Here is a 70,148-nt window from a genome sequence, read left to right as displayed (position 1 = left end):
GAGGTCCTGGGGGCTTTGCCCCTGGCGGGGACGTTGGAACTGTCCTGCTCCAGCTCTCCAGGGAAATGTCACTTCTCCCAGCCTTTCAGACGGAACCCTCCTGCTTGGTTCTTTTCCCCACAGCACCTCCCACTTTCTTAACGTCCTGCTTCCTGGCATGTTGGTTCCTTCCTTGTCTCTCTCCACTGGAAAGTCGGGCAAGAAGGCAACTGGTCGCTTTGCTCACCACGGCAGCCCCAGTGCCTCGAACGATGCCTGTCTGCCTAAGGACTAGAGATGCTTGGGGTGGCTCAGTGGGAAGAACGAAGCCCGGAGCCAGCCGTGCAGACCTAGGACTTGGCTTGTGTCCTCTCCTCCACACCCTGGGTGATTGCGGGCGGGTCCAACAGCTTCCCTGGGGCGGCATGACGGGCAGCCCTTCCTCCCGTGACACCAGGGCCCTGGAGCGGGGCACGTTAGGGACTCTCAGGCTTGGCTGGCCAGCCTGCCTTGGCAGCCAGTGCCCTGCACACAGGGGAGATGCTTGGGTGCGCCCGGGGCTGCAAAGTTCTTTATGGAGCCACCGGAGCAGGCTTCGTTAGTGAGGAGAGGAACAAGAAACAAAGAACGACCTTCCCAATTATTAATAAGGCAGCAACCCCATCCATCTTAATGAGACAGGGCGGGAAAACCCAGCGGCCCGGCAGCGGGCACACAATGGGGCACAATAGAGACCTTGCTCTCCTTTTAGAAAGGAGGAAAGAGAGAGAGACAGACAGAAGGGAAAAGCAGCACAGACTGGAAAGCCAGTCCAAACGTCCACCTCCATGGCCCTCGTAGAAGGTGTCCCCCATGGGCCGTGGCCACAGATGTCGGAAAACTACCAAGGCTGCCGTGGTCCTCTGCTGGGCGGGCTGGGGCTGTTTCTTCGGTGGGTGGGGGATGGAGTGGTGCTCGGCCAAGTGAGAACTTTTGATTCCTGGGTGCAGATCTAGCAGCACAGGACTTGGTATCCGAGAAGGGATTTCAAAAAGTTCTGTTAACCTTTTCAGCTGGCAGCTCCCCTCCCCCCACCCTGCCACCACCACGTGTGTCAAAGACTTTCCGAGTCCTGGATCTGGGTCCTTCTACTGGTCCGCTGAGTGACTTTGGGCAAAGCGTTTAGGGTCTCAGCCTCCATTTCTTCAGCACGAATTCACCTCCCGGATTTGCTGAGGTTCTGCCAAGCTCATCAATGCACCAACGAGCCTCTAAGCATCTGACACAGAGGAGGGATTCCGCAAACCCTCCTTGGATCAGAGTCTGAACCTCATCTCAGCTGGCAGAAGGCACACAAGGGCTCTAGGCTGCGGCTGGGCTACCTTGATGGCGGGTCTGCCTCGTGTCTGCCCTGATCGCCATCCCCTGGACCCCCTGAGGGCCCGGCACGGAGTAGCTGAGTGGATGACAGAAAGTCCAGGGCTCCAATAAAGTTCTCAAGACAAGATGCTGATCAAGTGTTGGTCCTGCCCTGCAAGGTGAGAAATCGTCCCTCCTTCTGGAGAAAGTTCCCTGAAACATGGAAACCCCATCAGCCTTGAGGGTCCTTCCCTCCACCCCCTACAGGTCCCCCAGGCTGCAAGCTCCAGCTGGGAGCACCAGCCGTGCTCCTCTTCTTCCGGTTGCAATTCTCCATCTGCAGGAGATGGTGGAAGGACGGACGGAGGGAAGCAGCACACCTGGGCATTGGAACCCCGAGAGGTGGGGGCACAGAGAGGGAGTGGCCTGGAGCCCAGAGTACTCCAGTGGGGTGACAGCACTTGGACACGCCGTTCTCATCTCCAGCGGGGTGACGGCCCTCGGACATGCCGGTCTCATCTCCAGCGGGGTGACCGTCCCTCGGACACGCCGGTCTCATCTCCAGCGGGGTGGCCGGCCCTTGGACACACTGGTTTCTTCTCCAGCGGGGTGACTGTCCCTTGGACACGCCGTTCTCATCTCCAGCGGGGTGACCGTCCCTCGGACATGCTGGTCTCTTCCCCAGTGGGGTGACGGTCCTCGGACACGCCGTTCTCATTTCCAGCGGGGTGACGGCCCTCAGACACTCTGGTCTCATCTCCAGCGGGGTGACCGTCCCTCGGACATGCCAGTCTCTTCCCCAGTGGGGTGACGGCCCTCGGACACGCCGTTCTCATTTCTAGCAGGGTGACGGCCCTCGGACACGCCGTTCTCATCTCCAGTGGGGTGGCCGGCCCTTGGACACACCGGTTTCTTCTCCAGCGGGCTGACCAGTCCTCAGACAAGCTGGCCACAACTAGCTAGGTCCAGGTGTCCTGTGTGGGCTATGGAAGGCATCTCAATGTGGGGGAAGGGGAGGGAAGAGGGGTAGTTGGGGAGGTGGGGGGACACGCTGCAGGGCGCCCAGGGCGTGTGCCCTCCCAGGGGTCCGGAGGCGGGGCAGGAAGTTTCTGAGGTGGAGGGCCCTGCTCCCAGGCACTGCCGCCCTCCAGAGGAGGCAGGGCTGGATCCCAATTAGAGCTAACGTTGCCTGCCAGTGATGGCTGCACGCTGCCAGCACCCTCATTAGCTTGGCAGGAAATCCCTGCTGCCTCGCTGGATCCCGCCACAGGCCCAGACACGCTCCTGGGGGGTTCCAGCCCCGAGCTCTCTGCCTCCCTGCTCTTGGTGGGTGACACCTCTCTGGTCCAGCATTTCCTGAGAGCCAACACCCCCAGGGCTCTGCAGGAAACACGGGCCCTCCTTGCGGTGCGCAGGGACAGGGTTCTCACTGGCCTCCCCATCCTGGGACACAGTCCAGTCCAAGCGGGAGAGGTGTGTTTCGTGTGGCAAGTTATTAGAGGACGAATTCCTGCCACTGAGAAAGGTGGCCGCCAAGCTCTCCCCTGACATGATAGACATATGACCTTCCACGGCTCCCCTCTCAGCCCCTTCCCGTGGGAGTGTCATCCAGCAATGTCCAGGGGGATGGAAGGGACCCAGGCAAGTTTGCTGGGAGGCAGCTCAGAGGCATCACCAGGGACCACTGCTCCCCCACCCCTTGCTCAGAGTTGGAGCAGGGGAACCAAGCTCAGTGTCTCTCCCTTAAGGGATGCAGGATGCAACGGACAGACGACCAGACTGGACCTGGGGTGCCCCGGGAGGGCAGGCAGCCCAAGGAGAGCAGATGGGGGTGGTGGAGGTATCAGGGGGCAGTGAGGAGGCCACATACCCAAGAGTGAGCAACGAGGCACAGCAAGAGCCTTGCATGTAGTAGGAGCTCATTAAATGCCTGTTGACGGATTGACGGCGAGCGAGCTCTCACTCCAAGCTTCGCTTCTGTGTGGTCTGGAAATGCAGATATGATTCTATAGGCAGTGTGAACTGGACAATGAGGGCAGTTATCCAGAAAATGTGAGCCATCACTCACCCCCTCCCACACGAAGGCTTTTGCAATAATTACCTGATGCTTCAAATGAGGCAGGATTTTTAAGAACCTATGTCACTGGGGCTAATATTAGAGACTCACCGTGTTCTTTCTGCTGAGAAAAATGGTTATGGTGTTCTCTTTACCCAACCTCTTTTCTTTAGCAGTAATATTTATTCTCTTACCCTTTCCCCGCCAAAGTGACTTATGGCCATTGTAGACATTTTAGAAAATGAAAAAAAAGCCAAAAGAGTAAAGTTTAAACTGCCTGTGATTCCCAAAACCAGAGGCTGTGAACACTTCAGTGTTCCTATTTTCAAATATTTAGTTATCTTTTCCCTTCTTTCCTTCCTTCCTTCTTTCCCGCCTTTCATTTTTGTTTTACTTATTGTATATATATTTTTAATGTTTTATTTTACTTATTTTTTTGTCTACGTGGCATGTGGGATCTTAGTTCCTCAACCAGGAATCCAACCTGGGCCCCTTGCATTGGAAGCATGGAGTCTTAACCACTGGACCACCAGGGAAGTCCCTCTCCTTTCTTTTTTTAAATTGAAGCATGCATGTGTGCATGCTAAGCCGCTTCTGTTATGTCTGACTCTCTGCGACCCTGTGGACTGTAGCCCACCAGGCTTCTCTGTCCATGGGATTCTCCAGGCAAGAATACTGGAATGGGTTGCCATGCCCTCCTCCAGGGGATCTTCCAGACCCAGGGATCAAACCTGTGTCTCTTATGTCTTCTGCATTGGCAAGTGAGTTTTTTACCACTATTGCTAATGCCACCTGGTAAGCCCAAATTGAGGTATAGTTGACTTACAGTATTATGTTAATTTCAGATGTACAGCAAGTGATTCCTTTTTCTTCATATTATTATCCATTATTTCCTGGGCTCTACAGTAAATCTTTGCTGCTTCTCTATTTTATGCACAGTATTTTGTATCACTTCCTTCTTTCTCTTCCTTCTATTCTTTCTGCAAAATTTGCATCATACTACATGTATGTTTGTATCCTATATTCTCCACATTCATTCATCATTAGTTCATTCATCAAACAGCAAGTGTTTCTGTATTGAGTGCTTTCTAGGCACCAAGGCACTGTTCTATGGGATGCAGTTGTGAACAAAACTGATATAAATCTCTGCCTTTGAGAAGCGGTGGTGGCGGTATAAAGCGAGACAGACAATAAAATAAATTAGAAAAATGTGTGGGTGTTAGAAGATCACAAGAGGTGGGTAGGAAAATCAAACAGGAAAAAAGAAAAACAACAAAAAAACAGGCCAAGGGGTTGGTTTTGGTAGAAAGGCCAGGTACATTTTGAAATAGAAAAGACCTCCCTGAGCAGGTGACGTCACTGGCAAGAGAGCATTCCCATCTGAGATGCCTCATGTTCAATAGCTGGGTGCTTGGGATGACTTTCTTAGGTACACAAAAAATCTAGGCAGAATTCTTGTGTTTGCCATATTGATAATGCAATAGTAAAGAAGGAAAATGCAAAGAGAAGAGCTAAAAGCTGTCTCTCTCCAGGGCGGGATCACAGCACATCCATGGCAGAGAAGAGAACCAGCTGGGAGAAGGCCAGGTCGGTGGGGGCGACGTTGTAGCACCTGCTTCTCTGCCAACGGGGGGTACTCTTGTCTCTCCAGCTTGACACAGTCGTTACAGGAACGACAAAAAATCGCATCCGAACAGCCATATTTTTGGTGATGGCTTGGCTTGTTTCACACTGGTCTTTGCCAAAGGTTATAATCATCACTAACACTTGTACTGGGCTCTTGAGTTTCCTGGTGTTTGGGGAGTTTCTAATGCAGTATGAGATGTAAAGGAAAGGACGTATGGCCAGAATTTTCTTTCTACATAAAATGTCAAGGTTTGAAATGGCCTAGAGCTTGTGTAGGCTGTGTGTGTGTGTGTGTGTGTGTGTGTCTCTGTGTGTGTGTCTGTGTGTTAGTCGCTCAGCTGTGTCCAACTCTTTGCAACCCCATGGACTGTAGCCTGCCAGGCTCCTCTGTCCATGGAATTCTCCAGGCAGGAATGCTGGAGTGGGTTGCCGACTTCCTCCCAAATTAAGGCCCTGAGGCTCAGAGAGGACAAGAAATAGGTCCCCTGGTTTGCTCAGGCAGGGAAACCAGACTCTTCCCATCACAGAGCTGATGGCTGATGTTATTACAGCACTGTTTCCTCCCAGAAGCCGAGCTGGTTTTTCCTAAATAAAACTCCCAACACGAAAGGTTGTTCTGGGGTTAACCACTGGTACCAGGCCTCGCAAATTAAACACAGAACCTGCCTTGCCTGCGTCCAGGGCAGCGCACGGTCGCTAATCTCAGGGGCAGCTGGCCCTGACCAGATGGTGTCTGCCTCCCGGCTCTTTTCTGGGTGCTGGGACGTTTGGAGTGTGGGGCCCAGGAAGTAGCCCGGGCTGGTGCCCCCGTGCCCATTAGCCACCCCCTTCGGAAGCCCTGAATATGGACTTTGTCTGGCGGCCTCCATTCTGCTCCGAATGGACTAAAGCCAGTCATTTGGCAAAAATCAGCTCAGTTGCCGCCATTGTTCGTAAAGAGGCAGAGCTGAAAAGGCTGCGGGACTAATGTATTCTATTGTGCCCTGCGCGGCCTCTGAGCGTGGGGAGGGGGCTGCATTCCACAGACGCCCCCGCCCTCAGTGCTGGAGCTATGGAGCCAGCCTTTGGGGGTTGGGGGTGCCTCACCTCCCAGGGAGAGTCCCAGAAAATCAGGTGGGGGAGGCACTCCATCTGGAAGCCCCTCAGAGGAAAGAAAGGGTCTTGAGAGCAACCAGGAGCCCAGTCTGAGAGCCAGGGATGGAGTGGAAAGTGGGGAGCTTCGGCGCAACCAGGAGCATCGCGCTGGTGGGTCCAGCCCTGCCTCCCTCACCCCCACTCCCTCCGCCCACCGCTCTGCAGGGCACAGCCACCAATCAAGCAGCCCCTTTCCCCTGCAATCCATTCCCCATCAAGAACATTCCATCTCCGAGGACAAGAAGGGTCACGGGATTTGTTTGGAGCTGCCTGCAGATCTCTGGTTCCAGGGTCAGTTATGCCCGAACCGAGAGAAATATGATGTGTGAGAGATAAGGGGAGAGGGCCTGGCGACAGGGCGCCTGGGCGGACACATTCATCATATGCGCCCTTTCGGCGCAGAGAAGCGGTTTTGTGAGTAGTCTTGGCAGACAATGTCTGGTTCCCTGTGTTTTTGCAAAACTGGACCTCCATCTGGGGCTTCCCCTCACCTTGGAGGGCTAGAGGGGACCTAAGCCAGGGCAGGAGGGAGGGAAGGCCTGGTGTGGCCCGCTGGTGCAGGACTTTCCAGCATGACAGAGGCGTGGAAGTGTGATTCCTTTGGACTTCAGGATGCCCTGCTTCTTCCTGCCAGCCACCCCCTTTAATCTGTTACAACTGCACTTAACTCTTGTGACAACAACTACCCAACCTTTGGGGGCAGTATCAGAAGGCTGAGAGCCTCCTTGTTAGTTAGCTAGTTAAGGGAATGGACAGAATGATGGGGGTGGGGGGAGAGAGCGATTCCTAGACGATAGAAGGATGGGTCTGAGATTGAATACAGGGTCTCTGCATGCTGAACGCCACAGTGGGGGTGAGCCCCTCTCTCCAACTTTGCTCTGCCTACACCAGCCCCCTGAGTCATCTCTGATGGGTCTTTCTTTCGCATCTCTACACTCGTAAGGGTCTGGGGACACATCTTAGATGCCTGCTTCCCCACAGGACCCAGCTCAGACAAAGCTTGTGTCAGGAGAAAATGGAGGATGGAATCAACCCTCAGTCTGAAATCCCCACTGATTATGAGGCAGCACCTTCCTTGCAGTGGAGCCAGAAATAGAACCCCCAAAGCTGCGTTAAAATCATGCAGGGTGCAGAGCGTGTCATCTTCCAGAAAGGATAGTTTATCCTCCGGTCAAGGTGCCAATGATGATGGCCGTAAAAGAAGACGCAAGTGATGGCGGTAAGGACTACGAGATGCCTCAGGAAGTGGTTGGTTACCTATTTACGGATGAAAATGGCTGTTAAACTTCTCACACCCAAGAAGCTCATGCAGAACTGGGAAAGCACTCCAAGGCTGAGAGGTTCTACTTGGGAAGTTGTTACTGATGGAGCTTATACCGTGTATTCAGCAGTTTGGTTAATAGACTGCAGTTGAAAGTCGAAAACAAAGGGGTCAGATGGACACGCTGTGCTTTCCTGAGGGCTGGGGATTATGGCTTTCTTGTAATGCTGTAAATGTTAAAAGGATCCATAAAAGGGCAGGCTTATCTAGGGACAGATACTAAATAATATAGACTCTGAACCTGCTGGAAGATTACAGAAGTCTCCAGATACACAACTGCTTATTCTGCAGTGAGTGGGGGAGAAAGTGCGGTCTCTTTGCTCCTGGCTGGTGCGGTCAGCCTTGGAGGGACCAAAGGCCAGCCCTTCTGTGCTGCCTGCACTTTGCCTTGTAGTAGCCCTGAGCTGTTTCCTTAAGAAAAGAGAGTCTCCTGTCCACCCTTCTGTCTTGTGAACTTGGATTCATTGCTAAAGGTCTGTCTGAATGCTCTATCCTTGAAGTGGCTGGTAAGCTTCTCTGTGACTCAGTCTCCTTTTCTGATAAGTAGGGGTCCATAAGCCCCTTCCAGTGGATTGCTAACCAAGGAATACAGAGCAATGAGGGTGCTTATGCATGACAAATGCACTGACACCTAGTTAGAGGATTCTTTTGCAGCTATAGGCATCGAAACAGAAGAAAGAAGAGTTTCTTAGGATGGTACTTCTCAATCTTAAATATGCATAACATGCATGTAAGATTCTTGTTAAAATGCAAATTCTGATTGAATATGTCTGGGATGGGGCCTGAGATTCTGCATTTCTGACAAGATCCCAGAAGCTACTGATGCTGCTGGTCTGGGGACCAGACTATGAATAGTAATATCCCAGGAGGCAGTAAAAATTAGAATGTTCAGGCCTCCCTTTTCCTGTCTGCTGTGAGAATTTCTAAATCAGAGACTTGGGTCACTTTGGTTTGTTTCTAGCTGTTTGAAAGAGAAAACCAGAATGACTTTGAATTTCAACAAGTGAAGCAGACACTGCAGGTCTGGCCCAACAAGAATTCTGGGGTAAGCCACTGAAGTCACTACTTATAATCCAGGTTCTTCCCATCTTTCTGTTCCTACATTCTAGTATGTGAGCCTTTATCTGCATGCTTGTGGTCCTCATGGTTGCAAGATGGCTGCTGTACCTCTTGGCATCACATCTGAATTCCAGGCCAGCAGAAGAGTGGAGAGAAGGTCAAGCTGCTTGCCTTCTAAGGCAGCTTTTTTTTTTTTTTAACTTGCTGTGCAGCTTGTGAGATCTTAATTTCTGAGTGGGGACTGAAACTGGATCCTCAGCAGAGGAATCAAGGAGTCCTAGCTGCCAATCCGCCAGGGAATTCCCTAAGGCTGTCTGTTTTAAAATGCTTTCCAGGGTGTTCCACTTAACTTCTGACTGCACAGAGCTGGGTCATAGGACCTGTCTCACTCAGGGATCCCATGTTATGACATGGCAGGCAGGGGGCTAAGTACGGAAAATGCAAGGACGAAAAGGATACAGCTTCTGGCTTCAAGGAACTTCTGGAGGAGCTCCAGACATGCAGACAAGCAAAGAGCGTTTGAGGAGGGCTGCCTGGATAGCTGTGGTACACAAGGGCAGACAGGGGACCACCCTGGTCTTGCAGGGAGAGCCTGGGGAGTGGCCAGACATGAAAAAATGGGAAGCTGAATCTTGGGTACCGGCTGGGAGGTCAGTGGCCCTGCAGGGGCAGTGTGGTGCATTCTGGGAATGGCGCATCCTCTTGCTCCTCCATGGGAACTGCGTGGTGCTGGGATGCAGCGGCACACCTGCACGACTCCATAGGAGCTTCCTACCTGGCATACGACCTGATTGGTCGTGCCATACTGGTTTTTAAATATTTTTAATATTCCCCCTGGGAAGACCATGCAACCTTGTAACTCTCAAGATGTTCAGGCCCTGGAGAGGACTGTGGACAGGTCTTCTGCCTTACATCATGGACCAGCTCTGGTCTAGCCCTCTCTTTCTCTCTCTCCCTGGTGTAGCGAGCTCTCCCTCTTTGCATGGTTTGCAGTCTTTTCTCTCCTGGAGCTTTACTTCTGGGCACCCACATGACGGAAGGTCAGCTGCACGTGTTTCATTGCAGCTGCAGGCTCAGAGCGTTATAGTCCCCTTGGCAACCCAGGACCCCCGAGTCCCTTTTCCTGGCAGCAGTCCCCACACCCCACCTCTGACCACCGCAGGCATCTGCAACTCCTTCCTGCTGTCCTGTGGGGAGACGATGGGTGGGTGTCCATCAGGTGTGGTGACCGTCCTGGCACTCTGAAGCCAACCACCCTCCGATCTCCACCCGCAGCTGGGGGCCCCTCTCCCAGTCTCCCTCTGCCTGGATAACGCATCCCGTCTTAGAGGTCACGCTCACCTGAATTCAGGCACTCTGCTCCCCATCCCCAGGACCCTCAGGAAGGGACCTCCTGCACTTGCCCCTGCTTCAGACCATCTCACCATCCCGCCCTCTTTCAAGACCATTGCTTCCTTCTAGCTGGTCTCTGGGAAGAACTTGATAAATGAACACACGATAAGATGTCAATGCCAGCAAAGGCTCTCTGGGTTTCTCTCCCCAGAGATGGGCATTTCACAAAGGCAATTAAGCCGAGTCAACAGGATTGGAATCCAAGATGGGCTTTCCTGACTTGAGTCTGTCCAGCACCGAGCGCAGTAATGGCTGGACTGCCAGTAAGGGTCCCACCACTCTGAGCCTCTGGGTCTTCTGTTCAAGGGGAATAACGAATTGCTCCACCTGCTCAGAGGCTTTTGTGAGGCCCAAAGGGGATAATGCAGGTGGAGTGAGACCTAGGAAAGCCTGCAGAGGTGCAGTCACTACTGGGGATGGGGGATGGGTGGGGAAGAGCGCCTGAGCTCAGGTGAGGGCCGCCTCTAAGACCGGATGCATTCCTCAGGCAGAAGGAGACTGGGAGAGGGGACCGCCAGCTGCAGATGGAAATCAGGGGGTGGGTGCCTTCAAAGCACAAGCGTGGTCACCGTACCTGATGGACACGCGCCCATTCTCTCCCGGTGCCTCGTTTATATCAAACCCCCGAGAAGGGAAGGGCGCGGGGTTCCTCCTCACACTCCCCGCTGGCCGCCCATCCCGCCTCGGGGAGCCGTCTCAGCAGATTTATGGGTCCCTATGATGGAAGCCTGTGCCACTTCACTTTCACTGCTGGGATCGCCAGAGGGGAGGGATTCCTAAGGATTCACTTTCCCTGCTCTGTGATGGCCAAGCAGAGCCCGGAGCTCAGAGCCACGACCTGGCACCGGGTCTCACCGCTGCCAAGCCTCTTCCAGCTTCTCTTGACCCTCCTCCTCTCTCAGGCGCTGTCAGAGGCTCCCAGGATCCCGGGCCTTTTGGGTTCCAGATGCCGAGTTTTTAACAGGCTTGTATTAGCATTTGGGGGTCAGGGTCCACACAGGATTTACAGGAAGTTCAGTTCTTCTTCTCCAGGAATCGTCCAGGGCATTCACCAACTCCCCCACGACCCATGTCCACTGGCTACTGAGCAGCCTACTTGGTGCAGGCCCCCTGGGAGAGGTGAGTTGGATGGGCTTCTGCCCACAAGGTTCACTCTGAGGGTTAGAGGGATGCAGGGGGAAGGCCCAACCTGCCACTGTTGGCTCTGAAGATGGAGGAGGGGGCCAGGAGCCAAGGAATGAGGGCAGCATAGGAAGCTGGAAAAGACAGAAAAAGTCCCAGAGTTTCCAGAAGAAACACAGCCCTGCCAACAGCTTGACTGTAGCCCAGGGAGGCTCTGACCTCTCGAGCTGTAAGAAGACAGTACATCAGTACCTCTTACAACACGTCTTACGAAAGCCCCACGCTGTTTGCTGTTGTTTACTCACTCAGTCGTGTCCCACTCTTTGTGACCCCACGGACTGCAGCACACCAGGCTTCCCTGTCCTTCACTATCTCCTGGAATTTGCTCAAACTCATGTCCTTGAGTCGGTGATGCCATCCAGTTATCTCATTCTCTGTCTTCCTCTTCTCCTCCTGCCTTCAATCTTTGCCAGCACCAGGGTCTTTTCTAATGAGTTGGCTCTTCACATCAGGTGGCCAAAGTATTGGGGCTTCAGCTTCAGCATAGTCCTTCCAATGAATATTCAGGACTGATTTCCTTTAGGAATCACTGTTTGAACACTCTGTTCACAGTATAAGGTGCTGAGGATCAGTTCCTCTGCAGTCAAAGAGAACTCTGTGAGTTATTCATGCTGACTTATTGCCTTAGTTCTCAGGAAACAGTGCAAAATTGATGTTTGAGGATATACCTCTCTTAGCCTGGATCCTTCCCATATCTGCCTCCTTCTACTACATATTTATGCATTTACTGGGGCTGCAGAGACTTTCTGAGCACTTACTGTATGCCTGGCACCATGCCGGATGCTAAGGTTATAAGGATAAGTGAGACAAAATAAGACAAGATCCTGGCTCTCCAAGAGTTCCCGGTCACGTAGAAGACCCCTGAAAGCAAGCAGTTATAAACCAAGAGTGTGGTAATGAAGTGTACACAGATGCTCTGGGGGGCAGAGAAGAGGAAGTTAATCCCACTAGGGGTGGAGAAGGAAGGTGATGGGCCGAGAGGGGAATCAGGCAAGGCTGCTGGAAGGAGGCAGTGCTGGAGGGATGAACAGGTGGGTTTGCCACGTAAAATACAGGATGTCCAGTTCAATTTAAATTTCACATAAACAGGAATGAGGTGTAGTATTAGTATATCCTATGCAATATTTGGGACATACTTATACTAAAAAAAACTTGTTCATCTGAAATTCAAATTTTACCAGGCATCCTATATCTTCATTTGTTAAATCTGGGAAGTCTATGAGTTGGACTTTGTACAAAGGTGGAGGGTATTACTGACAAAATGACATGTGTGATCTAGAGGGTACAGGTGGGGTACTGGAAGGACGTTGGAGGACAAGATCTTGATTTGTTCTGAATTCTGGGCTTTTTCCTGTGGACAGTCAAAAAGTCTATGAGGGTTTTAATCAGAGAAACAACCCATTAGAGATTTTTTTAATGTTAAGTTAAAAATATGGGTATTCACTAGATACTCATACTTAAAGCTTTGGAAGAACTTTTAGCTTAGAGCTCTTGAGTTATTTAGGCTGCCCTAGACTGTTTTATGGGAGAAGGCAATGGCAGCCCACTCCAGTGCTTTTGCCTGGGAAATCCCATGGACGGAGGAGCCTGGTGGGCTGCAGTCCATGGGGTCGAAAAGAGTCGGACCCGACTGAGCGACTTCACTTTCACTTTTCACTTCCATGCATTGGAGAAGGAAATGGCAACCCACTCCAGTGTTCTTGCCTGGAGAATCCCAGGGACAGGGGAGCCTGGTGGGCTGCTGTCTATGGGGTCGCACAGAGTCAGACACGACTGATGCAACTCAGCAGCAGCAGCAGCAGCAGCAGACTGTTTATGTATTTAACTTTTTATTGAAATATATATATATGCAGAGAAGAATTCATATTCTGTGTATTCAGTTTTTTTTTTTTTTGTAAATTGTGGTATATTCTGAATTTTGTTAGTTTCTCTTCCTTCATTTATCTGTACGATCCTATGATCATCTCATTTGTTCTATTAATGCAGTAAATTAAATAGATTAATTTTTGAACTTAAAAAACATGTGTCTTAATCCCCCCTCTTTTCTGGAAGACAGTATAGAAATTCTACAATGTATATATTTATAAATAAGGTGAAGTGAAGTGAAGTCGTTCAGTCGTGTCCGACTCTTTGCGACCCCATGGACGGTAGCCTACCAGGCTCCACGTTCCTGGGATTTTCCAGGCAAGGGTACCAGAGTGGGCTGCCATTTTCTTCTCTAGGGGATCTTCCCAACCCAGGGATCGAACCCCGGTCTCCTGCGTTGCAGACAGACGCTTTACCGTCTGAGCCACTAAATAAGGTAGTTACATGAATACAAAGGGCCAAGCACAGTTTGACAAGGACTCGTCTGGAGAGTGAGAGGGTAGGTCTGTCTGAGTGGTGGGGCAGGGAGTGTGTGACTGTGACCTTGAGGTTCAGGGCAGGTCCACTGCAGCTAGCGTGGCCTGGGGAGCAGAAATTACAGGGAACACAGTCTCCCTTCAGGAAAGGAAGGACATTCTACTGACGTTGCCTGAGCCTAGTGGCTGTGTCCCCAAGAAGCAAAAGGAGCCAGTGGTGGCAGCTTGGGGCTCAGCCAGCCCCATCAAGTGTGGTGCAGAGGTTCGCCAGTCCTGTCCTGGATGCGTAAGAATGCATTTGGAGGGACTTCCCTGGTGGTCCAGGGGCTGAGACTTTGAGCTCCCAATGCAGGGGGCTCTGGTTCGATCCCAGGTCAGGGAGCTAGATCCTGCATCGTGCAACTAAGAGTTTTCAAGCCACAACGAAGCCTGAAGATCCTGCATGCCACAGTTAAGACCCAGTGGTGACTCAGTGGTAAAGAATCCGCCTGACAATGCAGGAGACATGAGTTCGATCCCTGGGCCGTAAAGATCCCCTGGAGAAAGAAATGGCAACCGGCTCCAGTATTCTTGCCTGGAAAATTCCATAGACAGAGGAGCTTGGGGGAGGGGGGTGGGTACAGTCCAAGGGGTCGCAAAGAGTTGGACGCAACTCAGCGTGCACACAGCCAAATATATAAATAAATAAAAGAATGCATCTGGAGGGCAGCTCTCATCTTACATGTTCTTAGGACAATAGAAAGTGAATAAAAAGAAAGATGCAGAGGGATATTTGCCTGGGAGGAGATGGGGCTGTGCCTTTAACTCCAAGTGTTTATGGTTCTTCCCAGACAGTCCCAAGCCCCAGACAGCAAGTCAGGCCAGTTCTTGAGTCAGAGGGACTTGGGAACCACAGGGCATTTGTACCTCCATGGAGGCAGAGTGGAAAAGATGCTTATCCAAGCGAGAACATTACTGTGCTTGATGTTGTCTTGTGTGGAATGCTACTTTATTTATGTGCTTATTGGTCACGAGGCACGTGGGATCTTAGTCACCTGACCAGGTGCATTGGATCCCACGCCCCTCCTGCGTTGGAAGCTGAGTCTGAACCACTGGCTTAGCAGGGAAGTCCGTGGAATGCTTCTTTAAACGTTGCAGACCTTAGAAGCCTAACTGTGAACCTCAGTGACACTGGACACTGAGAATGCACAGATGGTACCTCCTGAGGGAGCAGGGCAGGCATTAACTGCTGCGATTTACAGATGAGCACTCAGCCCAGGGAGTTGAGTGCAAGTCGCCCAGCCACAAGAAGCAGAACTGGAGCCACACCCTGTGTTTCTTGACTCTGGGTCAGGATGCTTTTCTCCACATGGCCACAGACCCATCAGCGCCCAGCCACAGGCAGGACACCCTCCCCTCCGCCCTGGTGTCCCACTTCTGGCTGACTGAGAGGACGCCGAGTGTAGTTCTGGGGAGTGTGTGGTTAAGAATCTGCCTTGCAATGCAGGGGACGCAGGTTCGATTCCCAGTCAGGGAACTAAGATCCCATGTGCTGCCGGGCAACGAAGCCTGTGTGCCACAACTAGAAGACCTGACACAAATAAATAAATACATAAAATAAAAAAAATATATATATATATAAAGAACAAAACCTCCCGGGAAGTTTTCCCCACCTTCTTGTTTTTCTTCTTTTTTTTTTTTCTGGCTGTAACATGTAGCATGGAATCTTAGTTCCCAGACCAGGGACCAGGATTGAACCCTCGCCCCCTACAGTTGAAGCGGGAAGTCTTAACCACCAGATCACCAGGGAGGTCCCAACTGCTGTTTTTCTGGCAAAGGGCAGGGAGGATCTCTGGGTGTAGGTGCTGGGAGGCCCCACAGTGATCCTGCTTGGCCTGACTGTCGGCTTCAGGCGATGGGGAGGCTGAAGAATGCCTCCTTAAGCTGGGGACTTGAGGCAACAGGGGACGTACTTCTGATGTTCTTGTACAGGCATCTGGTAGGGTGGGAAAAAAAAGAACTTTTTTGAAATGAAAAACACAAATGTGAAGGTATATTTTTGTTCATTCAAGAAGGAAAGGTGTGTCTCCTGGTTCCTGATCCCATTCTGGAGACCCCTGGTTTCTGAGATCTCTGTCATGTCAATAACGTGTTTAAAGAATCTTTGCTCTAGAACTTTCTCCTCTACACACACACACACACACACACACAAATTCTTGCCTAGGGGAAGGGAGACTGGGCTTTGAAGTGCAAAATTTTGACAACATGATAAAGGACAACTCCCCCTCCCCCGCCCCTCGCAAAACCCCAACAACTGCATTCACCTCTAAAATACGGAGTGTTTAGGACTGCCTGGTGCTGTCTTACAGTATGAGAACTGACTGGGGCTGGCAGTCATTCTCCAGAATCCTGTGCAGTGCTTAGTCACTCAGTCATGTCTGACTCTTTGCAACCCCATGGACTGCAGCCTGCCAGGCTCCTCTGTCCATGGGGATTCTCCAGGCCAGAATACTGGAGTGGGCTGCCATGCCCTCCTCCAGGGGATCTTCCCAACCCAGGGATGGAACCAAGGTCTCCCACATTGAAGGCAGATTCTGAACCACCAGGGACGTCCATGGAAGACTCTAAGCACTGCAGACCGTAGAAGCCTAGCCTCGGTGTGGGTTCAAGTCTGTCAGTGGGACTGAGACTTGAGCCCTGCCTTTCCAGCTGGGATTTGGGAGGAGCCAGAAATGCACTGAGTTTAAGATTCTGGCGGCTTAGTTGCTCTCATACCCCCTGTATTTCTTGGGACAGTCATGTCCCTGGGTGCCCCAAAAGCCCTCTCACTGAGACCGATTGGGGGTGATCAATCGGAAAAAACCAGACCTAGGCTAGGCCCTCCCATGAATGGAACTGTGACATTTACTGCTGCCTCGAGACCCCCAAGCACTGGTGGAGGAGCAGTCCCCTGAACTAATTTCCCGAATTTTCATATGGGACAGACAGGCCCTTCCACCATCTGGGGAAACGGTCCAGACAGGAGTGAGGGCAGGGCGAAGCCTGCATGCAGAGCTGACAGGATGTTATCTGCTAACACAACTCTTTGCAGGGAGTGAGTAAACAGACACATTTGCCTGGGGACCGAGGGCCTGCCTCGAGGAGAGAAAAGGACCCCTACCAAACTGCATTTTTCTCTAACTGCCCCTTGAATTGAGACACAGTTGCCTGGTTTCCTGTGGTCTCTTCTCTGTCTGTGAGGAATGTCTTCCCCAGCTTCTGGGCTGAGCATTCCCAATTGTTTAGGGATTAACCCTTTGCCACCCGAAGGAGCCTTGCTCTCCCCCATCTCTTTCCCTCCGCATCGCCCCCTTGCTTTAGCGCACCTTTCATCAGCTTAGAGGTGATGGAGAAGTTGACCAGCGGCACAGCTCCCTGGGTGCACAGGGGCATCACTGTATCTTTAGGCGCAGGACTGCTTTAAGAGCCTCTCTTCATCGAAAAACTCCAGTCGTTTGACTTGGAATCTGTCCATCAAGAAATTTGGTCTGCAGGGTCCAAAGTCAGCTTCCCCCAGCAAGGCAGCGCCTCCTCTGGTGTCTGCCTTCAGCTCTGGGCTCTGTGGCCCATTTGCCACCTGGAGTAGTGCCACGCCACTCAGTTGTGATCTGTAGCCTTCTCTGCGCCCCCTCTCCACCCCAAATTTTGGGACACAAGCAGTGTGGAGACCCAGCCAACCTCAGGGACAGCTGTTGCTCTTGCCTGTCCCTGGAGTTGGTCGTGGTCACACTACTAGCTCTCTGGAGCTTGGGCCTCATTACAAAGAATCCCCAGGGACTCTGAGGCGGAGGGTGGCAGGGGGACCACCCTCTGTTCTGGGGTGGTGGAGGGGGGTGTGGGGAGTGGGCTGGATGGGAAGAATGGGCTGTTTCTGCTGGGACTTTTCTCTCGCCTCTGTCTGAACAGGAACCCTTGGTTTTTGACTTGAGGTTCCTGGGCCGGCTCTGAGTGTAGCATGTGTGCCTGAGTGATGGACTTGATATTTACACAAGCCACGCTGATAAGTGCACATGTGTTTTTAATGTTTTGGCTTTCTAGACCACAAACATGTCAATGTGCATATGCGTGCACACACAGACGTGCTGTCGGGCTGGGCCTTGAGCGGGGCTCTTTTTTCTCTTCTTCTTTTTCTTAAAAACAACAACAACAACAACAAAAAAACCCCAAAAAACCAAAACAAAACAAAAAAAACCCAACTGTCCTCCCCAAATCAACACCTTTGTGCGCACCCTTCCCTTCCACACTGCCTCGGGACTGTAGGAGGGCCATCATCTGGTTGTCTCACCTGGAAACGCAGCTGCCTTTTAAAGCCAGCAAACAGCCGGACTCCACCTTCCCCGGGTCTTCGCGGGAGCCGAGCCCCACCGGCCGGGGATGGAAAGGCAGACCTCCCTCGCTACAGCCTTCCTGAGCCCCGGTCCGTCGGCAACGGCCGCTTTCCGTACTGCAGCCACAGAGAACAACACCGAGAAAGCAGTCTGCTGCTGCGTTAAGTTAGGGAGAAGTGACACACAAAAAAGAAGTCTTGATTAGCTCATGGACTTGCAAGTACTGTTAAGCGTCCTTGCTTTCCTGAGATCTGACTCAAGCTAGCTGCAGCGTTGCGCATCCTTTTTATCCTCCGCACGCTTCTCTCTATCCCCTCTCTCTCTTCCTTTTTTCTTTCTTTCTTTTTTGTCTTTTCCTCGTTTTCCCTCCCTTCTTCCCTCTTTTATTTATTTTTTTGGTTTTGTTTTTAAGGGGTGTTGACCTGCGCTGAGTTCTGGGGAGCCGAGCCCTCCCGCCCGCGAGCCGATTGGCCGGCGGCGCGGGTGACTGACGGGCGGGCCCGGAGCGCTCCCGACGGCCGGCGCTGATTGGCCGGCGCGGCTCGGAGGGCTCGGCCGCGGGAGCGCCGGGCACTCGGGTCCCGCCGCCTCGGGCGCCTGGGCCGCACTCGGGCCGCGCGCTCGCCTCCCCGCGCAGCTCTCCTGGGCTGCCCCGCCAGCGCCGGGCAGGAGCGCGCGGCCGCCCAGTTGCGCGCGGGTGCGGACAGCGCCTTTTGTCCCCGGAGCCGTGGGGCGGGTGGGGTCCTGCAAGTTCGCGGCGGGACTCGCGCGGGGAGACCACCGAGGACGCCCCGCGTCGCGGGGGCCGGGGCGCCGAGCATGGGCGGCGGGCGCTGGGCCGCGGCGGGCGCGCTGCTGGCGCTGGCCGCCGGGCTCCTGGCCGCGGGCTCGGCCAGCGAGTACGACTACGTGAGCTTCCAGTCGGACATCGGCGCCTACCAGAGCGGGCGCTTCTACACCAAGCCACCGCAGTGCGTGGACATCCCGGCAGACCTGCGGCTGTGCCACAACGTGGGCTACAAGAGGATGGTGCTGCCCAACCTGCTGGAGCACGAGACCATGGCCGAGGTGAAGCAGCAGGCCAGCAGCTGGGTGCCCCTGCTCAACAAGAACTGCCACATCGGCACCCAGGTCTTCCTGTGCTCGCTCTTCGCGCCCGTCTGCCTGGACCGGCCCATCTACCCGTGCCGCTGGCTCTGCGAGGCCGTGCGCGACTCGTGCGAGCCGGTCATGCAGTTCTTCGGCTTCTACTGGCCCGAGATGCTCAAGTGCGACAAGTTTCCCGAGGGCGACGTCTGCATCGCCATGACCCCGCCCAACGCCACCGAGGCCTCCAAGCCCCAAGGTGAGGCGAGGGTCCCCCGGGCTACGCCCCGGGCCTGGGGGACGTGCCTTCGGCCCTGCCCGACGGCCTCGAGACGTCCGAGGTGGTGCCCGGCTGGGCAGCCCCGCGCGCGCACCCGCTGCGGGTCGTGGAGCCGCTGCCCTGGGAATCCAGTTTCCAGGAAACAAAGCTTTAGCTCAGGGTCCCAGGAGAGCGCTTTTCTCCCCTGGGAGGGAACCGAGTCCCCATCGGAGCTTTGAACCCCGTAGACGAGATGCCCCCGGGGCTGGGGGCGGGAAACACAACCCAAACTCTAAATCTGGGAAGCTCTGGAGGGCCGAGCAAATGCTAAGGTGCAGCTTTGTTTATATTCTTAGGTTCGAGGAGGATTTTTTTTTTAATCGCTTTTCTTAGCTAGTCATTCAGCCAAGTAGCTCCCGGACTGGTGCAAAAGAAGCCGAGAAAAAAAGTTTAGAAAGTGCAAGGCTGTTTCCTCCTTTCAGGTAACAGCTTCGGGAGACTTGAGGGAGGGGGGTGGTTGGAAAGACTTGTCCCCATTCTTGCATACCCCCTGCTTCTCTCATTCACACAAATCCTCAGGTAATTAGGAAGATAAAATTGTCATTAGCTCATTGTTCCGCTCTCCTTGGGGAGCGGGACCGCAAATTGAAGACTTTCCTAACAGCCCCGGAGAAGGGCAGGAGGTTGTTCTCAGAACCCCCTCCCTCTTAAAGGGCAGCTCTTGATGGGGGAAGAAGGCACGTCACCCCGCCACCCCCCACCCCCAGGCCACAAGACAGAGCAAAACAAGTTAACAAGCCAAAAAAAAAAAAAGAAAAGAAAATCTCCAATAAATCAACACCCCAGCAGCCTCGCCTGACTTTGAGAGGAATGAATTCAACCCCGACTTCTTCGGAAGCAGAGTTGAGGCTCAAAGAGCTGCCAGTGATCAGAGGTGGGGAGCCGTGTGCCCAGGGCACCCAGCACAGGGCCTGCGTCTCTAGGGCTTTTGGAGGAAAGGGCTTAAGGTGTGTGTGGGGGTGTGGGGGTGGGGGGGCGGGGGTGGAAAAAAAAAAAAACCTGTTGCTTGCTGACTCAGCTTATCTCCAAGTGATGCCGGAGGAGGAATGTCTCCTGTGGGGCAGGCTCCCCAGAGTGAGGGTGGGGTAGTCCGGGGAAGGGCACCCTGAAATTTGAATGCCTTTGCTTATTTCAGGGAGGGCGGAGATAAGCCCAGAGTGGGGGATGTGGAGATGGGCTCGGTGGGTGGAGGGGGCAACAGCCCGAGGTCTGGGCCCCATGCTCGCCCTTTCTGGAGGTCTGCACAGGGTTCACCTTCAAGGGAGATGCTGCTGGTACCTGGAGCAGACTAAGCCCTTGGTGTTCTGTCTGGATAGAACCCATGGGATTTTCCTTCTCCCCTCCTGGGAGAGAAGCCCAACCCTACCCCCAGAGACCTCAGCCAGCTCTGCTGGGGCAGAGCCCACCCCCAACTGCTCCTATCTGGTACAAGCGGCGACAGAAACCTTCCGAGGGGGACTGGCAGGTGGGGGGACTGGCTGGGGTGCCGTTATGCACGGATAAGAATCCTTTTGGCTCGACACCCACCCCCCTCCCCCCACCCCGCCACCCAGAGGCAGGGGTGGTTGAGGGAAGGGAGACCAAAATCCATGCTGTCTTCTTGGAGCCATTTACTCCTTGGCTGCTGCCCCCCTGGGCCCCCTCCCAAAGTCTCCCCTTTGCACCATCTCCCCTCCCCTCTCCATCCCAGAAGTGCTCAGGTAGCCCACTCTGGACCAGCCACACAGCAGTGAAGGGACCAGTCTGGGGTGGAACTTGGGACCTGGTTCTCCCCACCGTGTTTCTGGTGACAGGTTCTGCAGGAGGCACTGCTCCTACCTGGGACTGCAGCCCCCTCAGTGGGAGGAACCCCCAAAAGGCGTCCCCTGGGGTTGCGTGTCCCCTGCTGTCAGCTGAGCCTGGAAGTGGGAGGGACGTGTGTGTGTGCACACAGGTCGGGGGGGAGAGACCAGACTTCTGGTCCTCATCCCTTATGGTTCGTGCCTCCAGAATAAGAACTGGTACTTTTGGAGGCGACCAAGTCCACATGCCCAACTTTTATTCTTTATTTTTTTTTATTCTGTAAAATTAAAATGGGATTTTCAAAGCAGTGACATGTCTCCGAATGCCGGCTGGCTGGCTTCTGTTCACATACGGGGGCAAGTACTGTTTAGGGTACTGGGGCCGGCCTTTGGGGCCACACATCATTTAAGATCAACTTGATAATGAGATGAGTCAAAGGAGGCTCCCCTGCACCCCCAAGAAGCCAAGGCTCAAGCTGCTTCAGCATTGATTATGGGAGAGGCACTTTTTTTTTTTTTCCCAGAAAAGTTATTTCTCAATCTTGCACTTGCGTTAGACCCATGCACTCTCAGGCCGATACACTGTCATTCCTCCTCCCTGCCAGGTTTTACTGATTCAAGCTCCGTGAGCCAGCACATACTTTTAGTTTTATTTTGTTGTTGTTTAGGCATGTTGTGCGTTCAGTCAGCCTGATTTTCAGGCACAGATTTTGCAGAGGCCACGGTGCCTCATTCTTCCTTAGGGTCCCTCCCTGTATTGAGGAGCTGGCCAGGGAAGACCTGCTGTGTGTGTGTGTGTGTGTGTGTGTGTACTGTGTGCATGCGTGTGCATTGATTAAAAACAAAACCTACGTGTTTCTGATTCCAGTGTTGCACTCCTCTTACCCTTAAATATTGATGAAACACAACACCTTTTGGTTTTTGCTTCTTTCACTTGAAACATTTTAAATGCATCTAAAAACAGCCATTTCGTCCTGCCTCTCTGATGGATGACTGGGTGGGTTTGATTTTTTGTGCTCAGGCTGCCTGCTGCCCCCCCCCCCCGCCCCCCTCCCGCACCCCCGCAACCCCTGCCCCGGCACAGTCCAGAGAGGCCACAGATTAATATTGCCCTTCAGAGCTGGCTGTGAGAAAAGTTGAGGCGGGCTGGGGAAAATACACTGAGCTCGTCCCAGCCACCTCCTGCCCCCCAGGGGACGCTGAGGGCCAGACGTGGCGATGGGACTGAGAACAATGCCCAGTGGTGTGCAGAGCCCAGGGCTGCAGTCAAGTCGGGGAACTCAGGGCGTCCAGACCAGGTGGTGTGAGTGAGCCGAGGGCACCCCGTGTTTGCATTCGGATAGTCCTGCCCTGCCGCTTGTTTGGCCAGATTATAGTCATTGAACTTTGCCCTGTGATAACTTCCATTAAAAAATTTTTTAACCCGAACAAGGAAAGCCCCCCAGCACAGTCCACACTCCCCAGGCAGGTACCACGGTCCTTCCTATATATGGTGGGACTTCCTTTCCACTTTTCTCCCCATGGAAGCCAGAATCAGAATGCACAATTCCGGGAAAGCGTTTCCCTTTTGTCAGAAACATGATCTCTGGAATCTGATCTTAAGTTCCGGCTGAGAAGCACAGTTCCAGGCTCTGGGTCCAAAGATAGTCCTCCCGTCTTCTGCTTGGAGGGCAGCAGTGGTTCCTGCTGCCGACGGAGTCTGGACAGCGCGTGGCCCTGGGCCCAGCGTCAAGGTGGGAGAGGGGTCTGCCAGCAAAGACGAAAGCGTATGGCCTCTGCTGGGCCTCACAGGGACCCTGCCTGGAAGCGGGGCGTGGTCAGGCACCCCCTCCCAGGCGCTGGGGACCAGCTGCGTCCCGGGGGTGCTTTAGCTGACTCCCTGTCTGCTGTGGGAGGCTCTGCCCATCTCTCTGGACCACAGAAGTGCTCCAAGGCGAAGGAGATGCTGCCTTGGAGACAGAGAGGGAGGGGGAGGAAGAAGAGCCTTAATGGGAGTGGAGGTGCTCAGCATACCGTCCCCCTTTGTGACTTTCCCAAAGCTCATGGCCTCTGCTGCTATGCTGGATGGAAGCTCCTTAAGATGTGCCCGAGCTTTCCTACATCCTGGATAGATGTCTGATAGATGATGGAAGCGATGCTGATGCTGACGGTGGGATAGTGGTGGTGGGGGCGGTGACAAGCCACCTCCCCTTCTGGCGATTCCACTGGGTGGCTTTCTCCCAGCTCTTCCACAGGAGGCCGTTTACCAGCGGAGGGGCCCCTCCAGCATCTGCAGCATTTGGCCGGGAGGATCCGCTGGCCCTGGCTTCCAAAGCCTCCTCCCCCTGGGGCCTAGTCGCCTCCAGTTCCCCCCATGCCTGCGGCACACACACCTCCTCTTCAAAGTACTTCACGGTGTGAAAACACCAACAGAGGGTCTCCCTGTCCCACTCGGTCCTTCCATTTGGCAGCAGGGCTGGTGATGCCCCCCCAGCCCCCCCCGCCAGCTCCTCCTGCTCCCTGCCCTGCAGGATCTCGCTGCAGCAGCCCTTCTGGACAGGGGCGTTCAGAGCCTTGGTTGGACTTTGTGAATTTGGCTGATTTTCTTTCTTGGCTCATGGAGAGCTGGTCAGATGGATCGGGGAGTTTGGGAACACGAATAGGGCAGGAATCAGGCAGGTATTTCAAGGGGAGAGGAGAAAACAGGAAACAAACAAACAAACTCTGGTAGAAGTGTTTGGTTACAAGTCAGCTTTTCCCAGGGACCCACCACCTCAAGACACGATTCACAGGACCCGCCCCATTCAGCCCCAGATAACGTTGATCTGAATAGCTGTACTATATTCAGTAGCTCTGCTGCTGCTGCTAAGTCGCTTCAGTCGTGTGAAGTAGTGTCGACTCTGTGCGACCCCGTAGACGGCAGCCCACCAGGCTCCCCCGTCCCTGGGATTCTCTAGGCAAGAACACTGGAGTGGGTTGCCATTTCCTTCTTCAGTAGCTCTAGTCCCTGAATTTTCAAGGAACTCGATGTCTGCCTGGGTTTCCGGTACTCGTCTTTTCTGGGATTGCCTTTCAGAAATCCCAGAAGACCGTCACCCCCTTCCAGCCTGGTCCCGAGGCTGATCTCTGTCTGCCCCGGGGGCAGCTCCTCCAGCATCCTTGCCCCGCATCACTCAGCTCCTGTCCCCCCCTTTCCTTTCCTAGGCACGACCGTGTGTCCTCCATGTGACAACGAGCTGAAGTCTGAAGCCATCATTGAGCATCTCTGTGCCAGCGAGTTTGGTAAGAAAGCAGCCGTGGTGCCTCCGGGAGGTTGGGCGTCCCTGGCTCCTCCTGGTCTGCATCCCTGGAGCAGAGCCCTTCGGAGCTTCCTTTTGGGGATACGTGTTCTCCCTCCATCCTCCCCAGACAGCTGCTTTTCTCAGGCTGATGGGAGACTAGAAAGGGTGGGGAACTGGCTTCTTTTTATGAAAAGTCAAACTTGGCTTCTGCCTTTCCGTGTGTGGGATCACTGGATGGGTTTGGGGGGACCTTCTCTGGGCGTAGAGGGAGGCAGATTTGGGGCGAGCTGGGGAAAAACCAGGCTGCTGGGCTGGCTTCCCGCATGGCTGTTTTTCCATCCACCCCTAGGTGTCAGCACCATGCCGCCCAGGATCCGGGAGGGGGGTCATTGGTGTTTAGGGCCCTGGGGGCAGGGGCTCTCAGGAACTTCCTGGCAAGTAAAATGACATCCCCACAGTGGGGGGAATCTCCCTCCCTTCTTCCCAAATCTTTCTGGGTTAAAAGGGAATTCTGGGTCCACATTTGCAGCCCCAGGAAGAGGGCTGGATGTGGGCTCGGGGCCTGATCTCAGGTGACCTTTCAAGGGTGGTCCCTGTCTTCTGCGCCTCAGAAGACGGAGCCTCAGACACCTCGGAAGTGTGTCCTCTGGAAAAGAAGACATGAACGGCATCCTTTTGAAGGGTCGGCTCCCTTCAGCCTGCCACTATTTTGTATGGAGCTGACGTATAAAATAGAGGCGGCCGGGGCTGTTTTGCTAAGGACAGGTTCTCACGATTCCAGCCGTGGTGTCCCTGAGGCTGGATTTGTTACAGAATTCCTCCCAGGAAACATGTAATGGGCTTCCCTGGTGGCTCAGACAGTAAAGAGTGTCTGTAGTGCAGGAGACCTGGGTTCGATCCCTGGGTTGGGAAGATCCCCTGGAGGAGGGTATGGCAACCCACTCCAGTATCCTTGCCTGGAGAATTCCATGGACATAGGAGCCTGGTGAGTTACAGTCCATGGGGTCACAAAGAGTCAGACATGACTGAGTGACTTAATACTCAGGGCTGTTTTGCTAAGGACAGGTTCTCAAAATCCCAGCCATGGTGTCCCTGAGGCTGGATCTCTTACAGAATTCCTCCCAGGAAAAGTGTAAATGATAGGTAAAAGAAATCTTTATGTCCATTCAGGGCTACCTATTGTGGGTTTTCATTAACCATGTGTAGTAATGCACATAAATGGGCCTTACGCTGACAAAGTGCCATTGGAGAGGTGCACACACATAAAGCTGAAGGAAAGGGTACATGTGACACTTGTAGTCTCAGGGTACTTGTCACTGTGACTGCAGGCAGGAGTTGGCCCGGAGAGCTGCTTGAGAATGCACACGTTTTTCATGCCCTATTTCTGCGTTAAGTATTTCTACCTGCCTCTTTGGTTCTTGGTGGACGAGCTCTAGGAAGGTTTGTCTGCCCTGCCTTCTGCTGCTTGTATTTGAGTCACATCCTTTTTTCTGTTTGCCATTTTAAATGAATTTCAAATAAATTGCAAGAGAGCACCCGCAGCAGTGTTTGCAAACTCTGATGACCCTCCTTCTGCCCAACCAGGGTGACACTTGCTTCCTGAGGCTCACATTCTTACTCCATCAAGGGGACCCCAATGCCTATGAGGCTGGCGGGTCTGCATGGCCCTAACCTGCCTGAGTGACAAGGTTTCCTTCCACAGATGGCGCAAGATTCCTTCCCAAAGAGGCATTTGGGCATTGAGTAAAAGGCCATAAATAAAATCTCTCAGAAGTCCTCACCAGAAACCTTTTGCTGCAAAGGGTAGGGGGGAGGGACAGGAAGAATCAGCTTGCATGTGGCCGTGATCCCAAAGCATCCTTCCTTGGGCGGGGGTGGGTGGGGGGTGCGGGGGAGTGGGTGGGGATGGCGCGGAGGGGTTGGATAATACTCAGCTGCTGCATTTAGATTTCACCGACCCCCTTCTGATAGTGTAAATCACCACACTCTGAGAAGTTGACTCCCTGATGTTTCAGCAAATCCGGGGAATCCTATTAGAGCCATCTCTGAAAGGTGGTGTATGAGCGGATGCTTGACGCTGGGATCCCATCTCCCGGGACCCAGTGTGTGAAGGAAGCAGTGTCCGGTCACTGATTCATGCGTCCAGTCGGTCATTCAGGATTTCTCGAGCTCAGAGCTCTATGCTAGACTACATGTACCCAAACATGGATCTAGCATAGCTGAAGATTTAATTTTAAAAAATTTCATTTTTAACTCTGACCACACATGAAATTGGTCATTTCCTAGAGAATCATGGAGTCATATAACTCGCCGCCTGAAAGGGGCGCTGTTGGCGATGCAGGGTAAAGGATGTTCTGGCGCTTTGGGAAGAGAATTGGTTGTCTTTCTGCTCTGATTCCCTGGAACTCGCCAACCTGAGTTTGTTGAGGGACTTTGTGGCAGCTCGTTAATCTAGAGTCATTCCCTAGGTGTAGGCTGAAGAGGCAAACCTTGGGAAAGAATGTGAATGTGAAAGCTGATCTTTGAGTGAAGGGCAAGGGTCTCAGGGGGCTGGGGTAACCCACCTGGGGAGATGAATCCTCCCCACGCCGCAGTGGGTGCCAGTAGGTCCCTGCTGGGTCGGCTGGCCACCTGCTCCCTGCAGTGTGCAGGCACCAGGAGTGTCTCTTAATAACCAGTCTGGGCTTGGCCAATCTGATTAGCAGTTTCAGACTGTGTTCCTTTCTCCCAAAGATGGTTTCCTTCTTGAGTGCCTAGAACTTTGGAGTTCTCCTGGGTCCTCTGGGTCATCCTATCAAGTCCACTTATTTCACAAAGAAGGAATCTGAACTGCTCCCCTGGTGTTCTCTTTCTGACACGCTGCCTTTCCCATTTAAGATGAACAGCGTCGGGGCTGGATGCCAGGCTTCCCTATCTGGATGCAGGAGAGACTTTTATGGTTTGTGTGTGTGTGTGTGTGTGTGTATTGTATTCTCATAAGGCAATAGAGAGGATTTTTTTCTCTCTTTCTCTGCAGGGGCTGAGTTCAGCTCTGCCCTTCTCAGCACCCTGGAGAATGCAGCCTTGTTGAGAAACTTGTTTCCTAGCTCAGTTCATTTCAAGTGAGGGAGGCAGTCAGCCACGCTGATGGGATTCAGTTAGGAGACAAAGAAATGCAGCGAGGCAAGCTGATACACAGCCGAGAAGAAAAAGAATGCTTTACTCCCCACTCGAGGGATCAAACTTTGCATTAAACGGCCTTGACATCCCCGGTGGGAAGGCATCAGCTTGTTGGAAGGCTCTTTGGGAGCTTGGGGAACAAGGGATCCATTCCTTCGGGGTCAGCACTCCCGAGCCCTCTCCTGCCAGCGGTCATCCTTAGACTCCTTACCCGGCCTATTACCACCTCCCCGGGAGGTGCGATTGTAACTCTCTGGCAGCTCTGCCTGCCCACTGGTTCTCTCCACCCCTACACTGTACCTCTGCAGTTAAGAGTACATTCCCCCCCACCTTACCAACAGGGAAAAGCCTCAGTAGAAACACCTGTGGGCTGATGCTCAGGAATGCAGCTGGATCAGCCTGGATCAAGTCCAAGATGTGTGACAGCCCAAAGTTAGCGAGGGAAGAGGTTCTGAATTCAGCTTGGCGGCCAGGGTGCCTGCTGGGCTCCATTCAGGACGCCTGGCCCCCGCCGCTTGCTCTGGCTCTGCTTTTCCTGCTCCGTGACAACAGGGTGCCGCTGTTTTCTCTTCGACGGGGTCAATATATTATTTGCGAGCTGCCACACTTAGTAATCCTGCTGTTAACAACTCAGCGCCCATAACCATCTTTCCTTCAGCCCAGCTTATCCCAGGGGATAGGAGGGTCTGATTTATGATGGGGGGCTAGGACCTCCCCTCCGCCCCCCTCGCCCCACCCCCATCCCCGCTCTGGCCACTCTCTCGAGCTTCTGGATCCGTAAACACCCTTAAGCTTTTCTGGTCGAAATGGGCAGAAAGCATCGTATACTTCTGCTAAGATAGTTCACAGCTTCCTCTTGTGCTGGCTTCTTCTCTGAGATTTCAGGTGGCTGCTTTGTTAGTCCAGTATTTTCTGGCTGTGGAAAAAGATTTCTTGGCCCCCCTAGAAATTTTTCTTGCCTTCTGAACATTTTTTTTTTCATTTATATGTTTCCTCATAAAGAGTAAAACTGTACATTGCAACACTAAACTGAGTCAAAGAGGAAAGAAAAAAAAAGGCTCTCACCGTTAGCATTTGGGAGTATTTCCTAGAAGAACATTCTCGGCGGTTCCTGGACCTTCATCAATTTGTTCTCACTCTGCCTCATCCTGCTTTCAAGGTGTCTTGGCTGGGCTACTGTTTGAAGGTGCAAAGTTTTCCTCGGAATGTTTGATTACTTGCAAAAAGTAGGCTCAGCCTTTCCAAGCCAAACCTTGGGTTTCCTCCTGCAGAGGAGGAGATGTAGCTGCCAGCAGGGTAACTGCAGCGTCTGTAAGCTGCTTGAGAGCAGGGTCTGTCTCTGGTACCATATTTTACCTACTGTAAGACACCCATTGATAGCGAGATGCGCCATCCATCACCTGTGCGATGCCTTGCCTACAGGGGACACATCCTTCGTGTTAAAATGTGAAAAGAATCTGTGTCTTAGAATGAACAAAACAAGGCCTGTGTGTACTTAGATCGGTGATTGCACAGTTCCACGGTAGGCATAAAATAAAAGTTCGTTGGACTCATGAATGGATGACACGATATGACTGGGAGATGGAAACTGGCCTTTTTTTTTTTTTAAAGTGGTTTAATTTCCAGCTTATTTTCTGTTAAGTAACTACAACTTGATTCTAGGATGCATCATCTGAAAATCCACCAAGATAGATGAATATAGGAATTTTTAACTCCAAAAATATTATGAGAGGAAGTACACATCTGAGTATAAATCCTAGATTTTCTACAGTGTGCATAAAGTGCCTTTCCTGAACATTCACAATTGTTAAATGGGCACAAGTACCTTTAAATCGTAAGATTGGGCTGTATTTAAGTGAGCAAAACAATGTTAAAATTATTTAATATTAAAATATCCCCAGATGAATACAAATTGGGATAATTTAGACTTACATTTCAACTCATTGTACAGGGTGGCCTTTTTTTTTTCCCTTGACCTAACCATTGTCTATCCTCGTTTTTGGCTGTTATTAGATTCTACTAGTTCTTATGGAAACTTGGAGAATAGACAAATGATATTGTTCTGCCAGTAAGTGCACCTTGTAGGCAAAAAACGGAGCATTGGTTTTGTTTTTCAGTTTTCTTCTTTTTTAAAAAAAAGAAGTGTAGCTGATTTACAGTGTTGTGTTAATTTCCCCTGGAGAAGGCGATGGCACCCCACTCCAGTACTCTTGCCTGGCAAATCCCATGGACGGAGGGGCCTGATAGGCTGCAGTCCATGGGGTCGCTAGGAGTTGGACACGACTGAGCGACTTCACTTTATTTTTTCACTTTCATGCATTGGAGAAGGAAATGGCAACCCACTCCAGTGTTCTTGCCTGGAGAATCCCAGGGACGGGGGAGCCTGGTGGGCTGCCGTCTATGGGGTCGCACAGAGTCTGACATGACTGAAGTGACTTAGCAGCAGCAGTTAATTTCCCCTTTACAGAAAAGTGATTCATATATAAACTATATTGTATATACTTTATATACATAAGTATACATATATACACTTTTATATATACATGTATATATATTTTCCATATTCTTTTCCATTATGGTTTATGTGCTACGTGGTAGGACCTTGTTGTTTATGGCCCTTTTTTTTTATATAAGGAGAAAGCTCCTTTCCAAACGAGTATGTGCATTTGTTTATTAAGTTTGAGGGAAAGTACATGCCCTGTTTTGGGTAACTGAGTGTATATGTCAAAACCAAAACAAAACCCTAATATCCAAAAATCTAGTTCAGTTGATTTATCATTACTCAGTTGAAGTAAAATTAAATAGCACACAGATGATGGCAAGATAACCCCGGGGTGGAGTTATTGGGCTGAAAGCAACTGGTTTTCGTTGTCCCTGAAAGTCTCTAAAATACACAGCCCATCCACAGATCTGGTAATAGTTGGAAGGAGTTGTGTGGCGTTCCGTGTTCAAGGAAACACAGAGTCAGCCCTTTAAGTGCCCTGGCAAGGCAACTCTCAGCCTGCGGTCCATCCTGAGTCCTCCAGGGACTCAGGGGGTGGCTTGTTCTGTGCAGAGACCATGGCTGAACCCTTGAGCACCCTTTTTTTTTTTTTCGAGCACCCTTCAATGGGCCTGGTGGGTCGTGATGGTGAGTCCCTGCTCACCCATGGATCCGAGTGGAGAGCTAGGGGCCTGACTGGGGGCGTCAGTCCCTGGGCAGATGGGTACCACTCTGCGCTCTGAAGCCATGTCAAGGAGCTGTGAGCAGAAGCTGGGAAAGGAGCCGACTTTCCCCTCTGTGCGCACCCCTTCTGCACATCTCATTGTCTCCTGGCAGGAAATACTTAGATGAGGCGGAAGTCCATAGCAACACTTTTCTTTAGCACGTTCGACCCTGAGGACGCATACTGAACTTAGAGACTCAAAAGCCAGGATCCACAGGTTGGGGTGGCACCCTGGGAGCTGAGTTCGTTTCTCCTTCTGCCCCAGTTCATACACCTGATAATGCTGGGAAGTCTCGGAACCTCTCCAGGCCTCAGTTTCCCCACGAAGTGGCAGCTGATACCCCAGGATGGGTTTTCAGGAGCAGATGAGCTGGTGTACGGAACCCAGGCCTGGGCCCCCACACCAGCCAGACTCACTGACTGTCCATCCCGGTGGTCCTGCCAAGAGTGGAGTAGCCCAACCCAGCCCAGCCCTCTGTCCCCAACAGGCGAGGCCTTCCTTCACCAGAGAAGCTGGGGCTGCAGCTCACAGGCTCTGGGTTGAAACCTCTCCAGAACCAAGCGCTGTTTCCAGCTAGCTCTCCCGTGGCTGGCATCCTGCTGGGTTGGTGCTCTAGGTGGGGGCACTGTTGGTTCAGGACGTGACGGCTTCCCCTCTTCAGTGATGAGTGCAGCTCCAACGAGGTCATTTCTTGAGACAGTCAGTTGCCAAACTGCATGGTTTGGGCACCGCTGGATGTGGTTTTCAACCTTCCATCCCGTGATTCTCCTGTTGAGCGGCTCCAATCCACTGCCTTGCTCTCCTTAAAAAACAAAACTGCATTGTGATAAAATATACATAACATAAAATGCACCCTTTTCATCATGTTTGGGTGTACAGTTAGTTCAGTGGCATCAAAAGGGTTCACACTGTGATACAGGCAGCACCGTCCCTCTTTGGATATTTTTCTTCAACTCAAACTGAAACTGTACCCAGGCACTGACCACCGCGCCCCGCCCCCGCCTCGCCCCAGGTCTCGGAGCCCCCCACTCTATGTTCTGTCTCTAGGACTCTGACGATTTCAGGTGCTGCATGTAAGTGGAAGCCTGACTGTTTGTCCTTTTACGGGTCTGGCTTATTTCACTTCGCATCGTGTCCTCCTTATCATTCGATGTGTATATAAACAGTCGTGGAGAAGTAGGGGGGCAAGGGAAGGGTTTACCCTCGGGTTCACCTGTGTTCCCTGGAGCCTTCTGGGGGTGGGCACGGAAGGCGGGGGTAAGGGATGAGCTGAGGTGAGGCGGGCTGCCCACGCATTTGCTCGGGTGCTGTCTTGCTCCTCCTTCGTACCCCGGTGCCATTGTGAAGATCTGATGGGCTGGATGGGACCTCAGAGACCAGCCCTTCCAGGGCTGTCAGCTTACAGATGGAGGGAAATAAGACTCAGATAAAGGCGTTACTCATCAGATGGCCCAAGGCCACTCCACCTGGCATCCCTTGCCGTTTTTATTCCCAGCAGCTCTTAGCTGGGTAGCCGGTTCGGATTCCACACCCATCTACCTTCATGTTCCCTCATGCCCATTGCGTTCCCATTCTGCCGGGAATGGGAGAGGAAGCTTTCCGGGAAGGGACACTGGGCGCTTTCAGAGTCTGCCCGTATAAATGGACCGATGTCTGTGCCTGACACAGGGAAGGGGCTCCATAATCCATTGTTTCTTTATCATGAGGTGGGCCGTGCCGTCCAGGAGAAAGAACATAGACTTTGCGCCAGACAGACTGGGATGAAGTCCCACCTTTGTATGCGGAGTGACCGCGAGGAAGTCACTTAGCCTCTCTGAGCCTGTCTCCATCATCTGTGGGTGGTGGTTCCTGTGTGGTTGTGTTGGGAAGGGAATTGGGTCAGTCAAGTGGATTCAGTTCCTGGACCACGGCAGTGGCTCCAGCCATGACCAGTATTATCTCTTCCTATTGGAAAGAATTATTTCAGGGTGGAAACTGGCCTCTGTAGGAGGACTGGAGCACTAAAAATCAGCTTGCTTGGCACGAAGTGTTAGGAAATGGAATGGAATGTCCTGATGGATTTCTGGTTAGTAGAGGATTAAACCGGAGAGACCTTGCACAAAACCCATTTAGGAGAACTTTTAAAAGCTTGACATGGCTTCAAGGTGCTAAAGTTCACATAACCAAAACCAAACCAAAACCCAGACAAACCAAACAAAAAGCAACCCTATACATACTAGAAGTTAGGCAGTCCGGGCTTTAATTAAATGACACCCTAAAGTCACTGTAAGACTGAAGTCATCAGACAATGATGACCGCGGGGCACAAGGAGCTTGGAATGAGTTTTTGCTAATCCCAGGACACGCCCACAGAACTTTGTTCTTTTGTTCTGGGGTGATTTTTAGAAATCTTATTCCTGATAAGGGTTTTTCTGCTCATAATGTATTGAGTCTAAGGGAGCTCTTTCGGCCCTTGGTGTGTCTACTTTTCTCAAGCACTGTCTCTGCGTAGTTTTTCACATTTTTGCCCCCAGCAGTTGTGATACTTGTGAAATACACAGCCGTTAGCAAAAACATAGGCCATATTCAGAAGCAAATGAGCATTTAAATATTGGCTAATTTCTTCCAGTTTTGCAGAAATGAGCCAGAAGCTCCCATCCGTATTTATTTTTCAAAGGAGAGCAAGTGGCCAAAGAGACGTCAGGCCCTCGCCCTGCCCCAGCCTGCTTGGAGCAGCCAATTAAACATGCATTAGCTTTGGAAGGCTGCTCAAAGGCCTATAGATTGCACTTGAAATCTTTGTTTAGTCTTTCAGGAACACTGTCACATGGATGATTTATCAAAGAAAGTTGTTTATCTGGCAGTAAAATAAACTCCGGGCCTGTTCAGACGAAGGTTTCCCGTGAATTTCTACCAAGGTAAACACTGGTAACTGGCAAATTCCGTGTGAAAGCCAGATGCACACGATAAATATTTGAGCTACAGCTCTGCGGTGTCCGAGGCCCGGCCTGTCACTGGCTCTGTCACTCTCGCCACAGCCCGGAGGCCCTGGCCTTGCAGCCTGGCTGGTGGGGCCGCCGGAGTCCACGTGTGTGCCGGAGCTGCTCCCACATCGTGGGCCTCCCGGGGCTCGAGTGCCACTTAGCGCTGGCACCGCGGCCTCCCTGGCTCGGAGCAGGCCAGCCTCCAGCCCCTCCCGCCTGCCTTGCACTCACAGCCCGTCCAGAAGTGGCCAGTTTAGGCTTCCCTGCAAATAGAGACCTGTTGAACCCAACTGGCAGGAGGCTGGGTGTGTTGAAGGATTTGGGAGCTGGGGCGTGGTGGTCGGGGGTGGTGCCTGGTGGATTCTGCTGAGCTAGAAGTAGGGTCTCAGAAGGCTGAGATGCTTCCCAGGGGTCTCTGGCTGTGCTCCTTGGGGGTTGGGGGGCTTCATTTGGGATTAAGGAAGGGGCAGGTCCAGCTCTGTGAGGGTGGTGTGTGTGCCTGGGACCTGTCTGAGCGAGGGAGGGAATGAACGGATGAATGGGGATGATGGAGCAGGGGGAAGCCAGGCCTTGTGGGTCTTCCTGAGCCGATGTTTATAGTGACCTTTCAGGGAGGGGCTGAGTTATCAGCTGCTTGTTCTCAGCCCCAGAGGCTGGAGGTTTTGGATCACCCTGGTCTTGATTGGGGTCCTCGTGGCATGGCTGAGTTGGAAAGTGTCTGTGGGCACCACCTGTGACCCAGGCTCTGTCCTGGATCCTGCCAACCCTGATTTCCCTGGTGGGTCAGGGAGGAGAAGCAAGGACCCGAGAAGAGACGATGTTTGTTCACCTGCAAGGGCTTTCGGGTGGGGGTCTGCGCTCACGACTGAGTCTTGAGAAGATGGCATTGGTTTTTCACCCCTCGCCTTTGGAGGGCCTGTGGGTGTGGGAGGCTGGCTGCTTCAACAACTCTTCAGGGATTGCTGTGCGGGAAATGAAATCTTCCAGGCCTGCAGATACTTAGGGGAATAAAGGAGTATTTCTTTAGGGCAGGAATTAATGGGAATCATCCACCACAGATTCTGAAAGGATGTGTGTGAGCTGGAGAGAGATTCCAAAACAGTACTTTGGCAGTGGGGAAAAATCAGGAAGCAGCTTCCCTAAACCAGGCTTGCTCTCATTCAGGCGGGATTACCAGAGGGATTTTTCTCTCTCCTGTTTTCTTTAGCTCTTCTATGAGCGGTTTCCCTGGGACGTTTCCTCCCGGGGGTCCCTCAGATGTGTTCTCTGTGCTCTCTGAGCCCTCGGAAAATGAGTTCATCAACTGGTGTGTCTTCCACCACAAATCCAGTTGGTTTCTGGAGCTGGCTTTAGGGCTGAAAGTGAAAGAAAGTGAAAGTGAAGTTGCTCATTCACGTCCGACTCTTTGCGACTCCGTGGACTGTAGCCTACAAGGCTCCTCAGTCCAGTGGATTCTCCAGGCAAGAATACTGGAGCCAGTTGCCATTTCCTTCTCCAGGGGATCTTCCCAAACCAGGGGTTGAACCTGGGTCTCCTGTATTGCAGGCAGACGCTTTACCCTCTGAGCCACCAGGGAAGCGAGCCATTGGGAAAGCCCTTAGGGTTAGGGCTGAAGGAAATCCCTACTTCTGTGTCTGTGGCTGCAGAGCTAGACACGGGACCTGGAATAAGCATTTGAAACCCTCAGCAGCTGCTGGACGGCCCTCTGTGGAGCAAGTCCCCTCCTGCAGGCTCCACGGGGGCCTCTCGGACCTCAGTTTGTGTCTGTGTCTTGCTACGGTCTCAGCACCCTATCGGGTCAGCAGATCCAAGGACCTGGAGGATGAGATAGGCCAGGGCCAGGCTCGTCTGTCTGTTTTCTCACTTTGGTGCCAGGTTCTAACTTGCAGGCCTATGGGAGGGGCAGGGTCTACAGGGGAGCTAGATACATCCAGAGTGTTTCTCTGGAGGAAATGAAGATGACTGCAGACAGTCCTTGGTGGCTCAGACCTGGTAAAGAATCCACCTGCCATGCAGGAGACCTGGGTTTGATCCCTGGGTCAGGAAGATCCCCTAGGGAAGGGCATGGCAACCCACTCCGGTATTCTTGCCTGGAGAATCCCCATGGACAGAGGAGCCAGGTGGGCTACAGTCCATGGGGTCACAAAGAGTCACACATGACTGACCGACTAAGCACAGCGCAGTACAGCAGACAGTGAAGAAAGGCATCCTGATGTCTGGAGAGGACGGTGGGAAAGGAGTTAGGACTCAAAACAAATATTGAAAGTGAAAAGGGTTAGTCACTCAGTTGTGTCTGACTCTTGTGCAACCCTATGGACTGCAGCCCATCAGGATCCTCTGTCCATGGAATTCTCCAGGCAAGAATACCGGAGCGGGTTGTCATTTCCTTCTCTAAGGGATCTTCCTGACCCAGGTCTCCTGCATTGCAGGCAGATTACCGTCTGAGCACCAGGGAAGCCCAAAACAAATATTAATAGTACTTAAAATTTCCAGGATGCTTGCTCCTTGGAAGAAAAGCTATGACAAAACTAGACAGCATATTAAAAAGCAGAGACAACACTTTGCCATCAAAGGTCTATCTAGTCAAAGCTATGGTTTTTCCAGTAGTCATGTACAGATGTGAGAGTTGGACCATAAAAAAGGCTGAGTGCTGAAGAATTGATGCTTTCAAACTGATGTTGGAGAAGACTCTTGAGAGTCCCTTGGACAGCAAGGAGATCAAACCAGTCAGTCCTAGAAGAAATCAACCCTGAATATTCACTGGAAGGATTGACGGATGCTGAAGCTGAATCTCTAAAACTTTGACCACTTGATGCAAAGAGCTGACTCATTGGAAAAGACCCTGAGGTTGGGAAAGATTGAAGGCAGGAGGAGCAGGGGGTGACAGAGGATGAGATGGTTGGATGGCATCACCGACTCAATGGACATTAGTTTGAGCAAACTCTGGGAGATGGTGAAAGACAGGGAAGCCTGGTATGCTGCAGTCCAGGGGGTCACAAAGAGCTGGATGCGACTGAACAAATTTTTTTTAAAGAAGTTACTTTATTGAAATATAGCTAATTTACAATGTTGTGTTAGCTTTCACTATACAGCAAAGTCATTCAGTTATACATATATATACATTCTTTTTCATTATGGTTTATTCTAGGATATTGAATACACTTCTCTGTATTCTACAATAAGACCTTGTTGTCTATCCAGTCTCTATGTAATAGTTGCTCATCCCAGCCTCCCAATTCATCCCTCCCCACCCTCCATCCCCCTTGGCAATGATAAGTCTGTTCTCTATGTCCAGGAATCTGTTTCTGTTTCATAGATAAATTCATTTGTGTCATATTTTATATTCCACATATAAGTCATATCATATGGTGTCAAATAGTATTTTGTAAGTTGACAAAACCTGATTCAGGTAAATCACGGGTGGAGAAGGTCTTCTGTGTTTTGGCAGCTGATTCGGTATCCTGTTAGGGCTCGCATTGGCCAAAACTCAGCGGGGCTCAAGGGCTGAGTTGAGGCGTGAGGAAGAAGGTAGTCCCTTCCAGCACCCACCCAGGAAGGGTGCTGGGATCCCAGAGGGAGCAGGATTTGGAGTGAGCAGGTGTGTTACAGGAGTGACCCACCCAGCGTGGCCGTGGGCCAGAGGCAAGAGGCCCCGCCGACCTGGGGAGTGAGGTGGTCTGCTGTGCGCCGCTGAGCCTGTGAGGGCAGCCTCCAGACCATGTGCAGCTGCCTCCGTGACAAGGAGGGGCTGACCGGAGAGTCACAGGTTGGCCTCGGTTCTGAGATGGAGGCTCAAAATGGAGGCTCAGATGCCCACCATGTGCCAGGTGCCAGTGAGCACCCAGCCTCTAGGACGACAGCTCCTTCCTTTACTCTTAGCTTGCGTTCATTTCAAGACAGGGGTGTGATGTGCGCCCGTGTTTTCCTTTAAAAACTCGAACGATCCGCCGAAGGCACGCACTCTTGCACGGACGTCATCCAACAGATGAGTGTTGGGCTTCTGCTGAGGACATGGCCCTGCTGATACCCTCCCTGCCTCTGCTGGCTTTGGGATCTGCAGACATCCAGAAACACAAGTGTTTATTATCGTTTCTTCCCAGAGTCTGGGAGGAGGGGAGTCCCCTGACAGTCAAAGCCAGAGACAGCAGCTGTCTCCTCCCTGCGGGTGCTCTGCCCTTGGCAAGGATGGTCAGACCTCAGCCAGAAGGTAGCTTTTGCCAGCACACAGGTGCTTTTTAGTGGGGGCAGCTCCACCCATGTTTTCGTGTGCAGCTTTTCAAATTGCATTCTCAGTGAGGAGGCCTGGGGCTTCCCAGGCGGCACTAGTGGTAAAGAACCCCTGCCAATGCAGGAGGCGTAAGAGACATCAAAGGGTCAAACAGCCAGGGTTTGATCCCTGGGTGGGGAAGATCTCCTGGAGGAGGGCACGGCAACCCACTCCTGTGCTCTTGCCTGGAGAATCCCACGGACAGAGGAGCCTGGTGGGCTACAGTCATGGGATCGCAAAGATTCAGTCCTTAGCACACCCACACAAACTACCTCTTGGAGGTGAGCAGCCCGTGTTCTCAGGCCTCAGTCGAGCTGGTGGGAGCTGGTGAATGTGGAGGTGAACTAGGGGCGGGGTGGAGTGTTGCGGGGGCGCGGTGTGTCTCCAGATGAGCTCGTAAGAGGACCAGGACACCTCCCCCTCTTTCTTCTCGGAGCCAGCTTGAGGCCAGAGCTTCGTTTGGGGGTGGGGGGCTCCACCAAGGGGCTCATATACTGCCTCTCAGGGGCCTGGCACCCAGCCCCTCTGTGCCAGTTGGTGCGGCGTTCCTGCCCTCAGGAGGGAAATGGGTCATGGAACCAGCCATGTGCTCGAGTTAGTCTAAGGCAAATTGAATTGAATGGAGGCTGTGTCTGGTGCAGACTCAGGACTGGTGATGCGTGGTGGGGCAGGATGACTGGGGTGTGGTTCCTGCCTTCAGATGGTTGACCATCTAGAAGGGACGGAGGGGAGAAAAGAGACAAACATCAGATCATGTCATCAATGCTGAGATCCCTGTAGGAGGGAAGCCCTGGGGCTGCGGGCGCCCAGAGGAGGGAGCAGGTCTTCCTGGGGAGGAGGTGGGGGATGGGGGCGGCTCCAGAGAGAGGACACCGTGTACTGTCCTCCAAGGAGCTGCTCGAAGCTCGGTAGGCTGAAACGGTGGACGTCGGAAGAATATTCCAAGGGGAGGCCTCTGCCTCGACCAGGGCTCAGAGGCGTGATGTCACCCGGGTGCCAGGGATGGTGAACCTCTGTGGTCAGCTTGTAAGGCGTATGGGGGCGAGTGTCTAGAAATGAGACGCCTGGTGTCAGGGAAGGTTAGCTTGGGGCCTTGGATGCTGAGAGGAAGGAAGGAACTTTTTGTCTTGTTGGCTGTCCTGGGTGCGGGGAGCCCGTTTTAAAGTGAAGGCCTGGGGTGGGGAGCAGGGAGAAGAGGAGAAAGGAGGAGGAGGAAGGTGAAGGGGGAGCTCTGGCATCCACAGCAGTGATGCAAACCTCAGGGCTCAGGGCATCTCTGGCGGGGCCGGGCCACCCACTGGAAGGAACCCCTATCGGGCTGTTCAGATGAGCTCAGCATGCGGCCAGGGCAGCCAGGCAGGGCCCTCTGCTGTGGTCAGGACCCCGGGAGACCTCTGGGCACAGCGAGGCAGGAGCTGGAGTTCACCGTCGGCGCGCACGCGGGGCAGTGCAGCGTGGGGTAGTGCAGCGTGGGGTCATTATGAGCCGTCGTAAACACCCTGTTTCTCTGCAGGCCTCTTTAGCGGCGGACACACGGCGCTGGGCAAGCCGGCTGGGAACTGCAGGGCTGCGGGGCTGCATCGGCCCAGGTGTCTGGGGCCTCCCAAGGGGGGAGGCAAGGGGCTGCAGCCCCGGGACCAAGGGGCAGCCTGGGACGGGGTGCGAGCACGATGTATGCGCGTGGACTCACATTTGAGTCTGTGTGGGCGGGTCTGAGGGTGGGTGTAGCCGTGCGCTGTACACGCATGTGTGGGTCTGTGCACAGTATGACTGCCTGGCGAGCATGCGTGCTAGCCACCCCTCCAGGGGCTGAGCCTCCACGGGTGAATATCAGAGGCCTTCTCCCCCTCTTCCCCCTCCCCATCTCCAGAGGGGCGCCTTCCATAACCTGCCAACGATTCCCCCTACCCCGGACCCGGGAAGACTCTGGAGCCCGTGAGGGACTCCTGGGCAGCTGGCCTCCGGGCACGCCCAACAGCTGTCTCTGCGGTCCAGTCCCCCGTGTTTTGTTTATTCCTCCAGATGCTAGCCAGGCCGATTTTGTTAGGTTTCAGTGTTTGCAGCAAGTCCATTTAGAACTGCTGGTTCTCTGGGCGAGAGCCACTTCCTTGGCGGATTCCAGCGGTTCGCAGGGATTGTCGTAAAGGGCACTGGTGTAGTCCCTGGGACAGAGAAAAACAGTCCATCAGGAGGAACAAGCAGGGCCTGCTGCATCGGACGGACCTGAGTTCAAGGCCTGGTCCTACCTACTGTGTCAGCTCGGGCCAGCCGCTTCACCACCCTGAGACTCAAGTTTGCCCCCGCTGGAGACAAAATATCCACTCAACCGTAAAACAAAACTAAAGGCTTCTGGGCTTCCCTGGTGGCTCACCGGTAAAGAATCCGCCTGCCCGTGCAGGAGATACAGGTTTGATCCCTGACCCGGGGAGGATCCCACAAGGCACGGAGCAACTAAGCCCGTGTGCCACGACTACTAAGCCTGAGCTCTAGAGCCCGGGAACTGCAACTACTGACCCCCCATGTGGCAACGACTGAAATCCGCGTGCCCTGGAGCCCGAGCTCCGCAACAAGGGAAGCCTGCGCAGCCCAACTAGAGAGTAGTTCCGGCTCCCCGCACCTGGAGAACAAGCAGCAGCGAAGACCCAGCCCAGCCCAAAATAAGTAAAGGAAATTATTAAAACCCCCAAAGTTCTGTGCGAGATGACGTGGGATGTGACAGACCGTGATCCGGATGCTGGAGGCCCTGTGCGCTGGTTTCCTGCGCTGATGCCGCCGAGCAGGGCGAGCGCTCAGCATCCCTTAGGCGGTGGCAGCCGATTTCCGGTGTTGTGCGTAGGCAGGAGCTGTGAAACGTCCGCCCGTAGGCTGCAGGGATCATTGTTTGATGCCATGGGGTCAAGGTTGGGTGTTTCCCTCTTTCCTTGGGTCCTGGAGATTATCTTCCTATATCCTCTTTAAAATGACGAGGCTGCATTTGCCCCTCAGAACAAGGGTCAGGGGGATGGTGGTTTAGAGCTGGGACCTGCTTGCTCCGCCAAGGGGAGTCATGTGCTGTGTCGCTTAGATAGAACCTGGCTTGTTGAGGCAACAAAGTCTTGACCCACAAGGTGGTGGGGTCCCCACCCCAGGCGCTGTTGACCGGTTGGATGGCCTCTTGCCTGCACTGGGCAGGAGGCCGGAGACACAACCCTCTGATCCCTTCCAGCCCTGTGGAGTCCAGGGCTCTGGGGTCCTCGGGGCACCTGCTGGCTGAGCTCCTGTGGACAGGCTTCGCTGGGGAGGGTGGGGGTGAACCTTCCTTCTCAGGAGGACTTCGCATGGTTTTCTGGAGGTCAGTGGAGGAGCTGCTGGGCTCCCAGCTCATTGGGGCCCTCAGCAACCTGGGGTACCAGCCTTGAGTCCACCCTCACACATAGACCCTTCAGGAGGGCACCCCAGTAGGCACCACGGAGCCTTGAAGCCGTCTGGAGATGTGCATATTTGTGATGAAGGCCAGAGGGCTTGGAGCGCCTGACTCCTAGGACTGGTCCTCCGATTGCCAGGGAGGAGGCTGATGGGGCTTGAATGGAGGTGCTGGTGGGCCTCCCTCCTGCCCTTTGCTCCGTGCAGGCGGGACCATTTGGTACCCCCCACTCCGGGAACAGCTTTCACGGGGCTTGGCCTTTCCAGTTGTATAAGTGAGTGTGCAGAGCGGGGAGGCCATGGAGCCCAGCCAGCTGCTTTGGAAGCAGGTGGCGTGGTGGCCGACAGGGGTTTGCGGGTGCCGGACAGCTCTTCGCCTGCAGCCTTTTCTCGTTATGGACCTAATGTGTCTTCTGGCAGGTTTCCTTGCTCTGATTATCAGACCCCGTGGAGCACCAGCACTTTCCTCTGCTTCTGCTCACATCTCCATCCCAGTCCCCCCTTCCCCAGTGGGTCGGTGGGTGGAATCCCATCCCAGTGCCCCCTTTCCCAGTGGGTCAGTGGGTGGAATCTGGTCTGGACCAGCTGAAAACTGTGCTCCTTCCTTGGGCCCAGGGGCCTTAGCATGTGGAGCCCCGGCCAGAGCTGAGAATCTGCCTGTTCTTCCCAGGGAGCCCTGAGTATGGAAATTCCAGGGGGGCCCACACCCCAAAACTCTGACACAGACACTGACACGCAGCTACTCATGTAGTGGCTTTTGGGGTTGCTGGCATCCCCCTGGGTGTGGTCATCAGGGGTGTGAGATCCAACAGCCCATTTCTCGGGGGGGGTCACTCTAGTGAGGGGAGGCATAGGAGCACTTCCCTCTGTTCAAGCCCCTGCCTCACCCCAAAAGGCCCCCAGAGGAAGGCAGGTTGGGGACTCACCCGGGCAGGCCCCAGGATTGCTCAGCAAGGGTGTCCTGGGCTGGGGAGACATGGGGTGCCAGGCCTCAGCCCGCTGTTCTGTCTGGTGGGTGGTCCTGGGCCAGAGGGAGGGGCTAAGCTCTCCTTGAAGGGGTGGGGGGCTGGCAGAGCGACCTCTGCCCCGGTCTCCTCCTTCACTGCAGCCACGGCTTCTTGCAGGAAGTGCCAGATCTGAGAGAGAGAGAGCTGGGGTTGTACTTGTTTAGCAGCTCGGTTTTCTGGCTTGGGACATTTTGTCCTGGCCTCTGGGAGGGGCAGGATTGCTTGCATTTGGAGAGGAGGGGTCGGGCCTGCGTGATCACGTGGGGTAGGAGCCCGTGGGGCTGGGGTCCTCTTTCTGAGCCAGAGTGTGTGTTGGAGGCAGTGATTGGGATCGAGGGGAGAGGGCAGCGGGGGCCTGGGTTCCAGCTCCCGATCAGCTGTGGGCGGTTGAGACCAGGGTCCTCTCAGCCCCTGTTCACTGATCTCTGGAACACAGCTTGGCCGGGTGGCCTCTCTGACCCCACGTTGCTCTCAGACTGTGCTTCTGTGAGCCTGCTCTGTGTCCTTTAAACACACCCATGCCATGAAGCAGAACCTTTCTTCAAAGGAAATCTTACCCTGCCCTCCATTGTAGAAACGGGTCCACGAAGACCTCTGGGCTGGAGGAGGGGGCCCTGGACCCGGGTGGACTTGGCCACTTCTTATTCCCGGAGCCCGACTGACACTTACTCTTTCTAGAGGTTCCTGGGCATGTGGAAGGATGTCTGACTTCCAGGAAGAAGGGCTGCGCTTATCCGATGAGATACGTGTCCTGTATTTTCTTCCTGATGGACACTGGGGCCTCCACCCAGGGTGCCCTGTGGGTACGGACAATACCAGCCTTTTCTTGCTGGTGTCCACCTGCTCGCCAGAGGTGGCGGGTACTCTCTGCGGGAGATTCTAGCTGTGTCTGCAGCAGGCTTGAGTTCGGCTTGTAAGACTTTGCTAGGGCCGAGGTGACGTTGACCGCCGGGGCGGTTAGACAACATAGATGTATTCTCTCCCTGTCTAGGAGGTCAGAGGTGCGATTAAGGCTCCTGCTGGAGTCTGTGCTCCGCACCCACCCCTCCTGGCTGGGGGTCCCTCTGGGCCCACTTGACCCTGAGGGCAGCAGTTTCCACATCCACAGGCAAGTCTGGTGATGATGTATTTATTTATTTTTTTTAAAATCTCTTTGATAAGGGCTTCCTAAGTGGCCCTAGTGGTAAAGAATCCGCCTGCGATGCAGGAGACCCAGGAGATGGGGGTTCGATCCCTGGGTTGGAAAGATCCCCTGGAGGAGGGCACGACAACCCACTCCAGTAATCTTGCCTGGAGAATCGCATGGACAGAAAAGCCTGGTGGGCTACTGTCCATAGGGTCGCAAAGAGCCGGACAGGACTGACGTGACTTAGCACGCATGCTCTTTTTAAGAAGTGGCTTTCCTGGAGACGCAGAAAGGAGCCCTGAGTGGGGCTCCTCATCCTGTTGCTGTTTTCCCCTCGCACATGTTCCCCCCAGGCTCTCAGGACCCAGATCTGCCCCCCTTACCTGTGTGTGAGGCTCCCGGTGGGTGGAGAGAAAGAAGAGAGACTCAGTGAAGGATTAGAGGATCTAGAAGCAGGAGCCAGTATATACCCAGCTCGGGGCTGATTCCACCAGCCACTGGGAGTGCCCACCCTCTGAGCTCGGCAGGAGCTGGGACCCTCGACAGTGGAGAAGAGGCCAGCTCTCTATATTTTATCTATTGCTTTATACAACTTATAGTTACTAAAAATTCTTGGCTATATTCCCCGTGTTGTACCTACATCCTTGAGCCTGTCTTACCCCAGTTGTTTATAACACCCACTCCTCAACGCTTATCATGCACCCACCACTGGTTACCTCTAGTTTGTTCCTGTATCTGTGAGTATGCTCTATTTTTTCTGTTATGTTCACCAGTTGCATTTTTTAGACTTTAAGGATCACGTGTAAGTGATATCATATGGTATTTGTCTTCCTCTGTCTGACCTACTTCAGTTAGCGTAACGGCCTCCACATCCATCCATGCTGCTACAAATGGCAAAATCTCGTTCTTTTTCTTGGCCGAGTAATATTCCATTGTATATATGTACAGCACCTTTATCCATTCATCCATGGGTGGAGATTTAGGTTGCTTCCATGTCTTGGCTATCATAAACAATGCTTCTATGAACCCTGGGAGGGGGGTGGGCACATATCTTTTTGAATTAGTGTTTTTGGGTTTTGGAGGGATATATGCCCAGGAGTGGGAGTGGTGTGTCATGGTAGTTCTGTCTTTAGTTTTTGGAGAAACCTCCATGCTGTTCTGCACAGTGGCTGCACCTCTGCACCTGCCTGGCAGCTCTGGGAGCCAGGAGAAGGAGAAGGGACTCCATCCTTTCCTTCCCACCAGGCCTGTCCCCACCGCCTCCACTCCAGCCACATCTGTGAAACGTGCATCTCCCCTTCACACATGGGCTACCTCTTTGTTAGGGCGGCCACTTATCCTCCTTGCCCAGGACCATCCCAGTTTATTCCTGTTGTCCCAGCGTCTCTTTCTGTCTCTGAAGTGTTCTGTTTTGTAGGCTCCATTGTAGAGCTCTCGCCTCCCCACCCCATGACCTGGGCTTTCCCCTGCTGGACACCCCAGCAAACTTCACGGGATGACAGGGAATCAAAAATTTTTTTTGGATGGAAAATCTGGTTGAATGCACCCTGGGTTGATTGATGTTTAATTCATTGTCTTGTGGGCTCGCTGTGGAGCCTTGCTTATGCTCCTGAGGCAGCAGCACCTCTTAAAGGACAGAAAGCAGCCTCTGAACACCCACAGGAGGAGTCATGAACTGTAGGCTGTGAGCACTGTATTTGCTCAAAGTAAGAAATGATTTCCCAGGTGGCTCAGAGGTAAAGAATCCATCTGCCAATGCAGGAGACATAAGAGATAATGATTCAGTACTTGGGTTGGGAAGATCCCCTGGAGGAGGGCATGGCAACCCACTCCAGTAATCTTGCCTGGAGAATCCCATGGACAGAGGAACCTGGTAGGCTACAGTCCATAGGGTCACAAAGAGTCGGACGTGACTGAATGACCAAGCGCGCATGTGCACGTGCACACACACGCACAAGATGCAGTGGCCGCCTGCCCAGCCTGCACACAAGGTTGGTTCACCTGGACCTTAGCTGAGCACCATCTGTGCTTCAGGTGGGGAACGGTGCCGGCCAAGGCCCCACTCCTCCTGGCATAGTTAGTTTCCCCTTGAGATTATTTATGAGTTGGACTCCCAGGAATCAAACCCCAGCTCTGCCATTGGCCCGTGGGACCTCGGCCAGCTTCTCAAGTCATCCCCCTTCACTGATCCCTCCCGGTCAGTAAGATCAGAAGCGTCTGCCCCATGCGGTGGCTGAGGGTTCGGCGAGTTAACGTGTGAAAGAGCTTAGACCAGGGCCTGGCCTGCCGAGTGTATCTGTTGGTCGACGTTGTTGCCGCTGAAGCCGGGGTTTCTGTGATTAACACCAGTCTCACCAGTGAGGCCGTGACCTTCGGGACAGCCTGTGCTGTTTACATCTTGGTTCATCGGTGTATCCCGTCAGTGTTAGCCGAGCTCTGGGGCGTGTGGGGCACCCCCTAGTCAATGGATGGGTCTGCGTGAGCTCACGTCGGGGTGCGGGAAGGCACGCTCATGGCCACACCTACCTGAGCCGGGTCACCGTGCAGACGGTGGGGGGCGGGCGCGAAGGTCAAGGCTGGACCGGGTCGGGGAGGCTTCTGGAAGAAGATGGCCTGGAGCTTGCCTGGAAGGATGCCTAGGAAAAGCAGTTTTCCCTGGAGCACACCCTCTGCCTGCAGAGGGATCAGCTAGGAAAACGATGAAGGGCTGAGGTATGCCTCTCACGGGCTCTCAGTGGTGAAAGTCATAGCCCATCCGGGGATCTCCCAGCTGAGGGGTCAGGGCCTCTCCTCGTATCCGTGAGATGGGATTCTGTGAAGCCCTGCCTGCCACCAAGCTGGGACATGCTCTGCTGGGGCTGTCTCTTGAGTTTAGACCATGCCATAGCCATCGCTGGACTCTTGAGCCATTGTGTTCCCTGTGGGCTGACCTGTGACCACTGTCAGCGGGGTCCCCGGACACTGAGCAAGCTAGGGCAGCCCGTCCCACCCGAGACGGAGGGTTCTTTTCCTCGGAGGATCTATGCTGGATTTCAAGACAGAGAAAGGAGACGTGAAGGTTTAGACAGATGGCCAGTGCTGGAATGGAAATCGATAGGAACTGGTCCAAGTGGCTCCATGAAGACCCAGAGAAGTGATTGATACAGAGGTTAGTGATGGAGTCCCAACCAGAGGCTGGAGTCGGCTGATTCTGGGCTTAGAGTCCTTTCCTCTGAAATGTGCTGCCTCTTGCTGTCAAAGCCTTGGTTTTCCTGACTTTGCAAGATTCCACTCCTACAGGGTAGCAGCCCCCGAGACCTCAGTGATTCTGAAAATGGCACTAGACCCGCTTGCTTGAGGTCAGCCCGGTCTTGGACATGCCCATGCGGACTTCAGCCTGAGCTTTAATGCGTTTGGAGGGCTGTCCTGGGCCTCCAGAAAGTTCAAACACCATCCAAAAAAGAGTCGTCAGAGTACAACAGTATGAATAACCAAGGTGATCGACCAAACAGCCCGCCCAATCCCCACCCTCCCACCCTTTGAACCGGTGGTTCTCAAGTGTGGTCCCAAGACCAGCAACATCAGCATCGCCTGGGAACAGGTTAGAACTGCAGGTTCTTGGGCCCCATCCCAGTGCCGCTGTGGGGGCTTCTGGGAAATCTGCATTTTAACCAGCCCTCCCCCTGAAGATCCTGAGGACCCCTCTCTGGAGCATCTTTCAGAGTCTGGACTGGCTCACATTTTCCTTGTCCTGTTTCTGAAACCCAGTCCCCATCTTTTTCTGTCCAAGAGACCATTGCACACTCCAGCATGCCATGTGGGCGAACCCTGGGGGGTGGAATGCAGGGGAAGGAAAAACCACTGACCCCTCTGGGAGGAGGACTGTTTGCCTTGGCCAGTTGGCCCGAACTTGGAGCCAAGATTCCATCAATCCTCATGATTGACTTTATTTAAGCGAGTCTCCTATTCTCCTCTGCCTCCTGCTTGGGGACGCAGTCCTCCTGGGAAGGCGAGGGGCCCGGGCCCCTGCTGCCTGGGCCGCCAGTGCACACGCTGTCCCAAATAAAACCACGCCAGGCAGCCCTTTGCTCTCATAGTGGGGCTTGCATTTTGCACCATTAGCTTCAATCAGTGGGGATTTAACATAACCATGAAATCAAGCAATTAGGCAGTGGGATTCTGGATGGCTGACATGGACGCTGCACGCCCGGCTGTGTGTGTGAGGGCTTTGTGAGTGTGTCGGCGCTGAGGGTATAAAGTTCTGAAATCCACTCTCCTGCCTTAACTTACTCCCCCCCACCAACTCCCCAAGGTATCTGGGATCCAGAAAACAGGACAATTTCAGTGAAATAATTTGCCCCAAATAAATTGCTCAGGAACATTTTCTACGTCTGCTGGTTTTGTTTTTTTTTTTGTAAATGAGAGAAAAAGAAAATCTGCTTTCAATAATTTTTTTGTTTGTTTTCTTTGGGTTTTTCTTTCTTTTTTTTGTAGCATCTGTCCTGTAGTCAGGAGATGCATGTAAATCTGCCACGTGTGGTTTGTGGTCGGGGAGAGAGTCTGCGTTACTGTGACCAAGCACAAGCCCCTTTGCTTTGCTCAAGGAATTAATGATGCAAACCCTGGCCCCTGCTGGGAACGGACGTCTGTGGAGCAGCCTTTGCAGGGCTTTTTCAGCAGGACTCATTTGGACCCGTTGCTGCAGCCCGGACCCTCTGCTGAGGGTTGGAAGGAGCCTCAGCTTCTCGGGGCCCCGCCCTTACCCAGCGGGTGATGGAACCTCATTTGCACAGTCGGCTTTGGGGATGGCACTTGCTGCCTCAGGGTTGCCCACCCAAGAGACTCGTGAAGGCCCAGAATGTAGAAAATCAGGTCGTCTCTGTCTTACTGCACAGTGAGGTCCTCTCTCTGAACAGGTTTTTTTTTCTCCCCCCACCGGGAGGCTGGGTGGGATGGGGGAGGGGAACTGTGGTCCCTTCCTGGTCCTGGGGGCAGGGAACGAACAGGACACTGGGGAAGAGCTAGTCGGTCTTGTCATCCCCACCCCAGCTGCTCAGAGCGTCTGTTTGGGAACTTCAGCCCTGTCTGCCAGAGAAAGGAATTGAGGAGAGCAAGTCACTAGGAGTCGGGTGATGTCAGGGGTTACTTGCCCAGGAGTTTTTTATTAGCATCTCTTGGAGACAGTGTATCTGATGGCTTTGCCAGTGGTCCCCAGAATCTGCAGGGCCCCCACGCCGTCCTCCTCCTTGCTGGGAGGCCCTGTGACCTCAAGTAACGAGGTCTGACTGAGATGCAGGGAACAGGGTTCCCAGCAGAGCTTGTGAGTACCTTCAGCCTTGGGCAGGCAATTCAGCTGAACCAGGTTGAATATCCCGTCCTGTTCAAAGTAAATCCAAATGCTAACGTAACTGGTTTTTTTTTTTTTTTTTTATCTGAAAAATGATCGGTTGACAAATCCTGTAGGCTACCTCCTCCTCTCAGATGAATGGTGGAAAAAGTAGAATTCCTACTCAAACAAAACCCTTCCTGAGAAGCCCCGAGTGAAGCTAAGCTGCTCTAGTTGAATAGGGATTGAAGGGCCTGGAATTGTAATCTTTGTGTTTCTTTTAAAAGCTCCCATTTTGTGATTCATTGACATTTTATATACATTTCAGCTCTTTACTAGACAGCAAGCTTTTTTTTTTAAATCTAAGTTTTTTTACTTCAGAATAAATGCAATTTAAAATGTCAAATAGTATTAAAAGGCTTTTAACAAAAAACTGCAGGCCTCTGCCCAATGCCTTCCAATCACTGATTCCCACAACCCAGAGGAAGTAATTTTCAGCTATTTTAGCTGGTTTTTTTTTTTTTTGATAGTTAGCAAAATGGAGTAAATAAAGACCATACTTAATTTTTTAAAATTTATTTTTAATTGGAGGATAAATGCTTTACAGTATTATGCTGGCTTCTACCATACAACGGATATCAGCTATAAGTACACATGTCCCCTCCCTCTTGAACTTCCCCCCAACCTCCCACTGCATCCCATCCTGCCAGGTGGTCACAGAGCACCAGGTTTGAGCTCCTTGTGTTATACAGCAGCCTCCCATTGGCTGTCTGTTTACACATGGTAATGTATATGTTTCAGTGCTGCTCTCTCACACTGTCCCACCCTCTCCTCCCCTGCTGTGTCCAAAGTCTGTTCTCTACGTCTGTGCCTTTATTCCTTCCCTGCAAATAGGTTCGTCAGTACCGTTCTTCTAGATTCCATATACATGTGTTAGTGTGCTATATTTGTTTTCCTGTTTCTGACTTTCTTCACTCTATAACAGGCTCTAGGTTCATCCACCTCACTAGAACTGACTCAATTGCATTGCTTTTATGGCTGAGTAATATTCCATTGTAATGTATGTACAACTTCCTTATCCAGTCATCAGTCTGTGGACATCTAGGTTGCTTCCATGCCCTGGCTATTGTAAATAGTGGGCTTCCCTGGTGGCTCAGATGGTAAAGAATCTAGGGGACTCGGGTTCAATCCCTGGGTTGGGAGGATTCCCTGGAGGAGGGAATGGCTACCCACTCCAGTATTCTAGCCTGGAGAATCCCGTGGACAGAGGATCCTGGTGGCCTACAGTCCATGGGGTCGCAAAGAGTCAGACATGACTGAGCAACATAGCGGAAACATTGGGGTACATGTGTTTTTTTCAATTATGTTTTTCTCAGGGTATATGCCCAGTAGTGGGATTGCTGGGTCATATGGCAGTTTTATTCCTGGTTTTTAAGAAATCTCCATACTGTTCTCACTAGTAGCTGTATCCATGTACGTTCCCACCGACAGTGCAAGGGGGTTCCCTCTTCCCCGCATCTTCTGTAGTATTTATTGTTTGCAGATTTTTTTGATGAGGGCCATTCTGACAGGTATGAGGTGATACCTCATTGAGGTTTTGACTTGCGTTTCTCTAATAATGAGTGTTTAGCATCTTTTCATGTGTTTGTTGGTCATCTGTATGTCTTATTTGAAGAAATATCTTTTTCGGTCTTCCGCCCACTTTTTGATTTGGGTTGTTTGGTTTTTTTTTTGTTATTCAGCTGCATGAGCTGCTTGTAAATTTTGGAGATGAATCCTTTGTCAGTTGTTTCATTTGCAAACCATATTTAATTTTAACTTAATTTTTAGACATTACTTATTGATGCTCTACGATTGAAGACAAAGATTTATCTTTTGCTTAATTTTCATTTTTAAACAATTTTTAGTTTTTAATCAAATTCTTAATTTTTAGATACTATTGATTTTCTGTTATTGATAATGTCTATCTTATAGTCTATTCCCTCTTCTTCCCATTCTTTTCAATTTAACATTTTTGGTTAAATTGATATTCACTGTTTAATTTGTTGTAATTATGTAAGTATAATTAACAGTTGAGCCCTGTGTGTACTGCATGTATATTTCCTTTCTTATGCACTGTTTCCCTGAGATGGTAGTTGCCTCATTTTATTTACCTGGTTCCTTATGAATTCAGCCCCAAACATTCCTGCAGGTTTTCATCCAATCTGCCTGGCCCTTCTTTCCTCCTGTTTCTATCTGCACTGGTTGAGACTTAAGCTCATCACACAGTTGTCCTGGAAAACCATTCTAAGGCTTCCATTGCTTTTATCTTACATTAGACTTTTAGTTTCCTGATCCTGGGTTGTATTCTGCATTTTTAGAGCAGTTTCCCAAGAAGAGATATACGGAAGACTTTTTATTTATATCATTGAATGTCTGAAGTTGTCTTTCTTCTCCTCACCCCCACTGAGTTTGGCTCAGTACTGAATTTTTTTAAAAACCATTTATTTTATATTGGAGTATAGACAATTAACAATATTGTGATAGTGTCAGGTAAATGGCAAAGGGACTCTGCCGTACATAGACATGTATCCATTCTCCCCCAAACTTCCCTCCCACCCAGGCTGCCATGTAACATTGGGCAGAGTTCCCTGTGCTACACAGTAGATTCTTGTTGATTATCCATTTTAAGTATAGCAGTGTGTACCTGTTGATCCCAAACATCCTAACTATTTTTTCTTCCCTGAATTTGGGAATTTTAAAAGCATGGCTCCATTGTCTTTCCGCTTCTAGTGTTGCTGTGGACGAATCCTGTGCTATTCTGATGCCTGGCGCTTTGCAGTAGATGTATCCTGTCTTTTTCTCTGGAGGATTCTTGTATATTCTCTTTATCCCTGGTGTTTCTAGATGTCATGATTCATTGACCTGTGTGTGCTCAGTCACTCAGTCATATCTCTTTTTGATCCAAGGGACTGTAGCCGCTAGGCTCCTCTGTTCATGGGATTCTCCAGGCAAGAATACTGGAGCAGGTTGCCATTTCCTTCTCTAGGGTATCGAACTTATGTCTCTTGAGTTTCCTGCTTTGCAGGTGGATTCTTTACCGCTAAGCTTCTTGGGAAAACCCTTTCATTGACCTATGCGTGCGTACTAAGTTGATTCAGTCATTTCTGATTCTGTGTGACCCTACGGACTGTAGCCCACCAGGCTCCTCTGTCCATGGGGATTCTCCAGGCAAGAATACTGGAGTGGATTGCCATGCCCTCCTCCAGGGGATCTTCCTGATGTGGGCACTGTTTAATCTGAGAGCTTGTATTCTTCCTTCCTGGAAATTTTTCTTGTATTATTTCTTTGGTATTTTCTTGGTTCTCTGTTATTTGTTTTCTTGATTCAGACATTGGGCCTCCTGGACTGAGCCTTTCTTTTATCTTTCTTTCTCTTGTTTCCATCTCTTTGTCATTTTGTTCAGCTTTCCAGGAAATGTTTCCACCCTTATCTTAAAGCACATGCGTTTCATTCTTTATTTCTGCTCTTACCTTTTGAAATTTCAAATACTTTTCGGGTTCTCTGAACATTCCTCTCCACAGAATTCTGTTCTCATTTCGTGAATACAGTATCCTGTTATCTTTGTAAAACAGTTTCTTCTGCAGCCTACCATGTCTCTGTCATCTCTGATTTCTTTTTTTTTCCTGTGTGTTTTGTATGTTTTAGTCTCTTGTTCACATTTAGAGGCTTGCCTTTAAATGCCTGCCGATCCTTTTGAGTTTAAGAGTAAATCACTAAGTTGGAACTCTGTGTGTATGCGTGTCCTGTGAGTTTTGAGCCTCATTTTGGAATTTCGTTGGAGGGAGCTGTGGGTCTTCTCTTTGGGGTTGCTAGTTTTTTCAGATAGAACCCTCCGTGATCCTCTGATTGGGGCTGTCGCTCAGAGTCTCACTCTTCGCTGCAGCCTCTCACTGAACCCTTAGCCGTCAGGGCTGCTGTTCCTTCCCACCGCATCTTCCTGTGTGTCAGGTGTACCCAAGCCCAGTCTGTCTGGATAGAACTTTCTGTACAGAATAAACCTCTTGGCTGCTTCTGGAGTGGGTGAGGGGTGGTCATCTGGACTCACGGCCCGGCTCGTGGATCTGGGTGCATCGATGCAGGCTTATCAATTCCTATATTTAATAGAGTCTCCATAACCCCATTCAGAAGCACCCAGTGGCCCCTAGCTCGCGGGCATTTCTGGGTCCTGCCATGTGAATCGGTGGCTTTCTTGCTCTCAGCCCCCTCTGTCAGCAGCTGGGTTTCTACTTCTCTTCGTCAAGTCGGGACCCACCGTCCATTTGCTTTCTGTTACACTAGATGTGATGTCCTCGTTTCTGTACCATTTTCTTGCATATGTTTATAACTTTTTTTAAACTGTAATTTTAGAGAAGTGGAAATGATCGGATGCCCAATCTTTGGCAAGATGTTTGGCAAGAAGTGGCCAGGGGTAACGCCTCACAAACATTCCGGATGCTTGGTGGTTGAGGATGCAAAACCTTCTGTCTTTCCGTCCCATTGGTTTTAAGCTCTCTGGGATTCTCCCTCGACCCCTCTGGTTCTGGCTCCCACAGGTCATCAGCAGCACCCAGCCCCACGCACCCCCGCCATTGCCAAGGCCAGTGCTCCGGTCCCACACTCATCTTTAAACTGAGCAGCGCGGGTGATCAAGGAGCGTTGCTTCCATGTGAAAAGCACCTTCTCCAAGAGACACCGGGCTGCCTGGTTTTCCATACATGCTTCCGATGACTTTGCAGGAACTTCCCAGGGAAGGTCCCTCCGTCTCTCCTGTTCTCTGTACTTCACTCTTCACTGCAATGATTATCATCAGTGATCAGATGAGTCACAAAGCTAGGGACTGACTCGGCCCCCTCCCCACCTACCCCCTCGGGGCCCTTTCTTGCATTCCTGCCGCAGTTCCTCACAGTGGATCCTGTAAATGCCTGGCCCTTGGCCAACTGTGGCCTCTCATCCAGGCTTCCTGTCCGGGTGATTGGAAGGATGGCGGCCTCATTAGCATAAGCAGGTCAGGAGCAAGAGACGGCTTTGAAGCCAGTGTGGGTTTGGGATGAGTGTAATGAACTTCCATTGCTCATTTCAGCCTCAGAAAATGTCCAGGCCTTGTGGGGAGGCTACCGAGAGGGGATCAGTTGTGAGCAAAAAAATATGGTTTTGGTGACTGCACATGGAATGAAGCTTTCAAAGTCTATCTGAATAGAAGGGGATTGTGTTTGTTTTTAATTTTTTTTTTATTGGAGTATAACTGCTTTCCAATGTTGTGTTCGATTTGGCTGTACAACAGCGTGAATCAGCTGTATGTACACATATAACCCCGCCTTCTCGAGTCTCCCTCCCGTCCCCCCATGCCCATTCCACCCCTCTAGGTCATCACAGAGCATCGCGCACTGAGCTCCCTGTTGGAAGGGGTTATTTAATTTTAAGGCTGTGGAGAAAGAGGGCCCTAATTGTAACCTTAAGTTTAGGGTTTTCATAGTATCTGGTCTCTGAATTCTTGCTGGCAGTGACCAGCAAGGTGAGAGGCAGGAGTCCTATTCTACTGTCCGAGGATATTAAGTTGTTGCTAAAAAAAAAACAAAACCCAAAGAAGGGTTTTGTTTTTGTTTGTTTCGCTTTAGCTCAGGGAAGCTGAGATCAAGGGCCCGAGGCAGATGTGGACTCATCACCAGGGGAGACAGCCCCGGGAGGAGACAGAGAAGCACAGGGACGGGGTGGGGGCTGTGGTGCCGGGGGTGGGTGTCGCTGTCAGCCCAGGACCACCCAGCACAGCCTTCCGGATGGTCACCCTGTGGGGCCCGCAGGCGGATGGAAAATGCAGACCCTGGGAGCTCGAAACCAGCTTCTGTGGTTGAACATGGAACGCAGTTTGAACCCAGGACCGGGGACTCCAGCGGTGCCCCAGCTGTAAGCCCAGCCGCTCCATCCTCGGGCTTCTACCTGCGCACCAGCACCGTATGTGACGCAAACACAGTCCACGGGCGAAGTCTGGGGCTCCGGGCTGTCCCCGCCGTAGAGGCAGGGTAGGGGGAGGAGAAGGGGTGAGGGTCAGTCCCCCACCCCCTGGCCCCCAACCCAGCAGCCCCCGGTTGTGGCATGGTGGGGGGCTGCACCCATAGCCACAAGGCAGGGGGAAATCAACCTGGGACGGCTAATCACCTATCCAAACATCGTTGGTAATCTGCATCGCTAAAATAAACCCCTGGAAGATGGAAAAGATGGTAGTAATTTCTGGCCACATGTGCCTCCTCTTTCCCACCTCAAAAAAAGAAAGTGAGCCAAACGGCAAGAAGCGGAGAGTCTAATGCAAAACACATTTCCATCACTGGCCTCTCCCTCCCCTCTCCCCACCTATGTAAACCAAATTCCTTGACACGGTCATGGCAAAGGAACATTAATTTTTTGATTTGAGTTGTGATTAAAAGCAACACAATCAAAAGAAGGAAATAGTTTCCACTGGAGCACTAGCATTTGAAACCCCGTCATGGTGTAGTGGGAACCAGCGTGCTCTTCGGGGTCAGGTGTGGGTTCGAGTCCCAAGTCTCTTCTTACAGAGCCTGGCCTCGGTTGTCCCCCTGAGTCCTTCGTCTTGATTGTCATCAGTAAGAACGATGGTTGATGTGCATGATGTCGGAGCCACATAGAGAGTGACTGTCCTGGGGGTTCTTTCCCCCAGATGATGGCTCGCTTCTCTGCAGATAAAGAGGTGCCCAGCTGGCCCTGGAAATGCACTCATTCCTTGCCCCCCCGCCCCCTCCCGCCGACTCCTGCAGTGATGTCATTGATCACTCCTACAGCAACACTGGGATCGTGGCTTTAGACCTTGGGAAGTAGTCCAGGGTCATCTGACATGCGTCCCCATCGCCTCGCCTCCCTGAAGTCCTGGTTGCTTTCCTCGGGTCAGTGGGTCCTTGCAGTGCAGTGGGTGGGCAGAAATGGAGCCGGACTCGCCAAGCCTGGCAGGGAGTCTCTTGGGCTCGTCCCCAGGAGAACTTTCTTGTTCAGTGAGCTACTGACTCACACAGGTGAAGTCTTTTCTTAGGTGACCCACCAGGTACAAGGATTATAAACCAACCAGGGGAGCGAGCCGGGTGGGCCTGTTTGGGCAGACATCGGGGCTTCCCTGGTAGCTCAGCTGGTAAAGAATCCGCCTGCAATGCAGGAGACCCTGGTGCGATTCCTGCCTCAGGAAGATCCCCTGGAGAAAGGATAGGCTACCCACTCCAGTATTCTTGGCCTTCCCTGATGGCTGAGTCAGTAAAGAATCCGCCTGCAATGCGGGGGACCTGGGTTTGGTCCCTGGGTTGGGAAGATCCCCCTGGAGGATGGAAAGGCTACCCACTGTGGTATTCTTGCCTGGAGAATCCCCATGAACAGAGGAGCCTGGTAGGCTATACAGTCCACGGGATCGCAAAGTGTTGGACACGAGTGAGCGGGCAGAGGTCCCAGACGGTGATCTGTGCTGCTTCCTATTTGATGCTCTCCCACCTGCGGGTCCTCCTGCCTCGTCCTCAGGGTCCGGGTGGTAGGGGAGTCAAGTGGAATCAGAAGGGCTGGGCAGTGACTGGTTCGGCGGGGGGTGGTGAAGGGTAAAGCCAGGAGCTCCTTGGGAGACTGTGCTCAGCACACTCCTGTGTACGCAGGTCTGTCCAGCCTCCGGGGTGAGGGCTAGCCCTCTGCTGCTTGGACTAGTCCCCAAAACTTATGCTGCCCTTGGGACTGAAGTCTCATCCAGGCTGAGGGCCTGGGGTGTTACATGGGGCCCAGAGGCTGGAGATCTAGAACCCTTTCCGTAAGGGAAGGTGATGGGAGAACATTTAATTTCCTGACTTTGACACATCCCCTGAAGATTTGTTCTAGGATTTCTCCCTCCTCCTAATTCTTGGGTTGGCCAAGAATGTGCTTTTACTCAACTAAACATTAAATAATAAAGCCATCACGCATGCAGTGTTACCTTGGCCGGAATAGCTCCTTTCAACCGGGAGGAACTCTTACCATTTCATTAAGTAAAAGCCATTTTGAAATGTGGCTGAACCTGGGAAGAGAGCCCTGTTTTCCCTTATTTTCTTGGTCCATTTAATCAATGCTTGAAATGTCAGCTTCATTATAAAGAATGTTGGAATTCAGCCTGCACAGCACGGTAATTACAAGTGGACACTCAGTCCATGAGTTTAAGTTTAGGATCAATGACTCTGGGCAAGTAAAGGTAACCCTGACACCTCAGTTTTCTCATCTGTTAAATGGGGGGAATAATTGCGCCTTCTGTGTGGAGTTATTAGGTTTCATGGAAGAGGTGCCTGGAGAATACTCAACACACTTGCTGACATCCAGATGCTTTCCTAATCACTAGCTACTGTTCTGTAGCTCAGATTCAAGTCTTTCCTCATGGAGTGTGGGTGGAAGCTTGGAGCTATTTAAAAGAGAGGGCTTGGTGATTTGGAATTCAGAGGAGTTTGGAGGATGGACATAGCATCTGGTGACCAGGATCTAGAAATGTTTTCCAGCTCCTTTGGGGCGATCCCAGGCCGGCCAGTTTCTGAGAGGAGCTGATTGTTATGGGGATGATGTTCGTGTTCTTGGTGCATTTCCAATTACAGGACGTCTCCACGCTAATTTACCCTCCCCAGTTAACCCTGTGTAGCCAGCACGGGAGTGTGTTGTCCACACGGTAATACCCAAGCACTGTCGGCTTGGGCTCCGTAGAGACAGAAAGATGAGAAGGTGGAGTTGGCCAAAGGATTGGCTTTCCCTCTCTGCAGGGAGGCAGGCTGAGAATGGAAGAAGGCCAGGTACCACGTTGGAACTGAGGAACCGCCACCTGGATTTATCCATCAGACCCCACCAGGACTCTCTCCAGTGGGTTGAAAGGTCCAGGTCGAGTTTGGTTCTGTGGGTCTACACTGTGGATAGGATAGCCCATTAGTGGCGCCATCTAGTGGTTGATGAGTGGTGGACAGCCTGTCCGTGGTACCTGCGTCTGAACTTCCTGGAGGCACCGTGGTTGGGACCACAGTCCCGATGCTGAAGTCGGACACTGATGTTTGATGCGGTTAGCTTTCCCTTGCTGTCAGCACACACATAGGTCTTGTCTGTGTTATTTCCAGAGCCTGAATTTTAGGTCCTTTGGATGTTAAAAAAAAAAAAAAAAACTAAACCAATAACTTGCTCCTAAAAAAAACAAAACAACAACAAACTTGGGGTAAGTTTTTCCTTTGAGCACTGAGGTCTGAACCATTATATTATATGGCCTTGATTGGTTTAGAGGGTCCCCTTCTCTTGAAGCATTATATGACCGTCTGAGTCCCAGAGTTTTTAAAAAGAAACATGTGATTTGGTTTTGAACATCTGTTTAAGCCACTCATGACATCCTGTGGCAACTATTAAGATACCATCAAATACACCAAAAATAAGGGGCAGAATCTGTGTGTGAAGGTCACCTGAGACCTTGGTCCTTATCTATAGAATAGATACATACAGCCTCCCTCTTTGAGGTGCTCTTTGCTTTTTATTTCTCCTGCTCTTCAGCCCCCAGGTGGGTTGTGGTTGCGGATAAAAAGCCGTGTTTTTTTTTTTTTTTAATTGGAGGATAATTGCCTAACAATGTCATGTTAGTTTCTGCTGTACGACCAAGTGAATCGGCTATATGTGTACATGTATCCCCTCCCTCTGGGACCTCCCTCCCCCCAGCCCCATCCCACCCCTGGAGGTCATCTCAGAGCCCTGAGCTGAGCCCCCCGTGCTATCCAGCAGCTCCCCACTAGCTTTTTGAAAAGCCGTGTTCTAAAACTCTCTCCTCTTCCCCTCCCTGCCCTCGCCCCTCTAGCCCTGAGGATGAAAATCAAAGAAGTGAAAAAGGAAAACGGCGACAAGAAGATTGTCCCCAAGAAGAAGAAGCCCCTGAAGCTGGGGCCCATCAAGAAGAAGGAGCTGAAGAAGCTGGTCCTATACCTGAAGAATGGGGCCGACTGCCCCTGCCACCAGCTGGACAACCTCAGCCACCACTTCCTCATCATGGGCCGCAAGGTCAAGAGCCAGTACCTGCTGACCGCCATCCACAAGTGGGACAAGAAAAACAAGGAGTTCAAGACCTTCATGAAGAAGATGAAGAATCACGAGTGTCCCACTTTCCAGTCGGTCTTCAAGTGATTCTTGGGAGGGGGGGGCGGGTTGGGGAGGGAGCCTGGGGTGAGGGGAGGGGTGAGGGCTGAGCGGACGCCCCTGGACCCCCGGTGGTTCCCCCTCCACCCCCTTTGCTCCTTCGCGGTGGAGGGCGGCGTAACCCAGTTGTTTTGCAGCATCCATGACCCTCCTGCCTTCCCCAGGCTCCAGCCCCTCCACAGGTAGAGCCGATATTTAAAGCCGCACGCCCAGGTGAGAAACCCACTTAGATTAGGAAGCTTCTCAAGACCTACACGTGGAGCAGCACATCCCCGGGGGGGAAAGGTAGATACAGGCTTGCCGGATCCACCAGAGACACAGTCACTAAAAAAGGCAACGCTGCCGGCCCAGAAAGGGGGCTGGCGGCCAGAGCTGGCGAGGGCAGCAGCGCCAGCTTCCGCCACGCTCTCCGTGTCACTGCACACCGTTTATGGACCTACCAGCTAGTCTGTGCCTTTGGAATTAGAAGATTCTAACTCTTGGCAAAATGCTTTCCGTTCCAGAGGAATTTTCTCTTTCTGTCCATTGTTCAGACAGAAACAAACTCACCACCACACTCGCCATGAAGATCAGCTCCAGAGAGTGACCGGTGCGGGGAGGGGGAGCTTGAGAAATAGCCCAAGGGAGTGCAGTGCCTGGTCCCCCGCTCCGTGTGGTCCTTGAGACGGACCAGCCTGTCTCGGATGCCCTGGAGGTGGTTATCATCAGACCCTGCCATGATCTCGCCTCCTGACACGTGGAGGGCAGCACAGGCCTGCCTTGGGTGACAGAGGTGGTGACTCATAGACTGGGAAGGCAATTGTTAGTGGTTTTCAAAAAAAAAAAACAGTTAAAGAAGAAAAACAGAAAAAAGAAAATTTAGAACAGTCCAGCAAATTGCTAGTCTAGGGCGAACTGTCATTGGGTGAAGAGCTTGTTGATCTAATTCCCTTGTTTATTTCACATTGTTTTAAAGCAACCAACAGACCCACTGACTCTTCAAGGTTTTTTTGTTTGTTTGTTTAAAAAAGTCTCCATGGAGCATTTGGAAAGGTGTGGCAAGATGGGGGACTCTGCATGCCTTTGAGGTCACTTTCTAGCTGAGCAGCTGTCTTTCTGGGTATTTTCTGTGGGAGGTGGATTCTCCTAAGCATAGCTGTGGTTCTCCTTCCTGAGGGGTTCTGGGTCACCCTGGGCCCAACACCACGCTAATTTAAACTCACAGTGTGCCCCACTCCCATCTTTCTTGTGACGAATGGATTCCTTTGAACTTGATTGCCTAGAGATCAGAGACAGTCAGAATAGCCTGGCTGCCTGTCCTCCTGCACTTAACAAAATATTTTGTTTTCATTTCTGCAGAGGGAAAGTTAAGCTACAAAGGTCCCCATTCCAAGGAGGGAATTTAGAAAGCAAAGCAACTGCGGTTTTTCCCGAGGGCCCTAAGATAATTCTCACAGCCGTTGTGTTAATAAGGGATGTACATAAACCCATTCATGGAAGCAACTTGACTCCTCTTGTTCAATGTACAGGAAGTAATTCCCCCCCCCCCAAAAAAAAATTAATGTTAATTTCTTCCTCACGTTGGATTCTTAATTCTCTGTAACACCTTGAGGACTTTCGTGATTGTCCCTCTGGGTGAATCTGATGCTGCAGTGGAACTTGGACTCATCAACCCCGTGGCTCCTTCTGTTAACTTCCTAAAGTACAGTCTGAAAACCAGCCTGCCAACCTTGTTACCTACTTGAGGGTTATCCTGACCTAATGAACCCCTGGCAATTAGTGATCCATTGTTTAATACATTTTTTTATTCTCTCTGACCTTTAATCATAAAGTGTTGGGGATTGTATGTGATTTGCCTGTAATTTTGGATAATTTTTTAAAAAAAAATGTGTGTATATATATATTAGTGAATTAGAAATATCCTCCTTTCCTATTGTCAACTGAAATTCAGAGCAATTCATGAAAGCCTAGATCTGGGTCTTAGTTTTGATTAATTAACCCAAAAGCTCAGTGTTCTTATGTATCTGCTTGTTTGGACAGAGGGTGTCATGTCACAGGGCCTCTTCAGGGTGGGGGCCTTAGGAAAGCTTCGAGTGGGGCACAGTGGTTACTCTAGAAAGGTTATCAGTGAATAGGTAGACTCTAAATGGGAATTCTCAGGTAGGAAGTGGTGTTTTCAGATGAGAGTTCAGAATACATTGGAAATGTGAATTGCAGCTGCAGGTTTTACCCTGGCCACAGAGCCCCAGGCCTGAGGTTCCCTGTGGACATGGGACAGCCTGGGCTGTGACCCGTCAGCCAGTTTAGGGTGAAGGGAGGCTCTGGGTCCAGAGCTGCAGTGGATCACAAACCATTGTTTTTCTCAACAAAGGATATGCTGGAACCAACTTGGAGATTCGTGGGCTTGCTCACTCCTTTCCAGAAGAGCAATGTAGGTGACTTGGTAATCATTGCTAGTGCAACGATTGTCTTCATAAATCATCAGGGTGATTTAACATCATCATCCTGGGTGGAATCCAGTGAGGTCATGGGCAAAACTCAGCTAAATCTAAAATAAGACAGAAAGTGAGGTGAGAATTCCAAGAATATTTTATTTGTAGAGCATCCTGTGTCACCCTTGGCTTTGGGTGGCTGTGAATTAGCACCAAGGGCTCCCTAAGGCATCTTGTCTGTAAATGACAGAGACCATTGTGCAAACCTAGAATCTGTCTTTTTCAGCAGACTCCAAGTACCCAGTTGCTGTGCCGTAAGTGTGTGGATGTCTTGGGCTTAGGAGCTCTGTTTTAGAAAAGGTTCCCCTGGAACAACGTGCTGGTCCCCTGACCTGTCACCAGCAGATACATAGGACACAGACGAGATTCCTGTTTCCTCTAGTTCCTCCGTGTAGCACCCCTCTTATAGAACCTAAATCTCTTATAAATGCTTTGAATACTGTGAAAATGTTTTACATTCCATTTCATTTGTGTGTGTTTTTTTAAACTGCATTTTACCAGATGTTTTGATGTTATCACTTATGTTAATAGTAATTCCCATATGTGTTCATTTTATTTTCATGCTTTTCCTGCCATGTATCAATATTCACTTGACTAAAATCACTCAATTAATCAGTGGTAATGTGCATGGTGACTTCTTCCCCACCGCGATGGCACACCGTTTGCCCTCCGCCCTCCTCCGCCACACACATATCCCTTCTCTTCAGTTTTTCCAGGGATGTTTTCTGGTCCCCACTCAATACTTTTCAAATGGTAATGGGGCATGGTGGGATGGCAGAGTACCTGGGGGCCCCAAGGCACCAGCACCCCATCCCATGTATACCAACCACCTGCTCCCCTGAATCACTTCCAGAAGTTTCTCCCGGCTGTGTGCTCCAGATCAGAGAGAAGGTTAAATACTTGCTCTCCAAGAATGTATTTTTCAACCCTGCCTGAGTTTCTTTTCTATGTTTTTGGTTTCAGATGCTCTTTCCCCTCCAGAAATTAGATGTTAAAATTCCAACTAAGATTTGAAAACTCTTTGGTATCTGGAGTGAGCCTTAGAGGAAACCATATCTTCCCTGTTAACAGATGAGACGCTCAGATGGGAGATGGCTAAGTTTTCTCAGAGAGTTTGGGGCTTCCAGGTCACTGGTGTTGCTGGAACCAGACCCAGTCCTGGGGGAACCAATCAGAAGGTCTGGGTTCTCCCTCTGGACCCAGGTGGTGCACTTGACAAAGCCCAGCTTGTCTCCTCTAGGCTACAGGTTTCTTGCCTAAGGAGTTCTTTGGTGTGACTTTGTATTCTGTGAGCAATGACAGTGATAACTTCAAATTGTTTCCTGATTAACAAGGCACTTCCAAACCTCAGACAACTGGCAGTTTTGTCCAGAAGTGAACAAATTCTCCCAAGTGACCCCCAGGCCCCACCTAAGCACAGAGACACATCTTTAAGGCTTGGTATGAAGACTCAAAAAATTCCATTAAGTTGTGCTCTAGTAGCAAAGATTTTCCCATACGTACACCAGTCTGACCAAGGAAAAGATTGACATTTCCTTTTTGTTCCCCTCTGGCTGATACGGAAAATCTCTTAAGCTGGGTGTGGGTGTCAATGTCATCCCAGTGGAACCCCACCACTATGATCCATACATTCTCATTGCTCTTGTGAATATTTAAAAATCAGATCAGCAGAAAGATGGTGAAGTGTGTGTACAAAGGCATTCTAGCTTCAGCAGCTGGTGTTGTCCTGGAGTTTGGGGTGTATAAGGGTCAGGACTGCTTGAGCCTCATGTCTAAAAGATGCTCTAACACCAAGAAGAGCAGCTTTGCCCTCAGGGTGCATAGCACTCACACCTCTTGAAGGATCATACAGGTGCTTTTCAACTCGGGCTGAAAGAGATCAAGGATCAACATGTTATCCAAGGTAGGTGGGTCATCTAAGGCAATGATGAAGCCAGAAGTGCTAGCAATTCAGTTTCTCTCCTGAGAAAGAGAAATCTGTACCAACCATCCTACAGTACTCAGAGGAAATAAGGAGACTCATTCTTAAGTCTTAGCGTGTGTCACCGAGGGGAGCTTGCTAACGTGTGATTTCTGCTGTCCAGTCCCAGAAATTTAGATTCGGGAGGTTTTCCCTGGGGCCTTAGGATCTCAGCTTTGAACTAGTGATCCAGGTTTACCAGATGCCAGCAGTCCACGGGATCGTTCTTTCCATAACATCCTATAGGACATAAGTGGCTTGGGGTTGAGAGGTGGACAATTATTGTGGCTTCTCCTTTCCCTACCTACAGGGCTTCCCAGGTGGGGCAATGGTAAAGGCAGGAGACAGGAGTTTAATCCCTGGGTCAGGAAGATGCCCTGGAGTAGGAAACGGCAACCCGCTCCAGTATTCTTGCCTGGAAAACTCCATGGACAGAGGAGCCTAGTGGGCTACAGTGGCAAAGTGTTCAAGGGGACTGAACGCACACGGCATCCCTCCTTTTTCCTACTCACACGCTTCGGATTGCTTCGGCACAGTCTGAAGTTCTTTTCTTATTAGGTATTAATCAAAAGAGGTACATCAGGGAGGGGATGAACCTGCTGCTGCTGCTGCTGCTAAGTCGCTTCAGTCCTAACTCTTTCCTTTACTGTGGGTACATCAGGCTCTCCAAGAGGGCTTCTCAAAACTCTACTGTGCCTGTGAATCACCTGGAGACTGCGTTAAAATGTAGGTTCTGATTGGACAGATTTGAAGCCGGTTGGAGTTCTGCATTTCTGATTGGCTCCAGAGTGAGGGGCGGAGCTGACACTGCTGGTCCTGGGAGGCTCCAAGCTACACGGAGAAGGGCCGCCCGCTCAGCAGAGTCCTGGCTTCCAGCGGTACTAATGCCATCTTTTGGGTCAGGACTCAAAATATTAACCAAACTTTGGGATGGAAAGAAAAACTGCAGGAGTCGCAGTTAGAAGCTCAAAGCTACGAGCCCATTCTCTCCGTCCACTCAGAGTTCACTTTTGTCTTAGCTTTCTAGGGGGTGATTCTTTTCCCCCAAAGTCCTTTCCTTTAAAAAAAAAAATTGCTCAGCAAACTATAAGCCATCCTGCCTCTGCTCTTTAACCAACCTTCCCCCACTCCTCATCCCCCACCAGGCCTGGCCCAGTGCGGGGGCCTTGGAGTTCACCTCCAGCTGGTGTTCCCCTCCATTGCCCAACAGTATCAGGATTTGAGAACAGAACGGGAACCTTCCATGTTGGGATGCTCACATCTGCGCAGCTTCAAGCTCAGGTTATGGAAGAGGCCACGAAAAGAGGGGTGGAGGTGGGGGGATGAAGTGTTTGGAGGGGAAATCCCACCTCTTTGATAAATTGAGGCCAGCCTGCCCAACAGGGCTGATTTACTGGGGGACCAGGCGTGAGGAATTTCTGTCAGTGAAGGCCCAGGAAGGCTGCTCTTTGTAGGTTTGGGGAAGATGGGTACCAGAACAGGCTGCAAATAGAAGCCCAGAGCGCCTGTGTCTTTATACATCTGTGGACTATTTAGATAAGTGGAGGCTGTACTTAATCACTGAGAAAGTTGTTTGCTTAAATAAAGGGAGGGAAAGTTGCATGTGTGCGTTTAAGGGGAGGGAAGGAGGAGGTGGGAGGTAGGAGACAGGATCCAGCAATTTTTCCACAGCTGAAACCCCACCACGTGGTTTAAATTAGGATGACCTTCCCATCACCTGAGTGCTGGAGCTGGTGGATGGGGCAGGGGTGAAGGATTCTGAAATCTCATGGCCCTGCCCTCCGGCATTTCAGCAGAGCTCTGCTGTAGGCATCCATGAGCTACAAGGACTGGTTTTACCATCTCTCTTCCCTGGATTTCCCGAGTCCTGAGCTCTGAAACAGCACGCTCCAGGAGCCTAGCAGTCCATCAGCCAGCCAGGTGGAATCCTGGGCTGGAGGCTGCTCTGAGATTCCTTGGAAGTCAGGACTTAAATAAAGTCATCAAACCTCAGAACTGCATACTGCTGCTGCTGCTAAGTCAGTTCAGTCATGTCTGACTCTGTGGGACCCCATAGACGGCAGCCCACCAGGCTCCCCCGTCCCTGGGGTTCTCCAGGCAAGAACACTGGAGTGGGTTGCCATTTCCTTCTCCAATGCATGAAAGTGAAAAGTAAAAGTGAAGTCGCTCAGTTGTGTCCGACTCTTCGCGACCCCATGGACTGCAGCCTACCAGGCTCCTCAGTCCATGGGATTTGCCAGGCAAGAGTACTGGAGTGTGGTGCATTGCCTTCTCCGAGAACTGCATACTAGATTTCCTTAAAAAGAGAGAGGGTGAGAATTAGAAAGAAGAGGATACCCCATCTTGAACACAGTCCCACCTCTGTTGTACCTTTTAACAATTCACACCAACCGTCACCATCACTCTTTGTACCTGGGAAAAGATTGGGAGTAGAAGGTAGTTTAAGGGTCTCAGTTTCCATTTTTGCCCTCGAGTCCCCCAGAGAGTTGGTGCAGATCTGGGTAATTTAGCCTCTTTGCTTAGAAGATTGAGCCCATTGTCTGCAGGAATAAAGGCATCGTATGCCAAAACTCAAGTGTGTATTTTACAGTGTGGCCCAGAGACAGCCAGGCGTGGGTTCCCCAGAATTAACTGGATTCCTTGGGGGTCATCACTCCCTCCCAAGGATGGCAGCAGAGGCCACTGGGAATCCAGCTCTGGCTGCCCATCCTGGCAGGTTACTCACTGAGATCTAGCAGCAGTATGTCCCCCCCCCCCGACCCCGCCCCTGCACAGCAAATCAGACCCTGGGCTGGGCCAGGCTTGGGGGAGACCCCCAAGGCCCCTGCAGAAGGGGAAGTGGAGGAGGAAGAGGCAACTTGGAGATGGTTAGAGGAAAATTGAACCCCAGCCTGTGATGCTCAGTTAAGTCCGACTCTTTGCGACCCCACTGACTGTAGCCCACCAGGCTCCTCTGTCCGTGGAATTCTCCAGGCAAGAATACTGGAGTGGGTAGCCATTCTCTGCTCCAGGGCATCTTCCTGACCCAAGGATTGAACCCAGGTCTCAGCATTGCAGGCAGATTCTTTGCTGTCTGAGCCACCAGGGGCGCCCCTAGCTTCCTAGAGCTTCCCAGCTCTGCCATTGGCTCACGGACCCCTGCCACATGTAATCTCTCAGTGCCCTCCCGTAACTCCCTCGTGCTCCCTCCATCCTTTCAGATGCCGCCTCTCTGCAGGCTGTTTAAGATGTGGAGGTGGAGAGGGATGATGAAGGCATCCCCCGATGGAGAACACACAGGGACAGTTGAGGTAGACAGCAAGACCCAAACACTTGCTTTTACTTCCCTTTAATGCATTGGAAGGAAAGAACTCACCTTTAAAACCCTAGGAACTAGCTTCACTGTGTTGTGAATCTTGATGAAAAGTAGGACAGCGGTGGCTTTTGTCAGGCCTCTAGCAAAATATTCAATAATTGCAACCTAGACTCTCCTCCCCTGTGATCCTACCTCCAGTCTTGAGCCAGAGAGCCCAGCTCTGCATTGGGGATCATTCTTCTCTGGGTCTGAATATTTCCTATCAGGATTCCACTGAACCTACAGCAGGCCCAGAGAAATCCTCCTTCTTTTCTGACTCACTGTCTCCTCCCTGCCTGGTAGATAGAAATGTAATTTTTTTTTCGAGAGAGATTTCAGCCGCAGGGGAAAGAGATCCAGCTTGAAATCAAGTCAAATGAAATTCATGTGTTTCAAAAGCACCCCGGCCCCACCCCCTCTACACACACAGAGTCACACATGTGCCCGGGGAGGGTCACAGCTCCATCCCAGGAGGACAGTTTTTTCAAAGTGCAAACAGCTCCGGGTCTCAATTTGTTGCTCTCGTTTCTGTAATCACTGTGATGTGTTGGGATGATTGTGAGTGGCGTTGGGAATGTTTGTTCTCATGTAATTGCTTGTTTCCTACTGAAATTTCCATGTCAGACCCTTTCATTGTTCTCGTTATCGCTTGCCTCCTATTCTGCCTGCCCGCCTGCCAGGGAGGCCGTCTGGGTGCTGCTGGTATTGTTGGTATCGATTATGCAGCCGGGTGTCCCCCTCCCTGCCCCCCGCCCAGGCAGGCTGTCAGGCGGCTCTCACCCACCAGCTACAGGATGTAGGGCTGTGAGCTCCTGCTCTGTCTTGCCCACCTGGGGTCCCAGATGCTGGGCCAAACGTGGGGACCAAGGAGATGTGACCAAGGCCTGGCTTATTTCCTGATTTGGGATTAAGCTAAATGCACCCCCACCCCAAGTATTTCAGAGGAATGTGACGCCTGTGTTTCTTACTGTGTACTTAACTCATTAAAATGTTGATTTACGAGGGATGGGTGATGTACAAACCTCAGGGCCTCTATTCAAAGCCAGCCTTTTTTTTTTTTTTTTCATATGACCTTTTGTGAGGAGGGTAGGTGGGAAGAAGGAATGGAAGGTCTTGACTTTGAATCGGGAAGCGGCGTGCCATCAGGAATGAAACTTGGATCAGAGGCAAAGAATTCCTCCTTTTGGAATTGACCAGGTCTCTATTGGACAAGCCTTGTGTTTCCAGACCTGATCAGAACCACCTGGATTTTCTTACGGCCCAGTCACTGTCCAGGCAGCACGAAACATTTGAACTTGACCTATGCTGGAAACGAGCCAGAGTCCATGAAAAGAGAGGCCAGCATGTGTTCACAGGAATAAACACTTATCCACAAGAACACTCAGAACTCTGGGATGGACACTCCATGCTTGTCTCTTCCCTCCTTCATCTGAAACTCCGGAGACCACTTCCCACGGACACTGATTTACTCCTCCAAGGAGCCCAACCGTTCCAGGAGTTTAGAGTGCATTTTCTTATGGGTTACACATACAACATATGTGGAATAAGGCAAAAAGATGATGACTTATTATAAATTTAGCCGATGGAGAGGGTTTGGAGAAAAAGGAACCCTCCTACACTTGGTGGGAATGTAAATTGGTGCAGCCACTATGGATTACAGTATAAAGGTTCCTTAAAAAAGTAAAAACAGAACTAACAAATGACCCAGCAATCCTACTCCTGGACATATATTCAGAGAAAACTCTAATTCAAAAGGACACATGTATCCCAGTGTTCATAGCAGTGCTACTTACAATAGTTGGAACATGGAAGCAACCTAGATGTCTATCAGCAAATGAGTGAATAAAGAAAATGTGATAATACATACAATGGAATACTACTCAACCATGAAGGAAGGAAATATTGCCATTTGCAATAACATGGACAGACCTAGAGATTATCACACGAAGTGAAGTAAGTCAGAAAGAGAAAGACAAATACCGTATGATATCATTTATAGTGGAATCTAAAGTATGATACAAATGAACTTGTTTATAAAACAGAGACAGACTCCCAGACATAGAGAACAAACTTGTGGTTACAGAAGGGGTAAGGAGGTAGGGGAGGGATAAATTAAGAGTTTGAGATTAACAGATACAAGTATATGCAGACTAGATAAACAGCCAGATTCTACTGTATAGCACAGGGAACTACATTCAACATATTGTAATAAATCATAGTGGAAAGTAATAGGAAAAAATAATGTATGTATGGATAACTGAATCATTTTGCTCTACAGGACTTCCCTAGTGGCTCAACGGTAAAGAATCTGCATGCGATGAGGGAGACCTTGGTTCAGTCCCTGGGTTGGGAAAATCCCCTGGAGGAGGGCATGGCAACCTGCTCCAGTATTCTTGCCTGGAGAATCCCATGGACAGAGGAGCCTGGTGGATTGCAGTTCATGGGGTCGCAAAGAGTCGGACGTGACTGAGCAGCTAAGCACAGCACAGCACATAACTGAATAACTTCGCAGAATCTAACACAACATTATAAATCAACAATAATTTGATCAAAATGAAATCTGCCAGGCGTGCCTTCTCGGGCCACCAAACCTCTTAGGAAGCCATGGGCTTTTGTCCGCTTCTTATTTCCTTCAGTGGAAGAACTTGAACATAATAAGCCCTGAGCTGGTGTGTGGAGAACACATCTCTTTTCAGGGTGTGTATGGACGGTGTGTGTGTGTGTGTGTGTGTAGTGTCAGAGTGTGCAGGAGTTGGTGTTGGGATGTGTGTGCTTGCATTGGTGTTGGTGTCTGTGTGTGTGAGGTGGTTACACTATCAGGCCTGGGGTGGGGCTCCCCCCTCACAGACCCCTCTTCTGCTAGTGTCTGCCATACCTGATGTATAATGGGGTGTTAAATTGTGCAGTGCCAAGCCTGTCTCATATGAGTCCCTCTTGTTACTGGAATGTCTTTTAAACCCTTTAGCATGTTTGTAGGCATGTGAGGTGTGCTCATGTAATATACATTGTACCTTATATTACACGTTATAATACATAAGATACCTGCATGATGGTAGTTCTGGGTCAACCCCTCCACAGTATTGCCGGTACTCGGGTAACTTGTGTTCATGGTTTAGAAAGAGAATGGGTGGAAACAGCTGGACTTCTGAATCAGCAGATGGGACCCTATATGGGGTCCCCCAGAAGAAAGGAGAGTTACTCAGAGGGAGTGCTTCTTCACCTCCTGGGGCACCATTGGCTTGAAGCTAGTTCTATTAAACTAGCTTTGCTTTTTTTCCATTATGAGAGGAAAGTGGTGAATTCATGCCAGTAGATTGGAATGTATTAAAGGTTGGTCTGGCTTCACAGAAAGTGTCCATCAGTTGCTGACATACCAAGGAAATTAGGGGAAAGCTGGCTTTCCAGTGTTTCTTTGGCAGAGGACCCAGCAACTGACACCGAACAGAGTTAGGACTCATAAAGCGCAGAGCCAGGACATTCACGCTGAGCTCTTTCTTCAAAGATGCTTTCAGCTGCTTATCTTTCAGAGCCATTAAATGTCCGCATTTGGCTCA

General features: G+C 51.5%; 1 protein-coding gene across 1 annotated transcript; it reads left to right on the top strand.

The window, feature by feature from the left end:
• The first annotated feature begins 18,365 nt into the window (after positions 1-18,365).
• Positions 18,366-61,917, top strand: SFRP1 (secreted frizzled related protein 1). The gene is made up of 3 exons (XM_019953566.2): positions 18,366-19,120; positions 24,145-24,222; positions 58,495-61,917. The coding sequence occupies exons 1-3, from the start codon at positions 18,595-18,597 to the stop codon at positions 58,815-58,817; spliced, it is 927 nt and encodes a 308-aa protein (XP_019809125.2). The 5' UTR covers positions 18,366-18,594; the 3' UTR covers positions 58,818-61,917.
• The last annotated feature ends 8,231 nt before the right edge of the window (positions 61,918-70,148 follow it).

Source organism: Bos indicus, chromosome 27 (genome assembly GCF_029378745.1).
Source record: "Bos indicus isolate NIAB-ARS_2022 breed Sahiwal x Tharparkar chromosome 27, NIAB-ARS_B.indTharparkar_mat_pri_1.0, whole genome shotgun sequence".
In the NCBI taxonomy this organism is placed as follows: domain Eukaryota; kingdom Metazoa; phylum Chordata; class Mammalia; order Artiodactyla; family Bovidae; genus Bos; species Bos indicus.
The sequence above is the reverse complement of the archived record's forward strand: the minus strand, read 5'-3'. Positions and strand labels throughout refer to the sequence as shown.

Coding starts and splice junctions, on each gene's coding strand:
- SFRP1 (XM_019953566.2), top strand. CDS start 18,595: ATGGGCGGCGGGCGCTGGGCCGCGGCGGGCGCGCTGCTGGCGCTGGCC. Junction 19,121..24,144: donor CGAGGCCTCCAAGCCCCAAG/GTGAGGCGAGGG, acceptor TTCCTTTCCTAG/GCACGACCGTGTGTCCTCCA. Junction 24,223..58,494: donor TCTCTGTGCCAGCGAGTTTG/GTAAGAAAGCAG, acceptor TCGCCCCTCTAG/CCCTGAGGATGAAAATCAAA.